This window comes from Corapipo altera, unplaced genomic scaffold, assembly GCF_003945725.1.
Source record: "Corapipo altera isolate COAL_440 unplaced genomic scaffold, ASM394572v1 70, whole genome shotgun sequence".
Taxonomy (NCBI): domain Eukaryota; kingdom Metazoa; phylum Chordata; class Aves; order Passeriformes; family Pipridae; genus Corapipo; species Corapipo altera.
Window position 1 is genome coordinate 2,368,342 of NW_020884911.1, and position 72,089 is coordinate 2,440,430.

The window sequence follows — 72,089 nt, forward strand, 5'->3', positions numbered from 1 at the left end:
AATAGCATAAACATCTGGACTAAAGCAATATTAGAATCATGGCAGTAGTCAAGCAAATCTTGTGGAAAATAATGAAATTAGATCCCTGGTGTTGTGACAGAGTAAGGGCAGGATACATCAGTTCGATGTTAATAAAATTTCCATGAATGACTGAATACAATTAAGAAATTGTCAGTTGCGGCAATGAACTTTTGTAGCTCAGAGATGTTTGCATCATTTGATTATGCTGGCAATTTAAAATTGTTTGTTAGTGTCTGTGTTGGGATATTAATTATGACCTTTATTGCAGCCCACAATTAAACCAGTCATATAGCAACAAGCAGCCTGTGCCGTGGCAGGAAAGGATCTGAACTGCTCAGAGCAGGGGCTTGGTGTGTTCAGACCATTCACTGAGCATCCAAATTGGAAATTATTTGAGATGATCCAGTCCTTTAAAAGACAATTCAGCTGGGTTGAGTAATCCCTTTAATAAAGAAATTTTGGTTTAATAGCATTTTAACAGTTTTAATTGCTAACAACATCTGTAAAACTGTTTTAAAGAAGGGAGAGAGAAAGCGTTTTTGACTGTGACTCCAAGACAAGCTTTCTCCTGCTTCAGGAAGAGAAACCAATTATTCATTGGTTAATTAGCTGTAAACAACTTTTTAAAGACACATCCATTATATATGTAATTATTGGAAAAAACCCTTTAATATTATTTGTGCTAATGCATAATTATTAGTGCGTGCTAAAAGGATTAGCAGCATTTAGCTGACCACTATTGTTGGGAAATATCCGAGTGGAGAGAGGAGATTAACATCAGGCAGGAATGTGCAGGGATGGATCCAGCCTGTGCCTGCACCCCTTCAGCAGCGGCAACGGGCAGATCACACACAAACAAAGCCTTGCAAACTGAAACCTCACTCTTTTTCATCTCTAATATTTCTCTGATACGTGAAGAAAATATCTCCCCACCAAAGGATTTCTGTCCCCAGTGGAATATGTAGTTCCTGTGATTTTTGATTTTTTTTTTTTTTTTTTTTTTTTTAACCCCCCCCCCCCCTTTTTTTTTTTTTTTTTTTTGGCGGGGGGGCTGTGTATCCCTTTATTATTGCACAGCTGAGTGGCGACTTTACAACGCCCTCAGTGCATCCATTTACTAACTGTTATACCTAATTTACTAAGAAGATGTAAAGTCCTGGTGAAATCTATTTAGGCTTTTGTAATGTGTTGACTGGAGCACTGTTTATACTCATTAGCATATGAATGAAAGGAATCATATTTTAAACACTTAAATATTTTTAAGATGGGTCAAGGGGAAGTGTAACATTTGTCCTGACACACTGCAAATTCCAACTAAGACATCACAGAACCTGCCTGGGACAGGTGTTGATTTTACTTCTGCGTTTATCAAAAAAAGGTTTGACTGTTCAGCCTAAAATTACCCAGAAAGAGGCAATTCAGGGCCACATCAATAACAACTGGAGCATCTGAGTGACCCAGTTCTGACCCAGCCCCAGTTGTGCTGTGCTGGAATTGTTGCCCTGCGCGTTTCTAACCAAATAATTGATATTAACCAGAGAGCTGGCATTTATTGTGCCAAGTCCCCAGATTTTGGGGGGGGATAATTCTTGGTGCCATTCGTGGCAGTGGCCCCAGGAGCAGGAGAAATGGGGTGGCAGGAGCTCCAGAGCTTCCCCTGCGAGGGCCACGGATGTGCTTTAGCCCTGACCTGGAAGGCTCGACCGGAGCAGTGGGAGATGTGTTCAGTCTCCAGGAATTTGGCTGCTTTTCAGAACCTGCCAGTGCTGCTGCTAATTGTGATACAGGCACCTGGACCACGGCAGCATTTCTGCAGCAAGAAAACAGCTCTCAGCTCTCTTTATGAAACTGGAGGAACAGTGTTTGACAACTCAGAAAGAATACCATGGGTGATTTTAGCATTTCAGTTCATTGGAAATTTGTAATTCTCTGGAGTCTATCAAAGAGAAATTTTATCTGATTTCTTTGCAGCATTCATTGTGTGGAAGCATTTGGGGGGATGGAATTTTTGTCACCGTTGTTTTAGTTGACAAAGAAATGACTCCATTTGAGGGGATTTGTGTATTTGAGCATGGACAATTATTTAGAAGGTTTGGTGGCTGCAAATTGGAAGCCTCGTAGCTCAATTTACTAATTTATTTTGTGATCTGTGACTAAACTGAGTAAAAATGCAAATAGCAGAAGCCCTTTCCATTTTATCACCGGATCAGTTTACTGATGGGAGGATCAGAGTCACTAAACAGTTCAACACTTGTGATTTCCAAGTAGTCAGACACTAAAAGCATCTCGAGTGGAGACTACAGGCAAAGTCACGTGGGCAGAGGTTTTAATGGAACGCAGGATTTATTTGTTTGGCACTTGGAATGCAGAAGCAAGACTTTATTGTCCATTGTAAGGATGGGGTTTTTTTCTCTCCCCTGACACGTGGCAATGAGCCACCATTGCAAGTTCATGTGCTGGGGGGAAACAACTGGGAAGGATGGAAAGAAACGCTGACAACCTCAATGGGTGTCGTCAGTGCCTTGTGATTGCACCTCTTTTCACACAGCATTGACAAAAATTATCATCTCTTAAGCCACTTCTATTTTTAACTGATGTTCCCCCCATGGGTTTCAGGGATTTTGTTTCAAAGTATTTTTATTTCAAAGTATTACAGCTGTTTATTTGCTACTTATTTGCAAGTCAGCCTTAGCAGTGATGTCAACCCCACTTCGGAGCCAGGGCTGGGGCAGAGCCTTTCTCCTGGTGAAACCAGAGGAAGTTGTGCTCTTACCTCCCAAGGAAACAGTTTTGGGTCTATTAATCCCTATTTTTGCAGATCCAGCAGAGGGAGCAGAAGTCCACTGATGGGGTTGCTTGGGACGAAACATTTGGGGTGGCAGATGGGTTGGCAAAAATTGCTTGTGGAGGTGGGGAACTGCATGAGTCATTCCCCCCATATTCTGAGCAAACTGCTCAATTAGAACACGAAGGATCCCTCAGTAATTCAGGAATCTTTCATGGCCTGGAATTTCATTTTTTGCCTCTAAATTCTCCATGAGTTGGTACACTATTATAACAATTGATTAGAACTATTTCCAGCACTTCCACAAGTGCAGTGATCCCAATTAGCCAGCAGATAATTGTTTTAGTGGGGAATAACACCCAGTCGTGGCTTTGCACATCAACTCCCCTGCCGTGTGGGTGCACTTGGGAATCTGCACCAGTAGAATTGCCCCCTTTAAAAAACAACAATTAAAAGTGGCTTGGCTGTGGTGCTGCACTGTCATTTTAGGGGGCATTCCATGGGTGCAGATCTGTCCTGAGGGTTGTGAGCTCTACCTTAAAAGCAGTGACAGGAAGGGGTGGGGTGGGTTTGGTGCCAAAGGCTGCGGCGTTTCAGAAGGTACAGGAGGGAGAAGCTCCTGCTGATTTCAAACTTCTCACCAGCACTCAACAAGGAGTGTTCACCACTGCTTTTAGAACTCTTTTGGTGAGTTTAGTCTAGTTTGACAAAGTGAAAATAAGTTTTAACTGTTGCCCTGGTTTTTGTCTGGGGTAGAATTGCTTTTCTTCCCGGTAGCTGGTGCAGTGCCGTGGTTTGGATTTAGGATGGGATAATGCTGATAACACAGGAGGTTTTAGTTGTTGCTGAGCAGTGCTTGCCCTAAATCAAGGACCGAGGGAGCAGGGCCAGGACAACTGACCCTACTTGGCCAAAGGGATATTCCAATCCCCAGGATGACACGGGCAGTGGATGAACTGGTGGGAACGGGAGTTCCTTTCAGATTGAGTGAAGATCACGGTTCCAAATCTTTCTCTGGAACTGGGAAGGCTGGAAACTCACTTCTTACTTGAAAAATCTAGATTTATTTGTTTATTTATTTATTTATTTATTTATTTATTTAAAAGCAAAGATTTTGAAAAACCAGGGCATTAAAAGCTATCCAGGTGTTGTGAGACTGATCACAGACCTGTGCAAGCTCCTTGTGTGCAGCCAGGGCTTCAGCTGGCACTGAGGGCGGAGCAGTGTTGCACCACTTTAGAAAAAGGAGTTTATGAGAAAACATCCAAGGTAGAATAACCAGCTCCCTGGAACCACTTTTATTCCGATCATATATTTGCACTATAAGCAGGGCTTTGGTGTTTTTAGAAATTTAGCTTGAATCATTTTGATTTAGTTTGATAATTTTAGATTCTAACCCATTTGGTATCTAAGAAAAAAAAGGAAGTTAAAATGAATGCTTGGCTTTATTTTTTTTATTATTCTTTTCTTCCCCCCCTTCTTTCATGTCAGACAAGTGTGGCAGTGAAGAAAAAGAAAAGGGCAGTTGGGGGGCAGGAGGTTGTAGATCCAATATATCTTAGCTGATGAAGGCAGCTTTGTTTTTTTCAGATGAATTCATTCAAAGATAATATCTCCCACTCCAAAGGGGAAAAAAATAGCAACATCCCAACCAAACCCATGTTCCTGCATAAATGAGACAGTTCAAACTTTTCCCAAAGTAGCTTTTTAACTTGGAATATAATTTCTCTGGCTTGGCCACCTTTGTTGACAGGCAGCTGTGGGTTTGCCTTTGGCTAAGCTGGACATAGAGCTGGGTCCCTGTGGGAGAACATCTCCTGGAGATGCTCTGCACCTCCCAACAGGTGGAACTGTGTGAAGTACTCGAGTTTCCCAACTCCCACCTTGCCAAAGGGGGAGCTCGAGCCCTGGGTGCTGTTGGAAAAGTGGATGGAGGACTTAAACAGGAGGTTTCATAACATCATCTACTTCTGTTCCTCAGTGTTGACGCTTTTTTTGGTGATTAAAGGAACAAAGGCACAACAACAACAACAACAAACTAAAATAGAACAAAAGCATCCAGGTCTGCACGTTAATGGAAAGAATCAGAGAATGGAAAATGAAACAAAAGCCAGGATATTCAGGATGCAATCTTACAACAGCTCTGGCAGGAGATGCTGGGGCTTTTTAAACTCTGATCTCTAAGCTAAAAATGGAGTTGTCAGCCTTAACTTTGAATTTTCTTGCTTTTAGCAGTTTGCGTTAAACATTAATGTTATTGAAAAGAGCTTTTCATCCCTGTGTATTAAGGGTTTGTTTGCCAAAGTCTCTGCTCCCAAATGCGTGAATTCCAGCAGCAGGCAAACATCAAAGCAAGGAGATTTTTCAGCTCAAGAAGTTATCTTTAAAATGAAAGCCTCGTCTCTCACTGTATACTTTTTGTGAATAATTATTAGAATCTATAATAAACAGTCCCTCTTTTATTGTTCTGTCTATTATATCAAAAGAGATAGGCCTTGATTGTATCATTTTAATTAACTCTTGCTGTGTTTTACTGAAGTTCAAAGCATTAAGCATTGTTTATGGAAGCACCATGACATTCAGGTTGCCTGAAAGAAGTAAATAAAACTGTAGGTCAAACTGTATTAATGTTTCTTGCCAGCTATTATTACATCTGCTTTTGAACAGCATTTATTCTGTAATTGATGGTTGTCAGCCTGTAATTTCCATAGTTACATTCCCAACACTTCCTTTTCCCTAATTTTTTTGTAGTGTTTACGCCATATATAGGCAGAGATTAAAGTCAAATGGAAAAGTGAGTTACCAGTTTTTATTTGACCAGCTTAATATTTCTTTCTTAGGGGAATCACTCCAGTTATTTGCCGAGTTCATATATCTATAATATTCCTTTAGATTCAATTTTCTGCCCTTTACTTTTCTCCATTTCATATTTACTTTATTCTTTGTGGTCATCCCATTTAATCTGTCTGCCTGTGCCTCCCTAATCGACCTAATATGGCCATGTATCATTTCTTTAATGATTTTATTATTGAAATGACTCTTAGCATTTGATACTTGAGCATACATTAGGAAAAGCTTAATTCTCCCATTAGTGGATCAAACTTCCACAGGGCTGCCACACTCAGGCTGCTTCAGGAGCTGAACAAGCTCTGATCAGTGTTGTCCAAGAGCTGTATTGCAGATCTATTTTACTTTTTTAGATCTATATTAGTGAGAATAAATCACTGTATGGATTTGGGGGCTTGTTGCACTCCAGCATTGATAGAGAATCTAATTGCTGAAGATGCAACGTTTCCTTTCGCTGTGCAACTTGAATTTTATCCTTGAGGCCTTTCTTCTGCAGAGGAAGCTTAGAAATTAAATGTTTCAGCCACTTCTGCTGTCCATAATGAACTGCAGATGTTTGGGAAGCTTTCATTGCTTTCTCTATCCATTTTAAGTCCAACTTTGCCAAATTAAGTTCTCTTTGTTTCAGCTTCCTTCGACAAAATAATTGACTTCTGAGAAGTGCAGGGCTAACAAGAACATCTTCCCAATGACGTCCCTTCTTCCCCTCTCCTCCTTTGGGCTCTTCCAGGTATTTAACAACCCTGGAGAACTGTACTGGCCCTTTGATTTTGAGCTCCTCTTCCCATCCTCAGCCCCAGTTCTTGCCTTCTGTCTACACTCCAGGAGTGGCAGCATTTTCCACAACTACTTCTTCCCAATCCTTGGGACCTACCAAAGGTTTCCAGCCTCATTTTCTAGAACTTCTCTTAGGATTCCTCTATGAACATATGGATTTGCTCCGTTTCTTTTCCCGTTCCTCTTATTCATCTCCATGTCCCCCCCAGTTGTGTGTCTGACACGATGTGACTGTTCTTTAGTGCTTGCAGTTCCTGGTGACACAATTCAGGATGTGATTCCATGGCTCTGAACCAGGACACCTCAATATTTCCTCACATGAGATCACATTTCTCCATCGTACTCGGTTTCTTTATTCTGTGCATATTTTCAAATTATTTGAATTTTAACTTTTTGTTTATTAGGTTGTTGTTTCTGCAAGCCCTCTGAGCCTGGGAAGTGCCTGACAAATCTGCTGTTACAAAATAATTTGGATAAAAAGACCAGTTTTGTGTTGTTGAATGGTTTGTGCGTTGAGATTTTTATTTATTTTTTTTTTTTTTTAGGTCAGGCTTGTGGTTTACTTAAAAGAGGTTGTTAAAGAGAATTCCATTGTGTTTCTCTAGTGAAGCATAGCTATCCAGTTAAATGTGCTGCACAAGCACTGAATAGTATGACACTTAAGGAATGTTGAATTTATTTTTGGACATGTTTTTGTATTTCTTTACCGTGGCAGAGACTTTTTGGCAAGAGGGTGGCAGGGAACTCAAGTGTCCAGTTACGTGCTGTGGTTAACAGAGTTCCTGCAGTTCATTTCCTTGGCATTCCACTATTTTCCTTTTCTCTTTCTTTATTTTCTTTCCCTTTTGGAAGCTTGATAGTTGAAGTTCATTGACTTGTCTTTGTTGTGGGCAGAATCCAAGTCTTAGGTCAAATTAAAAACTGACATTCCCGTTATGCCTGTACTTTTCCAGTGCATTCCTCTGCTGCAGAAAGTCAAATACCTCTTTGGCCATTGCTGAAACCAAAGAAACAAAGCAAGAGAGACAATTTTTACTTGTTCATAACTGAGCAGCAAACCTCATTATTCCAGGGGTGATCTGTTAAACCAGTGAAAATAGGTGAGCAAAGGAAAATGGGTGAGCAAAGGAAAATGGGTGAGCAAATGAAAATAGGTGACCAAATGAAAATAGGTGAGCCTTCCTCTCTCTTTTTTTGTCCCTTATTTAAGGAAATGGCAGGATCTCAGGAGAGCATCTCTAAGAGAGCATTAATTGCACACAATGACAGTTACAAATAATTTTGTACAACAGACAGACAAATTGTGCTGATTGTCTGTATTTAAAAAATGGGGGAAAAAAAAGGCAAAAAAAAAAGCAAAAGTCTGGCCTAAAAGACTCCAGTAAATCAGGGAAGTGATCTCAAGTGAACAGAGATGGATTTCTGGAATACGGTGTGCAATGAAACCACTGACCTCTTATACAAGGGTTCATGTCTTTTTCTACAGAAACAGATGGGTAATAGCATAATGCTGAAATCATGCTCTACATAATATGGACCCAGTGATTGCAGACCTGATTGCTTGCCATATGGTTGCTGAAGGGTTGAAGAGAAAATGGGATGATATGCAAACCCTTAAAAGCAATGTTTTTATTGAATGGCCATTACATTAAAACCCAAACTCTGCAAATGAAGGCAAGAACTGTGGTGAATAATGATGAAATAACGGAACAATAAAAGAAGGAACACAATAGCCTGGATTTGTTTTCAATATGCAAAATAATACCCTTCATTTTTCTGGTGTCATTTTGCCCTGTGTTCCGAGCGTTCGGTGGGAAGTTGGTGGGACGTTGCTGCCTGCAGGGCACAGCTCCAGCACCGTGGAGCACTGCAGTGTGCACCAGGTCAGACAGGAAGGGAAAATAATCACTTGTCTCCAAGGAAAAGCTTCAGAGTTAAATGCTGGCTGGAATATGCAACTTGCATACAGGAACCACATTACTGCGAGGCCAGGGCAGAGCCTTCAGGAGATTTGCTTTATCGAGACAGACCTTTCCTTTCTCCCCTCAAAAAAGTTGCTTTTATCACTGATTCTTTTTTTCTTGGTGCTTTCCTGTAAGTGATGAATAGCCCATTTTTTTAAATCGCTATCTGTTTGTAAGGTGGACGGTGCAGTTGGAGGAAGTGCAAAGACCAAGTAAGTCCTCACTCTCACTTGTACTTGTCTACAAGAGGCTTCTTTGTTGGAAGGTGACACACAACACTCACCAACATGACCACAACATCCTGGCCATTCCTACACCCCTGCTGAGGACAAGTGTCTGTGAAACTGTGACACAACAAGGCTCTGAAACATGAGAGTGGTTTTCTGGGTTCTTATGTGAGGTTTGAAGGACAGGCCCAGTGTGGCCTCTTTTGAGGCATTGATGGCTCGCTCCCTGTTATTGCTGTAGGGAGGGAACTTGGTGGGTGAAAGCTCAAAATTCAGCTCAACCTAGAGACTGTAAAAGTTTCAAGTCAGGGAACATGAGCCACTAGAATTGGGCTGGACTTTGCCTCCTCTGGAGGCTCAGCCATGCATGAGACACAGGTGGTGATTGCTCAGGGCAGAGTGGACTTTGGAGACTTTGCAGCCCAAAAGGATCCTTTTAGTCTTAACATTCTCCAAGGCCTGGCCAGTCCCTTCTCTCTAGTGTGTACAAAGGGATTACCAGAAAGCATCACCAGCTCCTTTTGGCAGGTGCAATACTTGCTCTGTCACCCTCACATGGTGTCTCCGGACACTTGTCCTCTCTCCACCACGCTGCCTAAGAGCTTCCAAGATCCAGGCAGGGTAATAGAGCTATCTCTGATTAATCACTACTAAATACAGACCTCCTTGGCTTGACAGGCTCATCTGATGCATCCCATAAATCACAATTTGTTTGACTGCGAGAATGGGAAATATTTCTTTAAACAATTCTTTTCCAAGAGGGACCTGCCACGTGCCTGAACCTCAGGCTCATCCCCAGGCTTTTCATGGGCTGCCCACCTCACTTGAGTTTCATGTGGAGACCTAAAGACCTGTGACAAGCAGCATATCCCAGGATTTAAGACATGTTAAGTATGGCAAACCAGATTTTGCTGTGATGAGATTTCCTGCAGCCTATAAAATTGATTCTCATCCTCCTGGCTCGTGCCACGAGAAGTTTTGCATAACTTTTAAGAGCCCGTGCTGACCTACTTAACAGGCACCCACTGCTACATAATGTATTTAGGTCAAGTATTGTGTTGGAGCTTATCATCAATCTTGTAATAGTCCAGCTCACTGTGAGAGCCACAGGTACGTGATTGATGCAAACATTCCATAGGGGAGGAAATGCTCTTGTCATTTTCTTACAGGGAGGCCTGTGCTCGGGGTGTTATTACAGGTTATTTTTGTTGGAGAAGCCACAAGGATTGCCAATCACCACCCCCCAACCTGTGCTGTTGCACTGCTGGGTTAAACGGATGTCCAAAACCATCTGTAACAAGTGATTTTTATTTTTTTTGTGGGGCTTGACAGTGCACGTGGCAGTTTAAAATCTGTGTTTTTACTGGGATGATTTTTTTTTTACTGACTGGTTCTTACTTTCAAAATAATATACCTGGCAATTTTGCACCCTGGATCAATGTGCTTTTTTTTTTTTATTCTGTCCCTACCACAGTTGTTGTTTTACCCACATTTGGGCTGTTAAAGCCTGTATTTTAATAAAATAGTGCCAGCACAGTAAGTCATCCAGATAATATTAGTGAGGTGCACGTTGGTTTGTGCAGTAAATTGTTGCAAAGTTCTCTGACATCTTAATGCTCTGACAGGATGTGAAAGACAATAACACCACTGCAAAGACCAGAAAAAAGGCCCTTTATAGCTACTGAATAATATATTAGCTTTTAACACTGTATATATGAGCAAAATGGGATCAGGTATAAAATCAACAGAATAATTACTTATAGCAGACATTATATATTTTATCAGGATCCGAACTAAAGGACCTCCCAGGGTGGTGAGAGTGGGGTTTGGTTGGGGATTTATTACCTCTAAGAGCTGTAATACCTGTGGGATCGGCCCAAGTGGGATCTGCCCCCGGGGCTGATGAAATGCTGCCTCACTTCTGGGTAATGTGGAAAAAGTTACTCTGAAAAACCCTCAATCTGTTGTGGGAAAGGACTTGGTGGGATCCTTCCCAGAGCCCCAGATGTGAGAACGTGGGGACCTGTGATCAGGTGGGGAACATGCAGGTGGGGACCTGCATCCAAACACTTCCAAAATTGCATATATGGGGCTGTGGATCTGCAAATCCATCCTGCCCTTTTTAGCAGTGCATTCCCAAGCCTGAGCTGGAGGAAGAGTTACATGGCCATGAAATATGCCTGGAAAAAAGTCCAATTTAAACACGGATCCCGAGAGTTTGGCAACTTGTCTCCTTCGCTTCCTTTTGAAACGCTGGGCAAAGTTTATCAGTTTGTGTGGCAAATTAGTTTGTGCCATGTCTGCTTCTCTATTCCAAACAGAACTTTCATAATTTTATTTGCTTCTTTATTGAAACACTTTTGGAGAAAAAAAAAAATTAATTGAACTAAAACACCTTTCTCACAAAGTAAGAGCAATCAGCCTTCACTCTGAAGGTCTTGAATTACACCTTAATGTTACTTTAGTGTGGTTTGGTTTGTGTTACAGCTGGCCTTATTTTCAGAGCTTTGACTTATAATATTTAAAGATTGCTTTAAAATAATTCTAGCTAAATAATAAGAAGAATAAAAAGGTTAAGCATCTTAATATCAGTTTTTACTGATACTCAGAAAAACACTTTGTATCTTCTGCAATAAATGATAAGATCTTCAAAATTCAGGAAGAATTTGACTGCAGTCAGAAGTTGGGGGTTCTTTGCCTCGAGTTCACCAAAAGCAGCAGGAGAACGAGTGGGCCGAGGTGAAATTCCTCCTGTCAAACACAGAGTCGATGGGGGGAAAACAGGGAGGCGGTTGTATGCAAAATAGAGACACTTCAGCGTCTGCTCAGCCACTAATTTATTTATACATGCGACAGGAGGAGGCACTTCTTACCCGGGGTGACATAAATAACCGCGGCACAAAGTGTTTGAGGAAGTGCACTTGGAATTACAGCGTCGTTTTAGGTAAATTCAGGAATTATGCAAGATGAGCAGTCGTTCCTTTCGGTGCTCCAAACGCAAACAAACGGGCTGTTTGTTCTGGGGGTTGTTTCCCAAGCTGTTGCTGCAGGGTCGGGGCAGCTTCGCCTTTCCTGGCTCTTTGAAAGGGGGCTGAACACACAACTGCGAGGGAGGGGAAAGGACAGAGGTGGAAGAATTCGTCAGATATTATTCCATAAAGATTGCTGAGTGTCCTCTATTTTGTGCATAAACACGGCACTGGAAAAGCTGCAGGAATCACTTGTTTCCTTCCTTGTGGGAGGTAATATTTGCTGGGTTTCATCCACCTGCTGATGTCAAGTGAAGTGTTCTGAGGGAGCAGCTTCAGAATCTGGTCCTGGGTGTTCCAGTTCCTGCTGCAGGTGCCTCTGATTCCAAAACTTGAGGAAAGAAGTAGCAGGATGGGAGGGGTTTTTCTAGATTTTTATTGCAGCTTTTCTCTTTAAAATTCTTAGAAAGTAGGGAGGCACCTTCTAATCTTTTAGCTGCCTTTTTCTTTTCTATTTAACAGTTGAGCAGCACATCCATTGATCCCTTTCCCCAAACATTTTGAAGCACTCGAAACCATTTCTGGCCACGTTGTTATTTATAGAGATCCACTAAATGAAAAAGTGCTCCTTTTCCCTTGCAGGTATATGCATCATTTATGGTCTGGCTTCATTATATTCTGTACTGTATAAACTCCTGTAGGAGAGTGGTTATGTAATGCTCTTATGTCATTACATTTACATGCATTAAATTCCTGGCAGAATCATATTCACTGTAACAAAAGGTTCATTAGCAGGACAAAAATGCTTAACTTGGGAAACTGCTGGAAAGAAGTGAGACACATTTCCAGGCTGATATTGTTGATATGCAATTATATATTATGTACAGAGTTGATCTGGGATTAGCTGCTCCCAAATGACAAGTATAAATGTGATAGAAGTTGTTCATTCAGATCTCCTTCTGTAGCCATAACTTTGAACAGGAGTTATTGTGGAATCTGGAGTGTGGGGAAGGGCCACTCGGTGCAGTTAATAGAGCGGTGCCATTCCCACCACGGGGGAGTTTTCCATGGAACCAGCACTTTGCAAACTGCAAATGTAGGAAAAAAAAGTTACTCAGTGCATCTTATTTACATGTGCAACTGGTGCAAAACGGATTTATAGCCTCAGTTCTGCTATGCATTTAAATATGTTCTTTATCCCTCCCCCTCCCCTGTCATTGAAGCGTTTTGGTGGGTGCTTTCAGGGAGAACACCTGGGCACATTCCTTTGTGGAATGTCATGGCTCTGCCTGAACCAACTTTGGGAATTGATCATTTTAGTTCTGTTGAAATGGCAGTTAAATAGCAGGAATATATCAAGAGTTAAAACTTCATTACTGGAGAGCAATAAAAATACATCAAGCCTAGAATATTGTCTAGAAGATCAGATTTCTTGGTTATGTTGACACTTCAAAGAAATATGTTTATTTAAGGAATAGAAATTCTATATACTGGAATACTACAGTGATAAATTGCATTCTAGTTAGGCTATCTCTGATGTTCTAATTTTATCAGCCAACAATGGACTGTGTATCCTATGCAAGTCAGATGAAAAAAAGGAAAAATAAAATAACGTGAAGGGGAAAAATCTACCTTAACCTTTCTCTGCTGCTTCAGTGGAACTAATGCTGAGCAGTGTTTGGAGTCTGCAAACATTTAATTGTATTTGTTAGCACCTTTTCATTGGATTCCAGCGAGGGATGTTCAGGTGTAAACTTGCCGGAGACAGCACCAAGAAACTTCTCTGCTTGTAGTTCCTGGGAGGATGAAAGGCAGGGGACACTTGGAGTTTTCATGCAAACCTGGAAATAGGGATGCTTACAAGTCCCCAGACTTCCCTGTCTGACAACTTCCCTAAATTTAGATGTTATGGCTGTTTGCATGACCTGAAAGCTCCTCACGCAAGTGTCAATCCTTAAAAAGGGCTACCTGGAAAGCGCCACCGTAAATATGTCTCGTTGCTTCCAAAGCTGTGAGGAAGTGATTTTTAACATATTTCACCAAAAAAATCGCTGCTTGTTCTCAGTTTTGCAGATGGTTTCCCAGGTTGACTCGTTAGAACGCTGAGGAAGGACAAAAGCTCATTTGGCAGAACAGGAACTCTGTCATTACTCATGTTGGGAGCATCTGTCTCGCTCGTGTACTTGGTGTTTGGGAGCTGAATAGTCTGTGGAGAGTTTCTTCTGCTTTCACTTATGGGGGACATTCCTGGGGGATGATGAGGTGCCTACAACTCCAATTGTCAGTGCTGAATAACCCAGACACGTTTGCTGCCCTCGCAATTGCTGCGGGACAAACCCAGAAGTCTGGAAGGATGAAGTGTCAAGTCCCCAGTAATTTCCAGCCTGGTCAATGTGACCACAAATGGCTTCTCTGGAGAACAAGAAGGCAGGAAGCCTGGCTTTGTGGAGAAAAAAACCCCAACAATAGTCACTATTTATTTATTTATTTATTTATTTATTTACAGAGGTGTATCATAACTTGTGCTTTGACCCGAAGTTGTGACAATTTAATAAAGTCGTGGGGAATTCTGCAGCAAAGGGGAAAATATATCTCTAATAGAGGCCATACCATCCTTTTTAAATGGTCTCAAGTAGATGAAGGCTGTGCCTTGCATTTGCTTTCCCCCTCCAGCATCCTCCAGAAGGCTTTGTGGAAGGAGGGTGGAGAAGTTTGATAGTCAGGTCTCGACACCCCTTCGAAATCGGTCTCAAGGCTGCTGGAGGTTTTGAGGCATCTGCTCTCAATTGTCACTGCTGGAAAACAGGAGAGGAATTTAAATAACTTGGCACACCTTTAGTTCTGTGGAGTTGATTAAAAAAGCTGTCTCTGATGTAAATCAAATGAAGCAATATTTGCAGCCCGCACGACGGAACTGAAAGGGGTCTGCAAAGCTTGGGTACCGTGGATGTTTGCTCTTCCTCCTGTTCCTAAATTCTCTGTATTTTGGATGTTTTCGGTGTTTCAGTATTGCTTGGTTAGTGCTGTGTTTCTGTAGAGTAGATGGAAGCATTACAGTGCAGTCTGCAAAAATGTATGCCTCGAGAAATACAAAGCCAAATAAAAGGGTGGCTGAAGAGGGGCAGCCTTCACAGTTTGGCATGGAAATTCTGCATTTCTACTCAAAGAGATGCTTTTCCATTTCCTGGTTTCAAGCACCTCCCTGATTTTCTAGATTCAGTATTTGTGCACGTTACTGAGTGTCAGGCTTGAAAATTCCTACACTTATTTTGAGGCAAAAACACCCCATTGCATTGTGGGGGAGCAGAGAGCTCTTCAAAGGTACAGAAATTAATTCTTTTCATTAAGGCAACAGAGGGAGAAAAGGCAAAAATCAAATAAATTCCGATCTGTTTAAAAAGACTGATAAAGGGCTAAAAGAAAGACATGAAAGAGGCAGGAGGAACTTCAGGAGTTTGTTTTCCCTGGCAGCTCCCAGCCCTTGGTGATGGGCTGCAAGATGAGCAGAGCTGGAGATGTGGTTGGGAAGGTCCATCCCTTTCCTTGACAAGTTTATGGATCCTAAAAGAAGGTGGGAGCTGTACCAACAAATGAGGGGGTTTATTTTCATTTCGTTGGTAGTTCTCCTCTGCAGATGTAAGGAATAACTCCTGGGTCTGATTACATCCTGCTTTAGCCTCAAACCAAGGACAGCTAAATGTGCAAGATGGCTGAAATTCAGGATACTGAGTGTGTGCAGTGAAAAAAATACCTTGGAGTCAAATATATTGATGAATCCCACCTTAAGCAGGTTTGCTGTCTCCTTTCCCCCCTGTTTTTCCTGTCCAGAACAGAACGAGAAATTGGAAAAAAGACAAAGGTGTTAATAAAAAAAAAAAAAAAAAAACAGAAGAAAAGAAGACAAAAGAAAACCAGAAAGGAGGTGTTGATTTTAGGAACTTTGATTTACTTGGTTTTGCTTAGAAACATTAAGCTTTTGCATTAGAAGTATCCTTTGAAAAAAGGATGTCTGCCTTTCAAAATCCTGCATGGGAAAACGTTCGGGTTTGTGTCAGGCAGAGCTTACAGATATTTTTTCAGATGCAAGTTTAAAACAGACACCTTTTTTAAAAGAGATTTTTGGGAGTTCTTTCTTTGTAACTTGACAGGACGGTTTGTTCATGTCAATAGTCTTTTGATCACTCCAAAGACATTGAAATCAGAAATGTCAATGCTTGCAGCCTTTTGATGCAGCTCCCTTAAGTATTGTTACAGGAGGAATACAGCAGATTATTATTATTTTTTCATTTGCCAAGTTTGTGAGTCTATTCCAGAGCTCTTGGGAGACTGATCCACATTTGTGGGTCTAACCTGGAGCACTTGGAGCTTGGAACCTCGTTGGTGTTGTCAGTGAGTTACCAGTGAGAAGTGTCTGCACTGTCCTGCTCTGGGTTTGGCTTTGGGGTCTCCAGGTGTGCTGCCTCTTTGCAAGGCAAGTTACCACCGTCACTTATTGACATCCAGTTACCAAAGTGGAGAGGGGTTAAATCTGAACCTCCTTCTTCCTCATCTCACTGAATCAGTGGGTTTCTGAGGCATCTCTGCACGTGAACAGCAGCAGAACCATTTCCTAATTCAGTTGTCCTGCCGACCATTCCTCACTCCAGTTATAAAAGAAATACAATAGACTTTAGCTTTTTGTTTTTAAATGCCCTGTAAACCTTGAATTAGGAATATAAAGATGTGACTATATAGGGTTATCCTCTCCTGAATATCTTTGTAAACCCTGATCACAAAAGCTGTAGGGAATATTCTCTGCTGAACTGAAATTCAGCAGAAAAAGAAAGTACAGAGTTACGAACAAATTCTGGCATTTTTACAGTCTGGTTTTTTATTTATGTGTATTAAAAATAGTGATTCTCAATGCTTTTAAATGGATTACTTGTTTTACATGAATTATAATCTACAGAGCAACAATTTTCTATAGGATTTGGTTTGTAGCTGATGTAATGATTACAAGGAGGTTAATCCTCCAATCCAGATGGATCAGGTGCAGGCCCTGAGAATGGAGGATTTCTGTCAGGGGGGTGAACCTGGATTTGTGGTCTGCCCCATGCATATCTCGGGGATAAGGGAGCCTCTGGAAATAAGGGTTGAAATCCCTGTTGAAGCTGGTGGGAGTTTTGTTACTTCCGTGGATTTAGAATGTCACTGGGAGGATTTTTAGGTGCTTTTTAAAATCAGAAGGTGACCTGTTTAACACTGACCCAAATCATTCACTGCACAACTTCTGTCCTGCTCAGATTCCCAGTCACACATCCACAAACCGAAAGGAGAACTGTGGGAAAGTAAAACCATGGATTTGAAGCGAGAAAGTCACTGGAGGTGTTTCCCCCCCCCACTCTTGCTGGTTATTCTGGGCAGCAGAAGCGGCAGAGCCGGAGCTGTGACGATGCCCAGCACTTGGGGAGGAGTGGGAAACAGGGAAACCTAAAGGAATCCAGTAAGATCCAGAACTGCAGAACAGGGAAATGAAATCAGTTTGTCACAGAAGATTTTTTTTTTTTTATTGACATCTTCAGTTTGTTTTGATGTCTGTAATTAAAGCGCTAATTATGTGTTTCTGTTGCAGTGGTCATGCTTTTATTACATAATTGCTACAAGTTTTTCTCTCACCACTAACAATATTTGTTTAACCTTAGTGCATTCTAGTTACATCCTTCAGAATGTAAAAGCTTAGGAACAGAGTTATTGATTGTTACAATTAACTAAATCAGAGGGGCTCAAAGTTCTTTGCCATAAATTAAATATGTTTTGTGGCAGAGGATCAAAGATAATTAAAGGACGAAGCAGCCGCAGTCATTAAACAATAAATATTATTTCTACACCAATTGAAGAAAATAAAGCAAAAAAAAAAAAGAAAAAAAGGAGTAAATGTGATGGCTTTTAAAAGGAGGAGAAAAAAGTTTAGCCTGGGGTAAAAACATCATTTAAAAAAATAATTTGTACTGTGATCCTTTGAGCTTCCTTCTGTGTTGTCTCAAAAAGCATCTGATTAGGTGAGATGCAATTCAGTCACCTTCTCTTCTATTTTTGTTTCCCTTTTGAGTTTAGGCATAATTTTTGTCAGTATATTTCAATGTATTCATTAATTTTTCTCATTTGTTTATTTTATGCAAACCATAAGAGACATTTTTTCCTCAGTGAAGATTGCCTCTTTATTTTATTTTGAAATATTTGTATATTTATTTCATTAAATGAGATAATGCTTTTTCTTATTAACATAATTTCCAGTACATTAAACATATTTCTCCACAGACAGAAGAGAGGAATCAGATTAAATGACAGTTAAATCACTTGCAGCAATTTCAACTGTTAAAAGAAATAAGTGTCTCTGTTTTCTTTGTGATCACGAGATGTGCTGTAAAGGGAAATGAAATCCTAAAGAAAGGAGGGAAAACATAAAGAAATAATGACTGACTTATTGCAGTAATACCACTGAGAGAAGACAAACTCACTACAAATAAAAGGAAAAATAATATAGTGGTTTTGAAAGTTACCAAAATTCATTTCTTATTGATGAGATCAGTGCAAGCCTTGCACTAAGTAAACTGAGGGAGGGGGGGGAAGCAAAGCACACCCAGAGCCAGACAATGCCATGCACTGGGGGGAAGAAAGAAGAAATAAATACTGGGCATTTGGAGGGCTGTCCCTCTAAATGCCTTTGATTTGGAAATAATTTCTGTTTTGTCACATTTAGGGGAGGGAGGGGAGAAGCAATTCCCTCCTGGTGAACTGCCCCTGCCCCTCCGGTGGTCAGGGCTCCCCAAAAGTCCACGTGTCCTTCTGCAGCTCTGTCCTGATCCTTGGGCAGCTGTGAGGCTACAGCAAGAAGAGTTATCTTTTTTTAACTCTTAGAAGATATTCCAGAATGATTATAATAATAAAAAAATGTATTTCTCTTAATTATATCTTTATTGTTATTTTAATTTTCAGAGTCTGAAGGAGCTGCTTGGCAGAGCTCTTTGGGCTGAGTGACTGGGCTGAGGCATTCCCAAGGTAAGGTTCACATCCCTGCTTTGCCCAAAGTCAAGATTTCCTGTGTTTGTGCTTTTAGCTCTAAACCAATTGTTTGTCACCAGTTTTATGTGCCTGATCCTGTAGTCCTGAGGAAGGACCAGTCCAGTAGTTGCCATTTTCCCTCTCTTTCTCACTTTCCCATCAGTGCACTCTGCAACTTGAAGCTCTTTATGCACAGTGTGTCAAACACTCTGATTTTCAGCTTCAACATGAAATCAGAGAAGGGATTCTTGTGCTGGGGGGGACCTGGTCTAACCCGCTGCTCTTGTCTCAGAATTAACTAAAACCACAATTCTTCAAGGATTTTAATTGCAGTATTTTTGCTTTTAAATGCCTGATGAGGAAAAGCCATGTCAGTGGGGTGCAGCATCCTCCCTTATGCAGGGGAAGAGGTGGGAAATGGCACATTTTGAGGCTTCTATGGAACTGTTTCCTGGGGCTGGAGAGCAGACTCTGCCTTCCTGCCCGTGCACTCGTGTGCTGAAGCTGAGCAGGGTCATTTGCACTCTGGGGTTGGTGTCCCTGGTGTCCCTCGTGTCCTCTTTGGAAGTTCTATTTGTTGTGCCAAGGGGAGTTGTCAGGGAATGGAGGTGGTAATGGAATTTAGCAGCTGAGGAGACTCTAAGAAATTCCAGTGCATATGAAACACAATTAAAGAAATCAAACCAGAAGCCTCTGTCACCATCCTCTGTGGACATTGGCCAAGGGGGAGAGTCACATCTGTGCCACTGCAGGTGCAGCAGAGCCCTGGCTCCCAAAATGCTCCAAAGCTCCTGGTGGGCACAGGCTGAGGGTCATTCCAAGTTCTGCTGCATGACCCCTGTGTGAGGAAGCACAAGAGAGCGAGCTGGTAAGTGGAACTGAGCACAGAAACACTTCTAATGAGGGTGCTTGTACTTACAACCTTCATTACCATATTTTCAGAGGGCATAATAATCATTAATGTGTTTATTGTGCCCTTGTGGGTTGGGGCAGGAATTTCACAAACGTGGAATTGAAACCTGGACAGCCCAAGTGCTGAAGCCCAGCTCCTGTGGGAAGGCTGCCAAAGGTCTGCTCCAACCCTTCTCCAGGTCCTTTCCTCTGGATTTGTTCCACATGGGCCACAGCTCTGCAAGACAATTGGACACATATTCAGCATCCCATGGACTGTCCCTCTGAAATAAAGTGAAAAACACTTAAGAATTGATGGCACCAAAAGCAAGAGCAGGTTTCAGCCTTCAGTTTATAAAAGTGCGTGTAAAGGCTTAGTTAACTTTTGAAAGTGTTTTTAGATGAAGTAAGTGATGAGGAAAATCTGTTTCCAAATTTAACAAGTTTATATTTTGCATATTCCATACCAAGGCCATTTTTCTTCTTGAGACACCACAAGAAACTAAATCAGCCTTTGACTGTGAGGGTACAATGCTGAAGGTATTCCAGAATAACATGCTTTAGCTTTGGGGAAATATAAAAGCATGACTACATTGGGCTTTTTATGTTATGTAACAGCAGTTTTTCCATTCTGCACTAAATATCACTTTCAGATTTCTCATCTTGCATGATATTGCCTATTTCATGCCTCTGACAAAGTGGCTGAAACAAGCTCTTTCCCCAAACTTGTGATATTTGTGGATAAAGGATTATTACCTGTGGTATTTTTGAAACAATGAATAAAAGGCAGTATTGCTTAGGCAGGTGCCCCCAAGGTGCTGGGTTTCTTGTCTGATGCCACAGCAAAGGTCTGTGTCAGAGTTCAGAGGGGATTCCAGAGGACTGGGCTCCCCCTTTTTGTGCTTGGATCAGTAGGTTTAAGATCTGGACTGGTCTGGGACAGATACTGGAATATTTTCTTTTTCAGGCAGTACTTTGGTCGTGTGACCTGTTCCATCTGTCATATGGCAACACTGGAAAATGAGGGAACAAATGTGCTTCTTTAGGGGGGTGCTAAAATCCCCCAGTATCTTGCTGATGTGTGGTGGCAGTGCCATTCCCCACTCTGAGGGTTTGGTAATAATGTACTTCCCTTTCCTGGAGAAAGGAGAGTGCTCCAGGTTCATGGGAACACTCGAGTGCAGAAGGAACCGGGAATTGTGCTTCTCTTGGCAGTATTTGAGGGAACAAAGTGAGGCTTCATTCCTGGGTTCGGTGGTTGGCTTTTTGATTTTGTTTGACACAATAGCAATGGCAAAATGAGAGAGGAAAAACTCAGCTTGTTGTCTCTGCTCTTCAGAGAAGACCTTAAACAGCAGAATCTCCCCACCCTGGTGTGTGTCTGACTTGATTATTCCTCTCCTGTGGGAATCTTGTGCAGCTGGACAATATCTGCACTGAAATACACTGGAAAAGTGTGGAAATGCAAAGTACAGCTTTGGTGAAAATCAGATTCTATATTCCCTTTATTTGCTGATTCCTGGGACTGTGGTGCAATTGCTTCTCTCTAAAATGATTCTGTGTGAGGGGTGGGCACTGTGCCTTTCCCTCCTGGATGAACAGAGCTGTCCGTCCCTCTCAGTCCTGAGTCACATCAAGGTCAGGATTTTTAACTTTTTCTTTTGTTTTGTCTGGTGGTTTTATTTTCCCTGTTTGCAAAGGAGAGAGAAGTTTCAAAAACCACAGGGTTCACGAGGTGGTGTGGGAGAACAAAAAGTGATCATAGAAAACTAAGTTTCAATAGTTCTGTTGCTTTGTGGAACAGATCATTGTTTCTTTTTACGGAAATTCAAATGGAAAAAGTGGCTTAGATGGAAAAAAAAATCACTACTTAATGTTTCTCTTGATATTTCCAGCAAGTCAATGTGAACATAATAAAATGATTGTGTTTCTTGAAAAAATTTCGGTTAAATTTAGCTTTGTTTTCTGCTTAAAAAAAGGGGAGGGGGGAGTGATAATAAATGTCATTTGCAAATAGAAGTGTCCTCAGTTTCCTGTTTTCAGTAGGCTTAAGATAATTCATTTGTTCTACTTGTAGTTTGTCAATTGGTGCATCCCTTCCAAAACTGTCTGTGGGCCCTCTTAGCCAGAGTTTCCTACAGTTATTTTTGCACCATTGTTAAACAGAACCATCCAACATGTTGCTTTTTGAATTTATTGCGTGGGATCAGCACATAGTTTTCCATTGTGGCATATTTGTGTGTTTGTCACTTTTATTGTTTATATGCCAGCATATGGCCAGAAAGACAAACTTCTTCCCTCAGTTTTCTTCTTTTGTATTGTTCGGGCCACAGTGCCTTTACATCAACAGTTTGTAGAAATCAAATTCCTGGAATATAATCGGTTTGCTTAAGAAAAAAAGAAGGAAAATTTGGAGAATACAGCCCATGGATCAGTGAGTGTTCAGTGAATGGCTTTATTTTACTACCCAGGGCTGCACAGAGGGCAGAAAAGTAAATGCCTATTTTTATTTAAACTCCAGTTTAGTTGTTTACTCTCATATATCTCCTGATGCCACTTACACAGATACAGTGACTGCATCAAGGGCTTTCCTGAGCAAGCAGAGCTCTTCACAGTGGCAAAACTCTGCCTGCATGGACATCAGTGCATGACAAGGACCATATGTCTGCATTCGTGGTGTGTGTGACCCAAAACCAGGTGGTACCAGCACCACATGCTGGCCAGCTACTGCTCATTGCAGTTGGCCTAAACTTGACCAGAGATAAATGGCTTTTTTTGGTTGTTTTGGTTTTTGGGTTGGTTTTTTTTTTTTTTTTTTTTTTGGTTTTTTTTTTTTTCAGTTCTGATGGTGTAATTGTTGTTTTGTTCAGTTTTGACTTCTAGAAAAGACCATTTTTTTCTTAATTTCTCTATGGCATCAATACTTATGTGACACTCTGATAAAGAAATTTCTCGGTTTATCTGTTAAAAAAATCAACTCAAACTAGGCCACATCCATAAAGTGATCAGCTATGTCATTCCATGGATTATTGCCACCCACTGGCAGCTGATTTGTCTGTAATCTGAGGCAGGAATGTTGTTGTTTGCACAGCTCCTGTGGAACAAGGAGTTAAAGTTTTAAGCAAAATAATCATTAGCTTACAAAACTCTCATTTCTCGTCCATGTGGTTCCAATGTGGTTCCATGTTTTCAGCTCGCCCAGTAACCATTTTGAAATTCCATCCAGCAGATATATCATGATAAATCCCCTATGTCGGCTTCTCCTGTTTTCCCTGTTTTTTGGAAGCTGTTGCCACACCACATGACCCACCATGGAAAGCCTGCTGGAAACCAAATCCTGATTGTCTTCAGTTTCTTTGGTTAGTTAAGTACTTTCACGAAGACCAACTGTGATTTGAGGTGAAGAATCCCTGCAGCAATTAGGATTCATTTACTACTGGAGCATTTTATTAATTACACATTTGTAACCACATGGATGGGCACAAACCCACTCACACATGTCTGTATTTAGAGATTTGTAGACAGAAGATTTAACGTAAACATAGAAATGTTAAACTACTCATGTGTAGCCTGCAAAGGAGATAACAAGAAGGATTCTGTTCTCGGCGTGATTTGTGAACAATGCTAAGTAAATATTCATCATTAATATATAATAACTGTTGCTTTTGGCAGTTCACTTTTCATTTAATTTGATAATGTGTCCAGCAAATGAAGTGGTACAGGCTGCAGTGTTTTACCACCACAATTGCGTATTTTCAATCATTGTTAAACGAAGGCAGCTCAAGGCAAAGCTTTAACCCCCACTAGTTTTGTGTGTGATAAAAGGAGAAGGCGCTATCAATCTTTATTGTCTGTCTCGCTGGCTGTAATTGCATTCAATAGTCCACTGATTCCGTGTCTGTGCCGGTGTCGGGAGCAGGGAAGAGCCAGATGCTCGCACTGATCACACGCATCCAGTGGCCACTTTGATGAGTTGGCAGAGTCTGGGGGTCCGATGATGGATTGGTCACGCCGGGGATGACGAGCAGCCGAACGCGGTGAGTTCGTGGGGAGGAACTCCTGCCCTTCGCAGTCCGGCATTCCCAGCCCGGCCGAGTGTGTTATTCAAATGCATCCCTGTGTTATTCAAAAGCATCCCCGTGTTATTCAAATGCATCCCTGTTTATTCAAATGCATCCCTGTTTATTCAAATGCATCCCGTGCTGCAAACAGTGCCAGTGAGTCGCTGTGTCCCCGTGAACACCAAACAATCACCAAACCCCCCCGAAGAGCCTCCGAGTAATTTAACATGACATCTACAGCCCCAACACTGTAACAGGTATCTCAAAATAGTCTCCAGTAGTTACAATTATCTGATTCAGCTCGAGAGATTTGGAATTACAGTATCCCAGGCTTTAATCCACCTTAGAAGTTGTTCGGTTTTTTTCTTGGCAGCTTTCTTTTTTCTTTAATTTGAAGTAGTAGCTGGAATGTTTTACAGAGGAACAACCAATACTGCTTTGGTGCAGTTTGAATAGTGAGGAAAAACTGCAATGGAAACAAGGGGACTATGGAATAATTGCTTTCTACATGTTACCTACACCTTTACTCTCTGTCCCATACCAAATGTTCTTCACGGGTTAATTATTTAAGCTGGTTAGTGAGTGTCATCCCTTGGACAAACAGCTGTAAAAGGAGACCTCAAAAGACACAGAAGCCTCACCTTCACCCAGTTCATATCATTTATGCAGAAAATGATCCTATTTTTTCCCTCGGGATTGATATAAATGATCAGATTGATTGATCCAATGAGCAGCTGTGGAGGGTGGTTATACTGGGACAAGAATGCCTTGTATCATGGCACTTGTACCTACAGACTGTGGGGACATCACGTCTGCTTTTTGTGTTCTACAATTCTGGTGTTCTTTAGTGCTCAGGGTGAGAGCAAAGCCCTTCCCACTGAGGAGAGTGGATTTGTGGAGGGCCCTTGGCATTCCAGCTTTTGGGAAAAAACCCCATCACCGTGTTCTCTTAAACTTTTAATGAGTGATTAATGCTCAGGACTGAAGAGTTGGCTGGGAATTGGGTTCTGGATAACTCCTGCTCCCAGCTGGAGGCCCTCCCACAGCCTTGAGCTGGTGCTTCACCTCTCAGTGGACACAGGGGTAAAGACAATCCTTTTTCCATTGCTTCTCTTGGATACTTTAGGCAACTTCCTTGGCTGCTGCAAGTGTTGTGTGGGTACATCAACCTCCCCTGTGCAGTGTGGCCACATCATAAATAACCTCTGCTGAGAGTGGCTGTGACTGAGGACAGGAACAAACACAGATGCCCAAATATTGAGTTTCATACATTGTTTCCATCCTGTGAAATCAAATTGCATTGTATTTGGGAATGGAGAATGAACTTCATGCTCCTTAATCTGATGTGTACGTCCAGGAGTCATTATTTGAGGCAGTTTGGAAAACTAATATTAGTTCCTAAAATTCAGCAGTACCTACTGTTGCCTTTTTTTTTTTTTTTTACCCTTTGCACTTTGTTCAAATTAATTAAAGTGCACAGATGTTCAATTAAAGCTTAAAAACAAATCCATGGCTACAGCTGTGAAGCAACATTGTTGAGATTGAACATATCTAATAATGCTTCTCTCTTTGAAGAAATTCGATTAATGACTCTCTGCTAAATAATTTTGCATTGATAAATTAAAGGAAATGTAGGCTGTCCCCTCCATTTATTTATGAGAAAAACAGAGTAGCCCCTAAGATACCAAAATACAAGATCTGCTTTTCATTTTCTTACAATAGCATGTGGAAGGACTCTGGTTTTTAGGCAAAATGTATTGATTTAGCTGGAAATTATTGATACCTTTCCTTCAGCTTGGAATAGCTGCCACGGAAAAATCAGCTGCTCACACTGTATGTCCTGGGGTTCTGGATTCCTTCAGTACTGCTCTGAAAGGTGCAATAACAGCTGTGCCTTTCACCAGTTTTTTGAGCAGAATTTACTGAGCCCCCTGAATTTACCTGCTGTGAAGAGTCAAAGAAAGAGGAGTTTAATCCTTTGAATTACCACACTGTTCCTCTGGTGTAACCCAAGATGTCACCCCCACAAGGAAGGCACCAGTAATCCTCCTTTTCACTTCAGCACAGAGGGTTTGCCCTTAAGTTATTTTGTTGTTAATATTTCTGTTTCCAAGCATTAATTATTAGCACAGAAGTGACCAAAGCCTACCAGGAGCCAGGTCCTGTCCTTGAGGATGTCACATCCCAGGCTTCAAACACCTGGGCACTTTTCAGTTAATATATTCTGCACACAAATCAAGACATTGTCTGAAGAAGAAAATTACTGGTAAGATCACGTTGAGTACAGTGAAATTTGGCTTCAGCTAAATTAGAGCAGCTCCAGAGGAACTAGAAAACAGCATTTATACAACTGTCTCCTTGATTGTTTTGGTTCCAAACACTTTGAGAACCGCTTAGTGATACTGCACAAAATTCTTCTTCTTCTCAAATGCTTGCCATTAAATCAAAACTAAGGGGTTTTATTTATTTTCATACCTCAGGGAATACCCGGAGCACTAATCCTACCTGTCCCTCTCTAGTGGTGTGGCTCCACTGAAGGATTTTAGGAATGATTTCCTTTGCAGATGCTCTGTTAGTCACCAGTTCAAAGTTACAAGCTTTCTGAAAGCTCTACCAGAACAGTAGATAAGAGATAGGAACTGATCTTTGTCTGGGGCCAAAAATGGGATTTTTTTGTGTGAAAAATATTGTTTTTGCAGCTGCAAACAATTGGGAGTAAATGTAATGGCCAGACCTGTTGGTTCATTTGTGTTTGCAGCTGATTGTAGCCTCCTCTCACTGCTTTTGATCCGGCTGCCAAGGGAAGTTTCTCATTCCCAGCCGAGCAGATCCAGATCTATACATCCACCTCCCTGGATGGGTGTCTCCAGTGGGACACAGAGGGAACCAAGAGCATGTGGAAATCAAAAATACTTGTCCCATATCTTGTTTAAAGACTGGGGGGAAGTATCAAGCTTAGAAATATTCTGCTGCTCTTCTCCAGCATTCAGAATTCCTGCACCAAGATCAGGACCCATTCATTGTACGGGAGAAAATTCTTCCCTTTTACTCAAAACCCTTCATTTCACCATGAAGAATTTAAAATTAAAATTTCTGTGAAGTAAATTTCTTCCAATTTAGAAACCAAGCTAATTTTCTTTGCAAAGATAAAAGAAGGTTGTGGGTTCAATCCCCGTAGAGGCCATTCCCTGAAGTTGGACTCAGGTGATCCTTGTGGGTCTCCTCCACCACAGAACAGTCTGTGAAATCTGTGAAAAGCCCTGAACTTAAAAACAGATTAGTACATGAGATAAAATCTCTTAGTTAGGACCAGTCTGGGGAAGAAGAGAAGAATTTTCTGAAACATTTCAGAAGCATTAAATTAAATTTCTCCCTGAAAAAGCTTTGGCATGAAATTTCTCTCCGTTTGTGGTGCACCGAGCGAGTTAAACTCCTCTCACTTATGGGACAGGAGCCTGAGTTCAGGGCCTTTTGAAGCAGTTTGCAGTTGAATCAGCAGATCCAGGATCATATTTAATGAACTTGTAGCATTTAAAAAATACAAATCTCCTTTTTCTCTTTCGCTTTTAAAGCAGAGTCACAGTGGTGGGGAGTGGATTGAGTTCTGTCAGGGTAACTGAGTCCTGAATCCCCACTTGTGTTTAGCTGAACATCATAGCTGGACATTGTGCTCTCCTGATTAATGAAAACCTTCACCTTTGGAAGGAGACCAATGACTGTGCAAAATGAGAGTTGTTAGAGAGAGAGAGGCTTTAAACTTCTCCCTTTTGCCTTCTCATATGGGTTATATTAGGAGTGATCTGAGCACAGTTTAAAAAAAACCCTGCTGATGCTTTTCATGCATTTTTTCTGTGTTTGTAGAATTGGTTTGAGTTATGTTGTAGAGTCTGGAGTGTGAAGTTTCCTGGGTTTAGTGGATTTCTCTGTTATATTTTAAAATATCTGTGTGCTGAGATACCCAGTAATGTGCTTTTCCAACAGGGTTTTGGGGGCAAAAGCTCATCGTTTTGAACACATGTTGTAAATTCTTAATTTCCCTCGCCCCAGAATTTCCAAGGAGTATTTGTGTGTTCCTGAAGCCTTGGTTTGGGGAGGGGATTCAGCCCATATGTGATGTGTGTGAAAAGATCCATGGAAAGCAGCCACACACCCTTCCAGGAGCATTTGGGAGGTGAAGTCTGACATCACTGCTGGGCATCTGCACAGATGTTAAATGGCTGTCACAAAAAGAGGAATGAGAAACGTTCAGGTGGAGAAAATTATTCAAATTATGTAAATATTCAGATGTTTTATATAAAAATAAGAAGATGCCACCTTGTGGTAAGAAAGATGCTTTAGTGCATCCACACACCCTTTGGGTGAGCAGGGGAGACGTCTGACACCTGACAGGGATTTTAAATTCTCTTTTAAGCAACAGTTTAACAAGTAAAATTAAATTGGAGGTAGAGAAGTGCACGACCAATCTTCCCCTTTCCCATGTGTTTTCCTCCTCCTCTTGTACTCAGGGTCTTCACAGCACTGCTGAAGCAAAGGCTGAATATTTTCCAGGCTTCTTATTCCGTGCATTTCCCAAGCTGCTTTTGCTGTTATCCCAGAAAACAGGGGCTGGGAAGAGGGACAAACATTTTGCCTGGGTAGCTAGGACTTTTTTTGGTAGTTGTTTGTGGTTAATTCTGTGTGTAGAGGCTGGGGCAGGAGAGTAAAATATCATCTCTGTTTCATACTCAGCACTTAGAGCAACTATGGTTTGATTTGTGGGCAAACCAGGAAAAATATGGACAAACAAAGGTTTTAAAAGATTGATATCATCTCTAAATTTATCTCACAGACAGGCATGGCAAACACCTGTGATATTATGCCATTCTTTATAATGGATTATAAAAAGTTTGCCTTTATTCAAACTCCATTTGCAATTATAAGGTGAATTGTGTGTCCTGACAAAACCCTCTTTCTCCCCTGGATGCTGTTCTTTAAATGTTTGTTTGGATTAAAAAAACAAAACTAAAAAAAAAACCAAAACCCCAAACTTTATTCCTTTTTTTTTATCTTGCATTCTATCTTGTGTAATTTAAATAATCCACTTTATCTGCAGCACACTTAGTGAGAGCACAGTAGAACTGCTGTCATGTGCATGGCAACAAACTACTCTTGTCTTACTGTTTAGGTCCCTTTATTTCACACAGGGAAAAAGTACAGGAAAAATATTAATAGGAAAATGTTACAGCCCTAAATTTTGTGCATGTGCACACACACACTCCTTAACAGCAGGGGATGTCTGCCCTGTGCAAGTACTTCTGTGCATATTGATGCTAAATTATTATTATTATTATTATTATTATTATTATTATTAATAATAATAATAATAATAATAATAATAATAATAATAAAGGGGTTAGCAATTTTTCCCCAATTTGAAGAAGTATTGTGCCTGTAATTAAAACATACTTTCTCTTAACATAATTTATTTCCTTGCATAATGTAATTTGACAGAGCATTATAAATGTATATCTCTATGCTTCATGACCCCATTATGAGGACAATTTTTCCATAGTAATTCATTTGTGTTCTGTTTCTTCTTGCTTTCTGATTACACAATCAGGATTGAATTGTGCAACCAACATCCTGATTAAAATGAGACAAAAAAACCTGTACAGCTCAGCTCCCTGAAAACCTCTTCTGGTTCCCCCAAAGACAATGGCAAAATTCTTATTTGTTGGTGAAGACAAAGTTATTAAAATGGATTGCAAATGGGAAGAGGAGAAGGTGGAGCTCCAGCTCCCCGTGGGAGGAAGGCAGGGTAGGAAGTACCAGCCACAAACACAATTTGGAGAAGTACTGCAGGAAAAAAGGAAAACCATCAGAAAGCTGGGATTGACAAAGGGGGCTTGGGAGAATGTTCCTCATTTTTCTCCACATTTTAGGATCACAGCAAGGTGCAGTGTTTTTCACAGCAACAATTTATTTAGTTGCCAGAACTCCAAAACAAAGCAAAACAAAGAGAGATTTTGATGCAGGAGTGCTAATGCCACCAAATGCACAAATAACTGTATTTTTAATGTAATTCCAGCACCAGGCCCAAGAATCTGAGCAGCCCCCATGGTGGCCTTTGCCTACCCCAGTTTAGAGCTCCTGTGTTTTCCCACTAACCCAAAACGTGCTTGGGAAATAACACAACCAAACCTGTCCTCTCACTAAAGGAGGGTCTTTTAAATCATTAGTCTGGAATAATTTCTGTGCTTGGAATTAAAACACACATTCTGGTAAATGGTAGGATTAAATAATCTGAACTGGGAGTATTTTTGTGGGTGGTTCTATTTCCTTTGTTTCTTTTACGTTCATTTTTCCAACTCCTTGTGAATAATACAGTATCTGATTATTGTTTGGCTACTAGTTAGAAAAGCAAAATTTGGATTAATTTCTTGAAGATATTAACAAAATGAGTGCCAAGCGTATCAGCATATTTGCAATGCCATGTTGATCTTGGACATAATCAATTAAAAACTTAGATCTTAATCCTCAAGACTTGAACAGGTCCAGAAAAATGGAGAAACTGAGTTGCAGCTTTGCCTGGTGCCCTTGTTTATTGATTATTTCTCTGGTCCCCTTATTTACTGATTCATTTGGTCATTTGAGAGTGTGTTTAGATGGACCATGGGCTGCCCACGAGCAACAACAGCAAATCAGTCAAGCACATGAGGAAATGCTGTGCCACAAATCTGAGCAGTGGACCAAGTTCAGGAAAAGGCTGATTATTAGAAATTATTAATTTTAAAAAACTTCACTAGAGCAGAAGTTTGGCCTCATGGTCCATACTTAAGTTTGGGAGCTGAGAATTCCTGATTTGAATGCCCTGGCTCTTTCTCATGGTACATCCAGTTCTATATTATCTCCTCTTACTTCCTATGAAAATAACTCTATTTACTACAGCACTACTACTTGAGATAACTCCAAGTAGTTATAGTTAGAACTGGTTGAAAAATAGGAAACATCTCTTATGGAATATTTCTGACCAATTCTAATTATTGCCCTTAATGTATCATTGAAAAATTTGAAACAGGATTTCTCTGGAAGGTGTGACCTGCTCTTTGAAAGTGGGGGAAAATACTTATTTTTAATCACCTTCATCTCAAGAGCTGTAATTGAGGTTATGAAGTTATAGTGGATTAACAGGTTAGTGATTTTTTTTTCAATATGGGGAAAAAAATACAGCGAGTTTCTTATAAAAACTTTCCTAAGTGCTCAACCTTTGAACACAAATGCGAAATGCAATGTTTTAAGTTCGGGCCATAAGCTTCACATTAGAAATTAATCATGAGATGTTTTGGTGATAAAATCTCTCTCATTTGAAAATGTAATTTATTAACCAGCACAATATCTATTTCAGGGCATTATTCAAGCTCCAATAAAGATTTTCATAATGTTACAATAACGTGCCAACATTAAACCCCATGTGAAAGGCGAGGGTGCTTTTCTCTTGGCTCCCAATCTCCCCTTTTTTCATCCCCCCTGGGATGCAAAAGCAGAAAATCCAAGGATGTGAGCAGACATTTGCTGGAATAACAGAGAGGTCACAGCTGATCTGGAAGCTGTTGGAGGGGCAGTGAGACCAGGATCCCTTGGAGCTGCTCATGTTCCCATGGCCCCTCCTCCCTGTGCCGTGAGTCCTTCCCAACTTCTCCCAAGGGAACAACACAGGTCTGAGCTTCCAGTTAGGGACCTGCATGGGAGTAAAGGGTCTAAGGAAGGCTTTGAGGTCAAGTGCATCCCATCCCTTGCATCTTATCCCCCCCCCTTATCCTTCCTGTCCAGCTCTGCGCTGCTGTTGGCTCCTGTGTATGGTGGTGGAAAAGAACCCACGAGCAGCTTTGATCCGAAGGGACTAAAACAGATGGAAGCCTTGGGATCCTACTGTGTTTTCCCTTTCTGTAAAGGAACAGTCAGTAAAATGATAGCAAAGTATTAGTTCTAGGGGGGGAAAAAAAAAAAAATATACTTGCAATTCCCTTACATTTGCATAATTTTCTTTACGTTGCAAAAATAATTTAATGTGGCTCCAACGTGCTGGTCCTGGGAAGCCTCTTGGAAAGGCAGGAGGTACCTGACAGCACTTGGACTGGGTTGTTTTGCCTGGGCTGTTAATTATTTTCATTTATGAAATTCTAAATTCGAAATTCTGTTTTAAATATTGAATATTTCTGGGGAAATGACAGCTTGTGCTCGCTTTAGGATATGCCTGCCTGGTAATTATTCATGAGGAGAACAGCTGAAAACAAACTCGTTATACACCTTGGCAAGTCCCTGTGATTTGAATTCTGTGAAATTTCCCCATGGCCATGTGACTTTATTCTGAAGTACTCGAGCAGTGCAGATGTCCAGAATGCCAGAGCTGTTACAAATGTTATTCCTGTAGTGAAAGTTTTGAATCATTAGCACTTCAGGAAAAGGGGGGAGGGGGAAAAAAAAGAAGAAAAAAGAGGAGCAAAGACTGATGATACAGGGTGTGTTTTGAGTGTTTGTCACATCCTTCATTACGTGCAGCTCTCATACATTACCAGAGCACAGACAGATCTTAGGAATATATCTCAATGCATGTTCAGGGCACGGAATGGAACTTTCAAATTTCCAGTGCCTGGAAGAACACCCCACTGAAAGGCACTGAGTATTTTAACTGTCTCCTTTAAGCCATGATACAATAAGCATCAGCACTGACATTTTTGGAAGTTTAGAAGTAAGACAATTTCTGTGTAACATTGGATGAAGAATCGAAATGCTTCAGATTTAGCTAAAAATAAAACATTTCTCTACTTTCGCCTTTTCTTTTTCTTCTCCATATGGCTCCTGAAACATTCCTTCATTTAAATAGGTTTTAGAGCTGTTTCCTTATAGTTCCTAAAGCATTCATGGCTTTTGAGAAAAAAACAAAAAACATTTTAGCATGTGCTATTTTTGTTATTCTAATTAGAAAAAAACAGCTGGTCCTGAGGAGCTCTGACTGGAGTCTTTTTCAACACATTGTTCAGATTCTTTTTCTTCCTCTTTTTTTTTTTTTTTTTACCTGTCAAACCACAAGCTCCCACCTCTCCTCATCCCACACGAGCCAGCCCCAAAAACACCTGCACCCGCTGCCTGAACCTGCACATCTGCCAGGGAGCACAAAGAACACACTTTATTGGTCACAGGACACACACATCACATTGGAGGCATTAGGAATGTACAGATTCCCAAGGAACTGGAAGGGACACCAGGCTAATGACCAGTGGCTTCGTTTGCCTTTCCCAGGGAGCTCTGAGTGCCTCTACCTCGTGTTCCTGCTTGTATAAACCAACGGAACTGCCTGCATTTAAAAAAACAAGGTAATCAGCCCTCACTCAGGGTTTTGGTGTCTGTGTGCCTACAAATAATCATTGGAGCTGATCAAAGTCCCCCTCGCTGTTGCTATGGAAATGAATCCCCGTTTTGTTTACGGATGGGTCTGTGCCATGTGACCAGGAGTGATGTCAGGTGGAAAGCTAAATTAAATTTGTGGTCTGAAGTTATTAACATATGGTTTGTGTGAGGGTGTGCCTGGGTATTAACTAAGAAGGGGAAGATCCAGAAAATTCTGTTCCTTTAAAATGCCATGGAAGCACAGTGCCTACCACAGAGATCTGTGGTAGTTTCTTCCAGTGAGATACACAGTGGTTGGGACAAGGATGTTTCTGTGGCACATCCAAATCATTGGAACTGTTCTTTAACAGTCCTTCTCCTTCTTTAATTTCCTTCTCCAGTGTTTCCTCCTGTTTGAGCTCCATTTGTTGGTTAGATTTCTTTCACAACTGTCCCTAACTTTGCACCTATGTGTTTTGCCTGAATGGAAAGTCAGAATTTATTTCCAGCTCCAAGTCAAAAAATCATTACGTCTATTTAATGACACCAATATTGTTACTTTGGAAGGCCGGAGAATCCATACAATAATTATTAACTGCATTTCAGAAAAAATGTTATAATACACTGATGATTGTGAAACACTCTTTGAAGCCCTAAAAACATGCAATTAAGATGAAAATCTGTGTATCTGTCCATCAGAGTTGCCTTCTCTTTAGGTGGTGTTTTCCCTGATGTTGCATCACAGGTCAGAACCAAATGCAGGTGGGTGTCGAGGAAAAACAAAAGCCAAGAGGAATCTTCTCTTGGTCATGTGTTTCCACAAAAAGGGGAACAGAAATGCCCCTCTCCAGCTGACATATCGGTTTTGCTGCCTTTCAGTTCCTTAGAGCACCTGCCAGGTGAATGAAATCCCGCTGAAGTCAGTGGAGGAACTCCACAATTCAGTGAGTTTGGGCTTATAGGGTAGTGACCATATAACCAAAAGCAGAAACCAGCAGTTGAAATTAGGTGACTTGTGCATCTGAGGAATAAATTGCATATTCCTTCTGTAGGATGCATAGGAATTAGTGAAGAGACATACCAGAAATGAGCATTTGCAGAAACACTTTTCCCACGACAGCGCTGGAGGGATAGCTGGGATACAGCAGAGATGGGGAACTACTGCCAAACTCAGCCAATGCCTCAGCATTCAAACAGGCTAAAAGAAGGCCAGTTTTTCTTTTCCAGTTTGATCTGTGGACAATATTAGACAAGAAACCCAGAATATTAGACCAGAGTCTGCAGCAGTTCTATTGCTCCCCCAAAATACCTCTATTAAAAAAAAAATGCCCTGAAGATGGTCCAATATTTTGGTACATTTATATGTTGTTATTTAATACAGGATCAACACTGAATTTCTTACTTTGAAGGCCAGAGAGCATTTTTCTGTCTCTTCAGAAACACAATAATCTCTCTAATTCCCGTGCCACGTGGTGGTGTCCCACCTCGCAATAGGTGCGTAATTGAGGGCAGGATTTGACCCTTTGATTCTGTAAATCACATATGATCATTACAGAAGGGCTCAGATCTCTCCACGTTGTATGATTGCCAGCTCACCAGCCACCCTGCCTTTGTCACATTATTTTTTTTTAGAGTCTGACACTCTAATGAAAGCAATACAAAAGGCTGCCAGAGCCCAGCTCAGAATGCCCAATTTGCTTTGACTGCCATTTTAGAGAGCAAAAGTGTGCTCCATTATTTGTATCGATATCAGGATGAACTTAGGACAGCAGATCTTCTGGACAGGGGCTGCACTTTTATTTCCTTGATAGGGGTTGTGCACATCTGTGGTATGCAAATAATAATTCAATAGTAGGAAAATTAATGCATCGCTGATGTCGGACTAATCACCTTCTGTTGGCTCTGTGGAGGATTTAAGCTTTGCTCAGTTTTCAGCCCATACACTTAAACGATAAGAATTCAGAAGATTTTGTCTGTCTTTGTGTATAAAAGCTGAGCAAACCCCATTTTCTTTGGCCCAAGCTTCTAGAATAATCCCCAGTACATCCATTTATACTCATTACCTGCTGTCTGCAGCAAGGAAAGAAAGTCTGCTTCTTGGCACCTGTTTTGAAAAATCTTGAATTCCTTTTCCTTCTGTCCTTCTCTGCCACAAACTTTTTCTGTCCTCCTCATCTGAGGCACTTGGGGAGAATGAGGGCATTAAAGCAAGCTTGTCAAATGCTAACCTGGTAAAGAAAAGGCTTGGAAATGCATTTTGTTCCCTGGAGAGAGGCTGTATTATTCCGAGGTGCCCTCTGCTATGTCAAGAGCTAAAGCTGCTCCATGAACCACACCTTGGCAAAGATGAGTGAGACCCTCCCTTCGAAAGGCTCGGACCTGTTGAGCATCCTTTTCATCATTGGAGCGTCTCAGATTAATCATCTCTTCCCACAAAGTAGAATTTCCTTTTGTTAAGACCTCAGGGAAGCTAAATTTTTCAAAATACACGCTGGACAGGACTGAAGGTTTTATTTCCTTTCCTTTGGAGCCCCATTCACAGAAGCAAACCTCCATACTTAAAACTTAAAAAACAGAGGCAGCAAGGGTTTTAATTCAGAGGAAGAAAGATGTGTTGGTCCTGAGATTTGTGCATTCTCCTGAGTGCTGGAGAAATTTGTGAAACTCATTATCTCCCAGTCCAGCATTTTAAAGAAATCCCTGGCTATATCAAATTTAGCTTTGCCATAAATGTGTGTAACTAATATTAGAACTCTAAAGAGGATCTCGTTAATCATCGTTAAAAAACAATGCTTAGATATTCTTAGAGGTGGGATTTGTGGGGTGTTTTTTTATGGAGTCAATTGAGGCTTAATTTTCTATGTGGGTATTACATGCACAGATCTCGAGCCCCAAGGGATTTCTTCTGAGACATGACAGTGAGAACATATTGCTGCATGTGAAAAATACTTCTGCCATTGGTGCTCAACATTCTGAGAGAATTTTCTGACTTCAGAACATGCTAAAAAAAATTAAAAGGAACAATCCTCCCCAAAAAGCCCCCCCCCCCCCCCCACTATTGCTTTTCAGTGTGTTACAGCAAAATCTGAAATTTAGGGTTTGAAAATGAACCCATTTTCAGACAACCTGCTATGTTGGGCTTATAAAGAAGTTGGATGTGCAGAGTAAATTCAGATATACAGTACAAAGTTAGGCTTCCATATGATTTACTGGGTTCATTTGCTTCCCTTTTCTACTTTTATTCTGGATCTTTCTATTGTTCTCCTTCCAAAAGGAACACGGTACAGCAGATTCATCAGAGGCCATTATTTACTGATTCTGTGTATTGTTTTCATAATGGTTGAACTCAGCAAATCATGAACTGATTATTGAGTTTTAGCAAGTGGCTAATGAATCATTGATGCTGGCTCAGGGAGAAACAGATTCCTCATGTTTCTGCAATTCTGCAGGTTTCCGCCAGATTTCACAACCGGTTTCATTCATTCCTTCTACTTCTTCCCCAAATTCCTCTTTTTTGGAGAGTTACCTTCAAAAAAACCCAAAGCCAGTGACCATTTAAAAGGCGTCAAGTGTTTTTCAATAGTAGGTTAATGATAAATATTGACTAAAAGCAGATTTAAGAAAGAATCAACAGGATTTGAAAATTTCATGAGGCGAATGAGAAACTATTAATAAACTTTAAGTCATTATAAATCAGCTACAAGATGGCACGAAAATAACATGCAACTTCAAGTGAATGATTTTAATAAGTTAGCAAAACAGAACTGTTGATTAATACAGCACAACAGATTCCTTGTGTATTACAGAATAGTAATGAATTATTATAAAAACACTATTTTATAGCTGTAATGGAACGGTGTGAAAACTTTAATAGCGGCCTGCAAAAAAGGCTCTTTTCGTTCTCATTTTTCTCTCTCAGCTTTTTGAGATGCCTGTCCCTACAGGATTGTTACAAGATAATAGAACTCAAAGATTTATTTCTGATAAAAGGTTTAAATTGCAACAGCAAAATATAATAGCCCAATAACAAGGCCGAATAGATATTAAAATAAAGAGGGAAGAAAAAAGGCATAGACTTATTGCTTATCTGTCTATTCATGATAATGGATCCATCATGTTGCAACTTGATAGTAGCTCCCTATAACCTGTATGTTGGAATTTATTAGAATCACGGAACGGTTTGGGTTAGAAGGACCTTAAAGATCATCTTGTCCCATCTCCTACCACGGGCAGGGACACCTTCCACCAGGTTGCCTTGGTGCCAACAAAAGCTCACTGGCTCAGCGGGGAGTTTTACTCTGAAATATATACCGGGTTCTTTAACGCCTCGAGATAGTGTCTAGGGAGTAAGACTTGTTCCCAAGAGGCACTTTTAGAGATAATTTAGGGGAGAGAACAGTGGGACTCGGGCAGCGTTCAGAAGGGCCCCCTCACTGCAGCCCCAACGCCTCCGACCCGCCCATGTGAGGGATTGGTTTTCCCGCCTTTGCCCTGGGGCTGCCCCATGAGGGACACGGAGCCACCTCAGTGCCGGGAGGGGCCACCCGGCCCTGCCCCTCCACACAAACACACACATGAGGTGGTTCTGACCCAGCAGTACCGGTCTGCTGTCCAACACCTGGCCTTGGACACTGCCAGGGATGGGGCAGCCACAGCTTCTCCGGGTTAAGCTGTGCCAGGGCCTCGCCACCCTCGCAGGGGAGAATTTCCTCCTCAAATCTCATCTAAATCTCCCCTTTTTTATTTTAAACCCACTCCCCTTCCTCCTATAATTGTCTGCCTGTGTAACAAGCCGCTTTCCCTCTTTTTAATAAACTCCCTTCAGGCACTGGAAGGGGCTCTGAGGCCTCCCCAGAGCCTTCTCTTCTCCAGGTGAGCGCCCGCAGCTCTCCCGGAGCAGAGGGGCTCCAGCCCTCGCAGCATCTCCGTGGCCTCCGCTGGACTCTCTCCAACAGCTCCAAGCCTTTCCCGTGCTGAGGACCCCAGGGCTGGACACAGGACTGCAGGGGGGGTCTCACCCAGGAAGAGCAGGCGGGCACAGTTCACCGCTTGCGCTGCGATGTGTGCGTTTGAACGCCACAGTAAGGGGGTTTTTCCTGAAGGTAATTTCTGTGTGGATTAGGCCTTGTTTGTCCCTTTCACCTTTCTCATAGAAGAAAATTACCTTTGTCGTAATCTGCCAAATTTGGTTCGTTTTCATTTCCACTAGACTGATACTGAGAATAGGAGATTTTTAGTTTTTTTCCTGTGGTGAAGGTGAATAAAGTTTATGAAATAAAAAATTCTAGTAGTGTAAATGAAAGATCCCCCACAAGTTTTCCAGACTTGTATGGTGATGATTTTTTCCCTCATGTGTTTTCCCTCGGTGCTGTTTTGAGTATTTAGGTGTGAGCTCTTGTGCTTTTACTCTCTATCTTTTTATTTTCTTTATTTTGTTCTCTTTTTTTAATTCTTTACCAAGTAGAAATAGCCAGTTTCAGCATGGAAGATTAAATCTTATTGGAGAAAGTCTGTAGATGAGGAATGGGAGTGGGGAGATTGAACCAGAACTTCTCCTATATAGAACAGAAAAAATTGGCAGGCTGGAATTTTATAGGTTTGATAATACTTTTTTTCCAGTCTTGCTGGTAACAGCAGTTCTTCATCAAAACCAACTGGACTGAGTTGAAAAAGTCCATTTTCTGTAGTTTCTGGTGAAACTTTCCAAGCAGCTTTTCTTACAGTTCCTCAGTAAACACGTGGGTTTGTGGCTCTTCAATGCCATTTTGATCTTTGTGGAACATGAGGATTGCCAGGGGCTGTTGTAGAGAAAATTTCTGCCTTTTGCAAATCTCTTCCCTAAAAAGGGTGTCCTGGTACCATTTCAAACCCCAAATAACAACCTCCCCCCGATTTTCTGAAGTCTGGAATGATCCCATTTCCCGGTGTGGAGAGGAGCAGGTACCCACACGTGGGATGAACTGTTTCTTCTCTCTTTTTTTCTCATCATATTTCTATTCACAGAGATTTTTCTGCCACATTTGGAATTGAGCTGCAGTTAATAGGATCTGATTGGAATTTTCATGAGCAGTATCTTTGTCAGATTTGTCCAAAATAACGGAGAGAAGACAGTTTAGATATTTCATATATTCTCTTTCAATTGGTTAAAAATTAATGAGAAAACCTTCTTTAAATTCGGGAAGTAAATATTTTTCAGTATGATACATCATTAAGATCTACTACATTTCTGATGCACACACATTTTCTAGGACAAAGACCGTAGAAACTTATGGAAACTTTTTTTCAAGAGCAGATGGACAATTTATAGATTTGGTGCTCGGCAACTTTGCCCCCTTTTTAAGGGCTCTTCGTGTGTGAAGCCTCGTGGCTGCAGGAGGTTCTGCTAATGCAAATAATCCCCACAGCCTTTCATGCCAATATTGCCTCCTTCTGTCCAACCTGGTCTGTGTACTGAGGGTTGAGCTATTAATATTGCCTTTTTACAGCTAAATTATCTGACTCCAGAATGGTTCACAGATTCTATTAGAGACCCCTATGGAGGATTGCTTCTCCAAATAGGCATTTTAATTCATCCGGGTACACTAAGGTGTTGCCTTCCTTTCATTAATAAAATGGAAACTCATAAAGAAAACCAGATTATCCGGAATTTATGATCAGGTAATTTTGTTTCTCTTAGCTCTGGTAATAATTGTGGAACATTATTTCCTTGTTTCTTTTCCTTTCTCCTTCGCGTACCTAGAGAATCTGAATTTCTCATGTTTATTTATCTTTTCTTTCTTTCCTGTTTTAATTTGACAGGAAAAGCTATCTAGGACCCCAGGAGGCAAACGCTGAGAGTTAGGAATTGGCCCTTCCCATCTCCACTTTAATGAAATAATAAGTAATTGGTTCATATTTACCTATGCTTTGGAAATTCTAGGTTATTCTTTGTGTTCTGTCTTTTAAAAGTCTTAAAATGGTAGTTTCTGGCTTTAGTTTTAATATAGATTGGTTGGGGTTCCTTTTTCATTTTATCATTCACACAGTGAAGTGATTTCTCTCTCTCATGGTGACTCTGAATATTCAACTTTCTACCTGCATTTTCCCGCATTTCCCCCTGAAAGGAAGCCCTGAGCTCAAGGTGAATGTGAACAGACTGATTGAATGAAGTTTAAATACACTTGGGGTCCTCAATAGGGATGAATCACCGCGGTTTTCCTGACACCAGCCTCTCTCTACCTCAGTGGCAAGGCTGTCTCTCTACTGACAGCTGCCTTTTTGGGGGAAAATCCCTGAATCCAGCTCTTGTGCAGGCGGATCGTGCTCTGGATCACGGCTCTGCTTGGATCACTTCTCTGCTGCAGAGCACTTCTGAAGCACCTCTGCAGAGACCACTTCAGCTGAATGACTACTCCATGAACTTAAAATGGAGTGTGCAGAGCTAAATTGTCCCTGTAGATGCTTTGGCTAAACTTCCAGGAGCAGGTTGTGCTTTGGAGATCTGAGAACCACAGCAAACCTTCAGGGAATTCACGGTAATGTGACACAAGGGTGATGTCATCCCTCACCAGAGAAATTTCCAAGTAACTGAAATAACCACCAAAATTTAAAGCGTCTCTGTTTCTTGTACCTTTTCATTCAGAAGTTGTTAATCTCTTCTAAAACCATGGAAATGAGATTTCCAAATTGAAATGGAACCCACTCGCGCACATTAAAAATTAAATGTATTAGTCAGATTTTAATCATGACCTATAAAAACTGGCAACACAAGTGGGAGAGACAGATCACCATTCCTGTCACAGAAAGAAAATCTTCCTCAAACCACATTTTTTTCCCCAATTTGTGACAGTTGTGCCAATGTGTAGAGTGTGACCTAAAGGCCACCTGCTCTACAGCGAGGGGTGGTTGATGCCTGTTTGGTACAACAGTGTAAAAACTCTTTTGCTGGTTGTCTTACAATTCTATCTCCGTGAGCTGTTACTGGGTTAAAAATGAATTTTCTTTATTTCAAAAATCGTCTCCCTTAATTAGTGGCATTCATTATTTTTGATAATCTAGTGGCTGAAAAGTAGTTTATGAAGATGGCCTAATCTCTCTTAATGTCTCTGTTGGCATCATGGACGTTGCACTTCTCTTGCTAAATGGAATCTTTCTTGCTTACACATTCTTAACCTGCTCAAGCATTGAAAGCCAATAGACTACAGATTCTCTTAATTTAGAGCTGCTGAAGTTGCTGAACAGAAATATTTTCAATTTGATATTACTTTCATGAGACAGGAAGCAATAGCATGAAACTCCAGACAAAGCATTCCCAAAATATGGACTGAATAGTTGATATATTTTTTTTTGTCATTTAATAAGAGTGTGAAAGAGAAAGGGATGATACTCTAACATGGTAAATCCTGGAGAAAAAATAAAATTAATCAGATTTCTGCATTTCATCTATATTAAGAACAGGCATAGAAACCCTTTAATTCCAGACCCCCTCTACCTCTGGAAGTTGCCTTGCCAGAATGCGCTTGGTTTATCCCAGCTCCATCTTCTGCTGTTAATAATTTACTGCAAGCATCTGATGTCCAGTGATAGCCTAACATAAGTAATTTTAAACAGAGTAAATTTGGCTTGGCATGTTTAATAAAAGTTAAACTATTGCTGGCGATGAAAAATCACGAGACTGGAGACATTCAGAGAGTTTTGAGATTTCTTTTGTTCTTTATTACTGCTTTCAGACTGCATTAAGTTCTGAAATTAGTCTAAAAAATAATTACAAAATGCAAGGTGAATATTCCATTAATTTTTCTAATGGAATATAAAATAGGGAAGCTGCAGGTGAAGCAGATACTCAGCTTCTAGTCTATGTGCTGCAGAAAGTGCAACTTCCTGCAACATGCACGGAGCAGAGGATTTTTGCTGGGTGTACAACCAACTTCATGGCAGAGAGAAGCAAAAGTAGTTTCCCTGATGAGAGGTTGAAGCTCCCGGGATGTGCAGAGCATCCAGTTTTTCTTCCAGGCAGAGCACACGTGGCCTCTGCCTGTTTATGACACTGCAGTGGGTGACAAAGCTGCTGCACCGGGTAGGGCTGAAACAAAAAGCACTCGGCAAAACTCAGGCAGGAGGCTTTGAAAAGTCTCCTGAGGAGGAACTGGTCGGTTTTGTAACAAGCCTTGCCCTGGAAATGTCTCTGTAAAACGAGTCCAGAGGGCTTGTAACACTTTCTGTAGCCCAAATGTCCTCACATTTGTTCTCAAAGAAGTGTAAGTGCGGGGAAGCTTTAGAATTGCAGGTGTGGTTGTGTGTAGGCACTAAAATCTCCCGTTTTAAAACAGATTAAACAGTTTGATTACCACAAGTACCTGGCTGTCGTGTCTCCCATTGGGCTTTCCCTGCTCTCCTTCCTCTTTTCCCTTTGCCAGTTCAGAGCTGGGATGTGCACTGAGGGCTTGGTGATGCCAGTGGAGGTCACAAAAACAACAGCTCTGGTTGGGGGAAAACATTTCCTGTGCTCTGTCACCGAACAGGGAAGGGTGGTGCTTTTCCAAGGGGGCAGGAAAATGGGGCTGGTCCCCTTTGTGCCAGTAATGAGGTCTGAGTGCAGATACTGGGATGAGGTTTGCAGTACATGGGCAGAGCCTGTTCCAGTCCCTGTTGGTGTCAGTGGAGAAGTTGCCTATAAGTTACTCGAGTAGGATTAGACTGTTAACAAGGAAGTCCCTGGCTGTGTTTAGAAACTGTGCAGTGGGTAACTGGCTCTGAAAGAGCCTCTCTGTTTATCTCCAATATTCTTTGTAAGCCCAGTGCTTCAAAAGTTTCTTCTTTGTTGTTAGAAGACTGGGTTTAAAAGGTGCATCAACAGTGTTACGTCTTCTCCGCGGGTTGTTTATACTCTCTCTTTATGCCTGAATCCAAACCAATAGTTGTTATTTCTAGGGAGTGTTCAAGACAAGAAATAGCTGTGTGTGCTCTCACTGCATTCTGTGAATCACGAGCTAATTGCTTCAAAGTTTAAGTTTATCCTAGAAACTATTGCTGTTCTATTCCCAGAAATACATCCTCATAGTTTATCCCCAGCGTTGGCATTGATGATCTCCCTGTTCTTATTTAGATATTGATGGTCTTAAACATGTGTCAGGTTCCCTGTGTGTGTAGTGGCTGAGAGCATAGCTGACTTCCTTCAGTATTTTACTGAATTATCCATGTTTAACCTCATTAATTTATGGATTATTGTGGAATAGTTGGTGTATGGAAGGAGCAGAGGAGCACCAGTTTAATTTCCCGTTCCACCCACGCACACACACAAGTCATCAGTCCCATTTGGTACTTCTGGAAAGTATTTGTAAATGTTATTTTCAATAAACATTTAGCTGGTTCATTATTAAATCTCTCTATAAATTTCATCTTCTAGAAGATGTTAAAAAATCTTTAGAATTCATCAGCATGTCTTAATACTTGTGCTTGGCTAATGTTTTACATTTATAGGAGTTTTAAAAGGCAGGTGCAATGTGACATATCACAAGAAGCAAATTAAACTCTTGTAAAGCACAGCTGGAATGCTAAAAATGTGTATTTGTAATTTAAATATGTGACACCATCACACTGTAAAATCAGTTCATAATTAGAAAACATCTGTTTTTTTCCAATATGGTGTCTAATAGTATATTTAAATAATTTAGAATGCAATAAGGGGAGGGGGGAAAGTCAAGCTCTAGTAAGTGATTCAGGCCTTTTTCTTTTTCCCTTTTGTTTAAATGTCCTCTTCCAGGTCTTTAAGTAACCCATCATTTTGAAGCTAATTCTTGGTTCACATTATAATCACCACTGATGAAATACATATGCCAAACACATGTGCTGCTGTGACCTTATTGTCAGTCAAGAAACAGGTTCTGTGGGTGCTATTGTTGGGAAGGATTTACACACTGTCATGTTGCTGGTTTTTTTCCTTTTTGATTACTGGAGAACCGTGAGTCAAATAAAAGTTGATTATTTTAACAGCCAAATTTACATGAATACATATATACATATATATATATATATAGTAAACACAATGCTGTCTGAGGAGTTTAGGATATCTGGAAACCTACTTAAAGCAGATGAAATACCGACTTAAAATGTAGTGGGATCAATTCGAGTTTAACTAATAAAGTTTGAACAAAACCACAACTTCTCCAACGAAGTTAACATGGTAGATTAGCCACACATCTGTCATCGGGGCTCACCTAGGAGGGTATTTATATGGGTGTGATGAAATTCCTAATGGGGGTTTTTATCCTGCCTGAAGTGTGCAAGCAGAGCATTCCCCAAGTTTATTGGCAGTAAACTATGTAACCTTTCTCTTGCCATTACCTAAGCACCTATTTGAGATAAATAGAGGCCAGAGGTTCCTGACCAGGTCTTGAGCCCTTTTTTCCATGGATAACCACTTGAGAGTCTTCCCACATCCTTGAAAATGCCCAAAAAGCCCGGCAGTGCTGCTCAGAGAGATTTTTCAGCTCAGTAGCTGGGCAGTGATGTTAGTAAATGTTGGTCCATCTATTATGACCTCCTCTCTGGGATGTGGGTGTTCTGGAGGAAAAAACAAAATATGTTCAGTTTATGTGCTTTCTTTTTTAAATGAAAGTAATTTTTGCCCTGGAAATGAGGGGAAAAAACCCCAAATCTAACTTTTTGAGGGCTAGGGAACATAAAGTTAATGTGCTACCGTTTACAGGAATCTCGGTCTGGATCATCTTTTCTCAACCTTTGCTGCTGCAGCCCACCACAGGCTTTTCATCAGTTTATGCATTGTGTGCCAGGGCAAATAATGACAGAATATCTAGCTAAAGAAGGGGTACTTAATCAGCAATCAAGATTCAATTTGTTTTAATTTTAGCAGGTGTTTGTGAGGTACATTGATGGGAGAGATAATATGTACTGCTTTCATTAGCTCTCTTGTTTTTGTGCTTGAACATTTAAGAGCCAGATGTTCGGAGGTGAGCTGATCAGAATATTAAGTCTCCAGAGGTTGGTTTCCATAGTGTTTTACATTCCTTTCTTTATCTCCCTCAGTTCACCCTGAGCTATGAGGTGCAAGTGCTTGCAATGACAGGCTGCATCTCTGCTTCCTATTCAACCAAAGCTTTAAATTAGTCTAATTCCTTTTTTTAAATTTTTTTTTTCTTAGCAACACAAAACCTACAAAAAAAAACCCCAAAAAACATGCAGAAAACAACTTTATTCTAATAATCTGCAATTAATTCTTGGTCCTTGGGTCAGCTTAATTTCTCACTCAGAATTAGTTTAGTTGATAAAGCTCTTACAGAAACTGTTTGTTTGGTAAGTGGTGTATTGCCAGGAGGTTTTCCATGGAACTACCATCACTGGGTAATCTCCTGATCCCATCATCGAATTAAAAATTAAAAATATAATCTAGATTGTTGCCGTGTTTTGGGGAAAAAGAAGCAGCTGTGATGTCAGAACGCCTGACCACCAGAGGAGGCTCCAAAGTGGCCCTTGAGAGTCACTTCAGTCAATAGGTTTCTTTAAAAGAAGACACACAGGGTATGTTTGAGTATCCCAGGGGTTTAATGGCATAAGGTCACTGAAGGAATGCATTACATTAAACAATAGGATTGCAGAGGAAAGGCAACTGAACCTTTGGGGCTCTGTTTTTAGCCCAGTAGGCATCACCCAGCGGCCCTGGCTCGGTGGCTGCTGCAGTAATAAGTCAGAATTCTCCTCTATAATAAACTCTCCCAGTGTTGTGATCATGGTTTCTTTAGTAAGGGGAAAAAAAAACCCCAGAAATGAAGAGTTAAATAGCAGTGCCATTGGCAAATGCTGTAATGTTTCCCCTCACTATTAATTGTTCTCTGTTTACTTTGATGCTCAAAGATTGCCCTGTTTTACAAGCATATTTTCTTAATTGTGTCACCTTGTACTGTAAGTGTGTCAGAGGGGAAACATTTGCAAGTGATTAGATATGGACCTTTGTGTCACCAAATGTATGAGGTACATACCCTTATAGGATATAATTGTGATCTTTTAATATGCGGCCATTGACCCGGACTTGTTATTATCTATTATAGTTTATAATAATGTATCTCTTTATGATTAAATGATGATGCCTGGCAGAACACTATGATTAGCATTTCAGTTATTTATAGATTATGTCAGAGCAGTAATAAACATAAAATGCTGTTAATGTGTGGCTAATGAAATCTGGACATGAACAAGTTTATGAATTGATATAATTCATTTGAGTGTTCTAACTGAGCTGCTGGTTCTCCTCATAATTCAAAAGCTTAGCAGGGTTCACCGATTAGGTGGTAGACTAATTTGCTACAAAAAGTCAATGGGTTTTCATCGTCTTGGGCTATCATACACAGCATGGCTGATTGCATAAGGACTATACAAAGTAATTCTCATAAATATATTTATTAAGCTTAATATGTTTTGTGAGGTTAGGATGGAATCAGCCAGTGCACAACATATGTGGAACAAAATCACGGGGTGTTAGATACTAAAAAGATATGTTCAGTAAAATCATTCAGGAGCGGATCGATGAGGGAGTTATTTGAATTTTAAAAAGTGAGCAATTCAATATCAAATATAAATGAGAGCCATAAAGAACGCTACAGATGATTGACTGAGTTTGCTCGACGTTTATTTTACTTTGGCATCATAATTTCATTTCATGCTACAAATACCGTTTTAAACTTGGGTTCCTGGGTACTGGAATCGCCGGGTGTGTTTGCAGTGCCTGTGCCTGGCAAAGACTGAGGCAAATCCCACCCCAGAGTGTGTGTTCCTCTCCAATATTGTGATCCTACCTGTGCTGAGTCCTGAGCATCAGAAAAGACGTTCCCAGCCTTTGTAGGATATCTTTTGGTTTTTTTTAAACGATGCATAAGTAGGGTATTGGATGTGATTTCCTCTTTGGGATCTTTGTTTTTCATCAGTCTGTTGGTTGGTTTCTTCCTCCTTTTCCTTTTGACAGCATCCTTTGCTTTCTCCCCTTCTTTGCTTTCATGCATCAGATCCACCATTGGTTTAATCAGGGTTGAACTCACCTTTGTGCTACCTAGAAATGCTTTTCTCTGAAAGTACTGGACTAATTTATACCCTCTATGTAATTCTGTCTTTTTCTGCATCTTTACCTCCTCCAAAATGCACTGGTTTAGAACCTTTTGTTTGAACATCTCTGCATAAACTGACTGTGTTCCTTTATAAAGAAAGGAAATCTGCTATAAAGAACCTCAAATAGATTACAAAAACACTTAGATAAGGTAAATAACTGAACCCCATTTATTCATTTATTTTAAATACTGACATACATATTAAAATTTAACAAAAAGTATTGAGAGCTCTTAAGATATTACAAAGAAACAAACCCAAATAATCAAAAATTATTTACTTGTTGTGCTGCTTATTTAAGAAACTAGCAGGATTAGTCCTGAGATTATGGCCCTGGGAGAGTCTCCTTACTAATAACATTAATCACAAAATTTTCAAGTTTTTCTTGTTCCATTTGAAGCCCCCCAACTATGTAGTTATTAAGGGGAGAGAGGGAAGTGCTGCTTGAGGACATTGTTGTATAATCATTTCTCATTATAACAAGAGTCCAAACAGAACCCTTTTCTATTCTCCCCTCACATTTGTTTCTTGACCCAACATGTGATCCACGTGATCCCTGCACTTTAATCTTCACTATCAGGTTTTCCCCTGTTCCTTCCCTATATCATTCCCATTACATGCATTCCTCCCTTGCATTACATAAATCTTTGTCTTGTCCCTACAGAAGAGCAAGACTTATGTAACCATAAACCACACACCCCACTTGCTCCTCCCCTCTCCCCAAGCCGTGGCTTTCCAGCTCTTGGGGGAGACTTAGAAACAGATTTGTACCTTTTTCTAAAGGTGTTTTAAAAGCAGAGATTAAAGATGCAGTTTAACCCCCCTGTGTGTGTTGTGTCCTGGAGAACGTGGCGTGTGGAGTTAAACGTGGATGTGAATCCCCAGCTCCTCCTGATGCAGGACGTGCCTTGTTTCCTGCTCAGTTAGGAGGATTCCCCATTTCTGATGCAAACCTGGGCTCTGTTGGAAGTGGCAGCTCTTGGGTTATTCTCGGGTTATTATAAGTGAGGACTTTTTAATATTGGAGCATCTGCTCTTGGACCTGGAGCTGTCACACAGTGGCTGTGTCTGTGTGCAGGGCCATAACATTTGGCTGATTGTCTTTGTGGCTTCTTGCAACTTCCCTGAGACTTAAGTGAAAGAGAGAAAAACCTTTGTGGAGGTATCCAGAAAAATTTCTAGGTGAAAGAAGTCCTCCTTAGCCAAGCATCCCCCCTACAAGGTGTACAAAGAGACCCTGCATCACATCTGTTTGCTGTCTGCACTATCATATCTTGCATTCTGTTTATTTTAAATCTCTTCTTACTTAATTAAAAAATGGAGCTGATATTTTTTTCCTGCATCACAAACGAGAACGGTAACATTTCATTTCTGAAGTGAGATGAGGTTCAGCTTCTGCTCTTGATATTTTCAAGAGGCCAGTGATTAAAAATCCGTCGTGGAATATGCTCTGTTATTGCCCTCTCTAGGCACTGTCGCATAAAACCTTAAAGGTTCTGGTGCTAAATCCCCACGGCAGCGGTTTGATACATGCCAGATGTTCACTCAGGGGAGAGATAAATGTTTAATAATTTTTGCTATTGTTACTGTTTTTACAACGTGTTATACTGCCGGGGCTTGCTAAGGCTAAAGCTCTGTTTTGCTGAAGGAACAAGCCTCTAATAAGTAAGATGTTTGCATTTCCATCAGCTTGGTTTTGCATAACAACGGGGGAGATTTCACCTGAAGCACAAGTAGCCCCACTCCGAGTTGACAAAAGGGTTTAAGTGCCATCTAAAATCCCGTTCCAGGGAAGAAAGGCTGCTAAAACCTCCAGTTGGTTTTAAAAGTCTCAAACTTCATTGGCTCCAAGTAGCAACTTAAAACCTATTTACACAGGCTTGTCCTGCTGTGGTTCTTTATCCAAGATGAGAAGCATTAATCCCATTTGCCTGTGGCGTTTGCACCTTGGAGCGCTGGTGTAATAGAGCAACGTTCATCTTCTAAAATTAGACAAGTGCCAAAATGTAAAATTAATACTGTACAGTTGAGTGAGATTGATCCCTGTCAAAACACTGATAATGTCACAGAATTACTCTGGTTTTTGGAGCTAGTGGGAGCTAACAAGGAATGGGATTTGCTTTCCCCCCAAAATGGAAACCGGGCAAAAACCCTCAAAACCTGAGGCAACAGACTGAGGCAGGTTGGGTTAAAATCTGGATTTTCAGATATCTTCTGTGCAGCTCTGAGGAGTTCCATTCCCAAATGCTGCTCCTTCTCTGCTGCTCCAAGAGTCTGTGTGTTACTGGATAGAGCAACGCTGCAGTGCCTCTTTCCAAGAAGAAATCTGAATCCTCCTGGATCAATGAGTACTTGGGGTAACTGGAGCTCAAGAATGGCAGTTACTAGTAAGGGACCTTCCTTCCTTCTCCACAAATACCCTCAGTTCCCAATGAACTTTCCCCTCTTCCTCTGGGAATGTCCCCTGTGACTGAGTGACAGCTGCAGTAGTGGAGGGTGTGTTTTCACATCAGGCAGGAGAGGGGGGAAGAGCAAAGGAAAATCCGTGAGTCTCAGTGATGAGCCATGAGCATGTCTCAGATCGTGTATGATCACTGCTCACCTCAAAGGACAGTCACTGAGGAATGACCTTCCCTTACCAGCCATGAGCATCCACAAAAGAACAACTTTCTAAAAAAAATAAACCCCTCCCCTGCCTCTCTGCTTGTCCTGAAGGGCAAACAAGGTAACAGGCAAGCGAGGAGCCATCTAATTTCAGCAGGATGTTTGCTGAGCTCTTTCTCTCATGCACATGCACTCTTTCACTTATTCACCTTTCCCACTGCATTATCTTAATGAAATGAAGGGAGCCCCCCCCCCTTCCATCTTTCCACTTCACCCTTGTCTAGAACTTGTAATTGCTTATTGCAGATTTCCCTGGGCTCTAGATCCCTGCTGGTTGGGCACTGCAGCCCTGATCCTGCTGGTCTGAGTGGGGATGGCACAGTTGGAGCCACATCAGAATCAGAAAAGAGTGTAAGAGTATAAATCTGTGTCATATTTTGCTCCAGCTCAGGCTGAGAAAAAGTGTCTTACTCTCTGAAAGGTCATTATCCTCAAGGAATAATAATAAAAAAAAAAAATATCAGGAATACAGGTCAGGCTGCTTTCAGCATTCAGATCTTGTTTTTAAAATGAAGGAAAAGATTGGTAATCTGTAAATTTGTGAATTGGGAATCCTGTGTCATACAGTCCTCAGGAATATGAAGAGATTGGAACAGTGGGGCAGTTTTTCAGTGACTGTGTCCATTGAACAGGGTGCATCCCAATCCATGGTCTGAACTAATAAGTTACCATTTTGCAGATGTGATGGTTGAGTGCACCAACCATAAAAAACCATCGTGCTGCCTCTTGCAAGCTGGTAAAATTGGGATGAAATGCACACAGAAATAGTGCCTCAGCTCTCACCTGTCCTCAGAAAATAACCCCCCTGAGCTTTGCTTGGCTGGCATGACACATCCACGGGCACATTCCTGACTCAGCATTCCAACAAACTTCAGATCCTGTGTATAGACTCTGTGTGAGGGAAGTCTGGCACTTCAGCTATTTCCATTAATGGAAGGTAGCTGGATCGTTTTCTGGCACGTTATCTTTATTTTCTTATGTCTTACTCCATGCTGAGTGTTAGCATTGTTCTTGGAATAATGTTTTTCCTTGGAAAACATTTTCAGTGGCTTCTAGGATTTGTCTGGCTCTTGTTTCCAAAATGTTCAGCTTAATTGTAACATGGCAGACAAAAACAGGCCTTGGACAATGCAGAAAAATTTATACAAATACAAAAATTTGATCGTTACTTTTGAAGTTTTCTTTCATTTATCTCAGTTTAAAATATTACAAATACAAAAGCCAGTCAATAGTGATGTTTAAACTCTGGATACTAAACAACAATGCAAATTTATGAGCTAAATTCACCATTTGATCTATAGATTCTATTGATGTCATTGGGTGTAGCTCATTTAGATTGTGATATGTTTTATATGAGGTAACCTTGAACAAACAGGGAGTTTTCAGATTATTTCCCCCAATCCCTGATCAAGCCAGTACAGCAACTTTAATGTTTTTCAGTGTACTTCCTAAATCCACAATGTGGAAGCACAGTCAGATTGCTAAATAGGCTTTCAGAATTATCTTTCCAATTATTGATGCCTGAGCGAGTTAGAGAAGAAAGGTAATAGTAATGAAAATAGTAATAGTAACAATGATGATGAATTATGGCTCTTGTTCTCATGGTATTTAAGTCAGGAAGTTTTTACTGGTACATCTGCCAAGTAATGCAACCAAAATCTAGGGACTCTTAAAGCAAAGCCCAGCCCAGGCTGCTGAGAGCACATATAACATATATATTATATATGCTGTGCTTTCCCTTTTTAGTCTTCCTTGTGCAGAAGATGCATCTCTGTTACCTTCCTCATCTAAACTTACAGTGTTATTTACATAAAAATAGAGAAAACAATAATAATGACAGGAGTTGAACCAGCTACAGTAAATGGTAAAGTTGAGCTCTTAACTTCCAGCTTTGGCTGGAGGGAGCAGAGGAATGTCATGACCCTGACAAAATGGAATTGAGAGTTTCTGAACTTCCCTGAGTTAGTGGCCGGTGCTGAGATTGCATCCTGGATCCTCCTGTCCCATCCCATGGAGGGGCTTTCTGGTAGGGAAATAGAGGAGCTGCAGGATGACTGTCAAAGACAGGGAGAAAGAGGCCAACAAATGTGGAAGTGTTTGGATGACTTTGGATGGTTATTCCAGAGAGCATTTTAAATGTAACTCTGCTGAACTCGGCTCTGCCCTTTAATTTTATATTTCTGTGCTGGCTGAACTCTGAAGGCATTATGGATTCAGGGCAAAGATTACATGGCTATTTAGAACCCCAAACTGTGAGGAATGATGGTGAGTTCAAGAATCTGGTGGCTCCATCTTCAGATTGATGATCATCTCAGAATTATATATAAACGTGGTACCTCTCCTTCCCATTTATTCCAGTTCCTGAAATCCTTTCTCTGTGCACTTGCACAGTGGGGTTGAGTCCCTTGCAGGAGCAAAGAATGATGTCATGGGCATCTGAAAGAGAGAGGGAGAGGAAGGAAATGTATTGGGAATTGCATGATGGAAAGTGGAAGGAAGGTGAGGCTGGCACAGCCTGGGTGTTATGATAAAGAATTCTGTCATAGCAGAAGTAACGAGAATGATTAAAATAAAAGGTGAGCACGGGCAAGCCAACAATTCCTGCTTTAATTCAGGACTTCTCCTTCCATTTCAGTGTTTGGGTTTAGTGAAAGCTGTAGAAATGAATTGCAAATATTGAGGTTGTTGCTGTTTTTAGCATTGGCACCTACCATGGTGTTGTCTTTTGGTTTTGTGAACCCTGATATGGGACTCACTTTTGTTACCTGTGGATATATTCCTGTTGTATGAGGACATGTTTTTTTGGAATCCCCTCCCTTTGGTGTACTGACTGCAGCTACCAAGGCTCCAAACATCCAGGAGCTGCTATAAAACAGGGGGAGGAAATGGAGAGGGGAAATTAGTTCATATTCTTAAAGAATGGTATAATAATTGCTCCTTCTGTAATTCTTTTCTCCTATTTCTTGTAGTTGTGGGGAGACAGGATTTTATAGGTATTAAATATGTTATAGGACAATTACCTCTGTTTCAACCAAGCCTGAATTGGTAATTGTGCTGTAATGTATTAGAGCATAGAGAGTCCTGAACCAGCTTTTCCTTCCTATATTGAGATCTTTATAATGATGTTAATTAATAAATAATAACTTTTGATAGAGAGAGAGAATAACAGCAAGGTTGCAGTCGGGAGGTACCATGGGGCTATTTCAGCTGGGAGCTGCCTATATTTGGAACATTAAATTCATTTTAACATAACATTCGTTGTGTTTTTTTATAACTCACATATTTCTTGGGTGTGTATACAAATAAATATGTGTGTATAATAAAGAGCTGTGCATTTACACCCTCCTTCTGCACAGGAGCAGAGAGGAAAGGGAGCAGAGCTACAGGAAATTCTGGGAGCTGCAGACCTGTATAAATGGGTTGTGGTCTTAACCGAGCTTCTCCTGATTAGGTAAAAAACTAATTAGGTTTTGTCATTTATTCACTTGGAGTTTTGTCTCATTGAAACCTTGCTACTCTATTTAACCTACTTCTAGTCTGCAAATATCTGCTGCCATGTTATGTTATGCTTTTTTTGCTTAAATTAACTCCTGAATAATACAGCACAGCACATGCAGGAGAATGAAAAGTTTTCACATTTTTAATACAAGACTGATTTTATTATATTACTAGAGAAATAAGTTAGATTGCTCTTGCAATCTCAATAAATCACACATGAAGTCTTCTTTTTTCTAAATTAAATTTTTATTTAAATAAAAGTGTTATGTTTGTATTTGAACTGACAGCTAAATCTGATAATTAGAGTGCATGAAGTTGGCTTTGATTGGCATTGTAATTGGATTGTCATTGGGCTGAAAACCTATTATCTTTGGATCATGCCCCATGAAATCTGTTGAAGAAACTTTGCTGCCAGTCATTAAAGCCACCATCTTGGCTTACAAATTAGGTTTGAAAGGCTTTTTACCACTGGGAATGTAATTTAAACCACTGCAATTGCACTCCCATTAATTAAAATTATATTAAAATTATGGTTCATTTTCTAAATATTTTTTTCATATTTTATTAGACATACTTATTACTAAATGCTTAACAAATTACATAGCAGAGCTAGTAAAATTATATTTTAAGATAATCCATCATTTCAGCACATGCTACTCAGCATTAGTGGAATTAGTCAGTGTGTTGATCATTAAAGGATACACTATTTATGTTTTTCATTACTGGTTCTCATTAAAAATAAAATATAATTATAAACCACTTTAAAAAAAAAAAAGAAAAATTCCACTGAAAATTCTAATTAATGTTAGTAGAAAACTTAGAACCTGCTTTAAAGTGAAATAGTTCATTGGCCCATGGTTTTTTGTATATGTATTTTCTCTGGAAGTCACCTTGAGTATGTTAAGCTGTATAGAGACAGGAACAGCAGAAATATTTGTTCCTTGTAACACAAAATGTTGTGTTACAGCAGTTACTTTGTGATCCGAGTTGATACTAAAGGATAAAGGGTTGGGATCTGTGCAGGTTTGCCTGAGAACTCAGCAAGGATTACTTTTAAAAATGCTGCATAAACAGAAAAGCAGAAAAATTCACAAGAGGAACTTCTGCAGCCCTTCAGTGGCTTCATGGAGCCTCTGCATGTCACAGGTTATGGATCTCCAGTATTTCCTCCAGGGTGCTCTCAGGGATCAGGGATCTCCAGTATTTCCCCCAAAGTGCTCTCAGGGATCTCCAGTGTTTTCTCCAAGGTGCTCTCAGGGATCAGGAATCTCCAGTATTTCCCCTGAGGTGCTCTCAGGGATCAGGAATCTCCAGGATTTCCCCTGAGGTGCTCTCAGGGATCAGGAATCTCCAGGATTTCCCCAAGGTGCTCTCAGGGATCAGGAATCTCCAGTATTTCCCCCAAGGTGCTCTCAGGGATCAGGAATCTCCAGTATTTCCCCTGAGGTGCTCTCAGGGATCAGGAATCTCCAGGATTTCCCCAAGGTGCTCTCAGGGATCAGGAATCTCCAGGCCTGCCTTGGCTTTGCAGGAATCTTGCAGCACTACTTGGAGTTCTCTGTGTGGATTTTTTTTTGTTCTTACCTGAGGTACTTCATGCAAGGAAGTTCCTCATTGCTCAGCAAGTCGAGGCCTAGAAATTCACTTCTTTTAAGGTTACCATTCCCCACTTGATAAACCCCAGTGGGATTCCATCTGAAATCCCTGGAGTGCTTTAGACTCCCCATGCCTCCTTTTTAGTCTGTGAAACCACTGAACTCCCTTAAAAGTGCCATTTTCAAATGAAGCTCATATATTTAGACTTGACTTCAGCTGTTCCCATGTGAGAATTTGCTTACTCTGTGCTGCTTAAACATTGTTCTACGTATCAAGAAATTCTACATTTTTCTTCCTGAGAGGATCTCGGTTATTTTGATCTGTGTGGATCTAAAGTGAAGTTTTATTTTAAAAAGTAAGAGTCAGGGCTGTAAGAGAGTTGGAATATAGAGACCAGTGTTGTTATGGTCACTGCACGTGAATTTCTGGTTTCAGCTGAAGGAGTTAAATATGTTTATTTTTCAGAGTAATTATTTGGGGATAGAAGCCTGTTAAACGCTGGTAGGTTATTCCACTAGTTAATCAATTAATAAAGGGAGCTGGCAGAACAAAATGATTGGCAGATGTTCCTGGAATGAAGAGCATCAAATGTAAAAATGGCAGGTTTCTGAACAAAAAGGAAGAAAAACCTTGGAAAGTGGTTTACCAGTGTGGATTTAAATGACAGATTCTGGCATTCCTTCTAAATTAAAAGTGCCTTTTTTCGCTGTTGTTCAAGACGGGCCGAAGTTGATTCCGAGAGCTGCTGAACCAGCTCCTCTGTTTCTGTGAGGTATTTACTGGGAATAGATCAAACCACTGGGAAGGGCTTAAACAGGCAAATCCACTGAAGTCACTGTCACCTTCAGCTCATTCCGTAGATGGGACTGGCCCACTAAATATCAAAATAAGGATGAATATGTTGTTTCTTTTCATTAAGTTCAGCCTTTTACTTCAGGTTCAGGGTTCATTTTATTACATCACAACTAATTATCCCAACCCTCTTTCCAGAAAGACGCCAACTTGCTGCTTTTTGTTCTGTATCTTGAAGAAATCTGATCTCTTTATATCCACTATTTATCTCTGAATAGATGTATCTCGATCTCTCTATATCCACTGTTAGTCTGGAATAAGCTTGGTGGCAGCAGGAAGAAAAATACAAATTGTTCACGCACAAAAGAGGAAGGTTTATTGGTTCAGCTGTTCAGCTGTTCAGTTCACCTTCAAAAACCCAACCAAACTCCAGCCCTGCTCTTCTCCCCATGGCCAATAGCAGCACTGTTCCTGCTAGGAACTTTGGGATGCAACAGCCTAATAAGTAGAAATTATTAATAATCAAACTGAGGCACTTAGTCCAAGTTAAAGGCACATTTTTTTACCTCTTCTCCTACTACTTTTTTTTTTTCCATTCAATGTTACTTGGATTCTCTACATTAAGTTAATATTTACTCTTCTTGCCACAGAAGAGCAGCAGAGTAAATAGGATTTCGTATAAGGAAGCTGCTGGAGTTAAACAAACACGGCAGTGGCCAGTTCTAACCTTTCCTGCGCGAGCCTCAGCATCCCCCAAAGACCCAGGGCCCGTTTCTGGAGCCCCTCCCGGTGATCCTGCCGGGGCAGAGCCTTTTCTGTTGCACCATGAGCCCCATCTCCTGCTGTGTGAGCTGGTCAGGGTCTCACCCAGCCCATGGGGCCTGGGCTGTTGGATGATGCTGCACATCCACCCCAGGAATTGCTGCAGCGTCAGAGCTGCCCCAGCGGGGCCGTGCTGAGCTCGCTCTCCTGCAGGACGAAATGGTGGCTCAAACCCACTCCTATTCCTGCGCTGGGAATGGTGCAATTATGCAACCTGCCTTTGACCCCGAAATCAATAGGGGCTGCTTAACTGAGGGAACAAATGGCGGCTCTGATGGCCAATAACAAACTGATGGTGCTTTCTTTGATCTGTCTCTCCTTCTGTTAAACTGCCTGCCAAAGGGGAGGAAAAATGACAGAGCTGTCAGCCAGAAAGAACTTTCTGGGCTCCTTTGTAGGAGCTCATCTTTTCATGGCCCTGTGCCAAAGCGTGCAGGTACCTTCCAGCCTAAATACAAAGAAATTCATGTTTGGAAAGGATACACAGTTCCAGCAAGGAGAATCTAATGAACTCCTGATAAAAGTCACACCAAAAGGAATAATATGTTGCATCATGTGTTTATCGTCCACTTGCAGCCATTTATTACTGAAGCAGGGGAAGTCAGTCCTCATCAGATGCTTTGTTTCATCAGACACATTTGACATATAAATAGTGTTATCTGTAATTAAATATGCTCTGGCAGACCTCAAATTGACTGTTGTCACAACTATACTTAGAGCTGACAGTGCTGCAGACTGGGGGAATGCTTGCAGTGCTCCCAGAGCCGGGGAAGGTCGTGTTCCAATCACCTGAACAAGCCACATCTGTGTTAGGTGCTTTCTGAGGATATGTGGCAACTGGTGTTATCAGTACTTAGGATCAAACTTAGGAAAAAACCTTAAAGATCATGGAGTCCAGTGTTAACCCAGCACTGCCAATCCCCTCACTAAACCCTGTCCCCAGGTGCCACATCTGCATGGCTTTTAAATCCTGTCAGAGATGGTGACTCCACCACTTCCCTTGGCAGCCTGTTTGAATGTTTGACAACCCTTTCCTGCTGGATCTCATTGATACCTCAGTTTCCTTGTGCAGATTCACAGTCCTAAATCAGGTGATGATTTGGGAAATACACATAGGAACTGTTTTCTGGATTTGCCCAGTAGTACATCCCACATGTGTGCCATGTGTTAATTTGTTTACTTGGAGGTCAGGAGGAAAACACGTGACAGAAGAAGTTTAGAACCCAATTAAAACTTATTATCCAGAAGCAGCAATAAACCTTGGTGGAACAAATGAGCCCAGGGTTCTGGCTGTACTTCAGCATCCTGAGTTGTTCAGTGCTCCAAGATCAACGTGGCTTTCTGCAAGGCAGCTGGAAATGTGAAAATCTGGTAGGAGGTCGCACCATGATTTTCACCCCAGGCAGGAAGGTGATAACTTTAATAAACAACTGAGCTGCAGGTCACATCTTCCCACTTTTTCCCTCCCAGTCCAATTAAAACAACACCCTTTAACTCCCATTTAGGTTTTCTTTCTCTTTCTCTCTGTCTTCATGTACTCCTGCTGCCAATTATGCAGAATAGTAATCGAACAGGACTGGCCAAAATATTCCACGTTCCATTTCTCCAGTTAAAAAGTTTTCAAATTGGCAGAAATATTTTTCCTAACGAGGTTCACGAGAGAACCCCCCAACCCTTTGTCTGAAATGGCACATGTTAAAAGATGGAAAGAGGGAAGGCAGTCCTCAGCAATCTCAAGATCCTCCGGAGTTAAGCACAGGACTGGGAGCCAGAAGATCTTGAATTCCATCCCAGTGTCTGCCACGCACAGGATTAGTAATACTTTGCACTTACATTAGCACTTTGCCACTAAATAAAGTTTGGAAGTGACATTACAAATGGGGAAGGAGCGGGCTTGGAGGAATGAAGTGACAAATCCAAATTGGCACAGCGAGCTGGTGTCAGAATCAGGATTACAGGAATTCTTGACAAGCCGTTTAACCTTCGCGAGGTTCCGTTTTTACACCTTCAAAACGAAGCCGATGATTCCCGCAAAGAAAGCAAAATGTGAAAATGAGGCCCGCTGGTATCATTAAGTAAATACATCGGTCAAAAATTACTACTCCTCTGCTACAAGTTGGAGATGAGGCAGAGTATCCATACAAACTGGTGCTGCTCCAGGGAAGCACATCTCTTAGGGCTTCTTGGGAAGCAGTGGTGGTGAACCAGCTCCTCCAGTGAGACTGCTTGGAACTCCCAGGGGAAAGAGCCAATTTTCGGTCACCTGCATTGGCAACACTTTCATTAGCTGACTTTTCTGGGATAAGCAGGTTCTGAAGGATTAGGCATTGGGCTGGACATGAACTGAGCTTTGGTACACCTTCAACATGGACTTAAAAGCTTCAGGAGATTTATCCTGGTTGTCAGAACACAGGAATTACGGGGCTCTTTGGTGTTTGAGTTCTCAGCTTGCCAGCAAATCAGCCTGGAGTTTTGGCTACCAGGTAGATATCTGGCCAACTGCGGATGCTCTTTTTTAGTAATCAGTTCCTGGAATAGAAATATCAATCAAAGCCTGTGATTTGCATGATCTTTTATCCTTGCTTTTTTAAATAACAAGTTTACCTTCGTAAATTTGAATCCCATCTTTCCACCTCACAACTGAACATCTTTGGAGTGTTAAGTACAAGAAAGGTTATGCTCAAAATAATTTTTTTTTTTTGTACCAAAAACGTGTTGTACAAAATGCTTCCTTTTATTTAGGCTGATGCTGTCTTTGCAAGTTTTAATCTATTTTTTCCCTTAAAAACCAAACATGCTGTGGTGTTGTTTAGGAAGTTAATAGTAAACAACAAGAAACAGGTAGCTGAAAATAAATATATGCTGTTTGTGTTTTTGTCAACATAAAGATGACCTGCAGTCCAAACAAAACCATTTAGACATTCACTCCAACACAGGCAAACCAGTATTTATCCTCGTTCATCAAAACACTTTACCGTGTGCTTAAAGGCAAACATCCTCTTGGTACCTGATGAATTCAGAGGAAATATGTACATACAGAGTGCCTAAGTACCCTCAATTTGTAATCAATGAGATGTTTTTATGATGGGATCAATATTAGTTAGCAATTGGAAGTCAAAGCCAGAACCTTTTCTCTTTGGAGGAAGCTGTTCATCAAATTTTCCTGGGTTTTTTCAGCTTCCTTGACACAAGTTACAGTTTGATACAGAGTGATAAAAAAGAGAATTATTATTAGTAGTATTATTCAGAGAAGTTGCATCTCAATGCACGCATCATAAAATACAGTAAATCTTACTCTTGATTACAAATTCCAAGTGTTTTTGCTAGTGGAGGGTTCTGTACTGTTACAAAATGCATCAACGTGCAGCAGGATATTTGTTATCTTTTTCAGGATGGATTGCTAACTTAACAGGGGAAAAAAAAGAAGATTGTGTTTGTCATGTTTAGGAGAGTTATGCTTTTGGTTTACTAACTTGGATTACCTTGGGGGAATGTTTCTTTCCTCCTCCGTGTTTTCCCGGTGACTCTCAAATCCGTGTGTTGCTGTCCCTACCCTGGCTGTGTCAGCGCTGCTCCCGCTCGGGGATGAAATCCTCGTGTTCTGTGCATGGGGAAGGCTCCAACTCTTACTGTGTCCCTCCTAGACTGGAGGCAGGATCAGCACGGACACCCCGAGCTCAAAGCAGACACCTGCCCTCCCCCGTTTCCGTGGCAGTGGCTCCGGGATGAGGTGGTGCTGTACAGATGAGCCCTTCGCCTCTGATCAGAGCCTTTGTTTAGTTGGAAGGAGATTTAGAAGAAATTAGATATGCTAATTAAGGGAGCGGGGTGATGGCACTGAATTGTCACTTCATGTAACATTGGCTTTGTGCAGATGATCAGCTCAAAGTAGAGTTAAAACGCTTCCAGGCTGGTGTTTTGTGTGGAAAGCTGTTAAAGTACTGTAGAGATTTAGTAGAATGGCTGAGAGATTCCACGGTACCCAAAACGCTGATGGTTTGCTTCATGCTTAATTAGAGTCCCCAGCACCAGCCTGAGAAATGTTTTGTTGCTGTTGATGTGACCGGATAGACTTCATCCCAATCAGTGTTGCCAGCGTGGAATAATCCGTGTTGGACTCCCAAACCCAAGGATCAGGAGTGACAAACGTGCACTCCCCAAGCTCTGGTTGCAAAGAGGGCCCAAGAGCTTTGCTGTCCTCCCAAAGTGCCTCCAGTGAACTCTTGAGTGCCTGTTCCAGCACAGGAGGGGCCTGAAGGAAAATCCATCCTGTTCCCCTTCTGCCATCCCAGTTTTTAGCAGTTGAATCACATCACCTGGAATTAGCTCAGTTCTGATTTCTGGGCAGAGCTCTGTCAGCAGCCTGAATTTTGGGAAGTAGAAGATGTGTTTGAAGTTGCCCACTGCAGTTTCCTGGAGGTTTCCCAAACCCAATTCCTCCATTTGTATCTGTACACAATATTTCAGCTCACGTGCAGCTCCAGTTATTTTAATTAGGACACACAGCAACGAACATCCCATAACTCTCTATTTTCTTTCCTTATAACTGTGCTCAGGTGCAACACCCAGTAGTTCAGGGAGACCAAGGAAAGTATTTTGGCAGGGTTTCTTGCAGAATATTGTGTAGTTTTGAATTTTAGTTGAGGGGTTTTTTTAGGTTTTCCTTGACAACACCTGAGCCTTGTGCTCCTTTAGCTTTGCTTGCAGATAGAGTCCTGCTTTCTGCTTTTTCAAAATGCCTTTAAAAAACTTTCTGTGAGCCTCAAACATCCCCATTCCAGCTGCCAGAGGCAGTGGTTGTGGGGCACTGCACTCAGCACACGGAGCAGAGGTGAACCCCACCACAACATCTGGTCTTACTTTCCCCCCCCCTACACTTTATGAACTGAATATCTTTTGGGTAACTCTGTTTCTAATACCGTGGGTTAAGATTGATTTACACAGGCCACTGTAACTGTAGTATATCTTGAAATCTGAAACTACCCGAGGAGTGCTGGCACAGCAGAGTTTGTTTATCAGCACTGCATTTGGGGAGGGGGAAAGAGAAATAAAAATCCTGAGTTGCATTTTAACATGGATTGCTGGAGCATAAGCAATAATTTAAAAATTTACTTTAAAAATAATTGCACCTCCTTTTATAGCCATAGTGAGAAATTCTAGAAAACAGTTTGCAGGTCTGGTAACAATCCACAAACGTATCCTGGTGAAAATTAGTCCAGTGCTGGGGAGGGAAACACTCGAATGCTTTAGTTCTGTCTGATCGTGTATCTTGTACCTTCTTTTTCAAATATGATCCAAATATATTGTAGGGAATGGTTGTCCTGAGCGTGGTAGGGAATTGTTGTCCATATAACTGGGATGCACAGCAGCTGCTCTGCATCCTTACTCTGCCACAGCTGTGTTTGGATCAGGGTGATTTTGGGTCCCAAAAGTACAGATCACTTCAATCCTATGGATAGAACCAGTCCCCTTTGGGACCTCCTGCTGGGAATTAGTGAGATTCCTCTGCTAGGAAAAGCAGCCTTTTATGGAGATGGTGCTGGGGTGACCCTGGATGTCCTGAGGGACAGCCCCCAGCTCCCAGTGCCCAGGCAGGGGGAGATGAGGTGTGGGCACTCCACCTGCACAGCCTGTTGGGGAGATTCCCGGGCTCACGCGTTTGGGAGATGCCATAATAAATTTTTGCTGGCCTCCTGGAACACAGGGCAGCAGATTTGGTTAAAAGCAGAAGCTTCAACTTGAGAAAAAAGCTATTTTAAAAGGCCAGACAACCCATTTGCTGGAAAAGCCCCCGAACAGGGGGTTCGGAAATTGCCATTCCCCTGTACTTTTGAAATGATGATGTTCCTGCCAATTCCAAATCTTCCTCCTGGTGTACATTTTGAACATCATGGTATCCTCTTGTTTCCCATTTTTTACTGTTCAGACCCTCCACAGAATATTATTGTCGCTGCAGACCTTTTATCCAAGGACTGTTGATCACAGCACAAGAACTGTCATCCTATTTGCATTCTGTGGATGCATCATTATTCACAACATTTGATGTCCATAAAACACATTAAAACTATTTCCTTGAGCAAAAATAATCAGCTCTCTGCTGTACATATCATTTGTATACTCAAATTGTAAAATGTAAATTGATATATAAGAAAATGGCCCATTAACTTTTTCATTAATGACAATAATACATTTTGTGCATCAGCAGTAGGAGGACCCTACATTCATTCTGAGGAACCTGAAGGATAAATGGAGACTTCTTTGTATTTCATAAAAATGAAGGCTGTCAACAAGCACATTTCAGAGGCTGGGGGGGGGGAGCAGGGAGAGATTATTTTCTATGGCCTTATTTATTTTTTAAACTGTTCTCATACTTGGAAGCATCCTTAAAGTTAAAATACTCTGATGAACCCGATCCTTCTGCCTTTGAGGCAAAATTTGCACTGAAAGCCAACTGGCATTTTGCCTGAACGAGGGTGAGGAGTTACCTGTGCTATATCTTAAATATTCTTTGTTAAAAGCAGTATATGTGCACTGAATATATAAATTGGGCAGAGCTCCCATCCAGCTGGTGATTAGTTGCCTTGAAACATTCATTACATGTGGGGTTTTTTTTTACAATCCCACCCCAATTTTCTTTTTTGCAGTTTCATTTTGAAGTCAGGTGAATTCTATGGGTGCCGTAACGGGGGCTGTGTTTCCCGTTGCGGGATAACTTTTGAAAGAGTAGATCTATTCATGGAAAAAAGAAATAAAATAAAGTGTAAATGACACATATTACTGGTTTTTGTGAAATATAATAGACAGCTGGATTAGTGTTTCTTTAGGATTTATTCTGACTTACCTGGAACTTGCTGTGTTTTTTATGTATGTAATTTAATCATCTTGTGTCTTCTAAGATAATAGCGAGTGATATTACTGTAATTCATGTGAATTAAAACATCCTAATATGTATACAGCTGGCTGTCAGCTCACTGTATATTTGCCATTTGATTAAAGTATAGATTAATAATTTTTCTATAACTGATACATCATGCACTAACAGATAAAGAGCATCTGATATTAAGTAAGTGAGAAATAAAATCTGCTTTCAGTAAATTGCTTAGAAAAATTACACAGTACATTTAAATTACCATTTGCTTAGCAACATGCCCTTGTAGACATTCCAGTGGGGCTATAAAATGATCGATTTACTTTAATTTTCTACTGAATCCTGAAAAAATGGCTATCAGTAACCTATCCCTTCATCATGGCATGCTGATTCACTCTGTGTATTAAATTTACTGGCAAGGAGCAAGACGTTAACAAAAAGTAACAGATAATGTGAACATTTCATGCATAATCTGTAATATGAGATATGTATTAATAGGGAAATTATGATGCATTCAATTATTCTGAAATGCCTTCCAGAGATGTTTTGATTTGGCTGCGCTCTGATAGTAGCAGCACAGCAGGGAGCATCTCAAGTGATGAATAACCTAATCTCCTAATCTCAAAATGGGCACTGTTCACAGCCAGCCCAGGAGAGGCTGGTGGGAGACACACAACAAACACAGCCCCAAAAATCCCCCTGCTTTTTCATCAAACTCATCTTCCCAGTTCAGAATTTTTGGTTTTGTTTTGGCACGGTGGTTCTACAAGTTTTAGGTGCTGACGTGGAAAAGAAACCTTTACTCCCCTCTGAAATAAACTTGGGAGACAAAAGGCTGTAAAAATAATTGTGTGTGCAGTTATTCTGTTAGCACTAAAGGTTGCTTTGTGACATTATACAAAGGAGCTCTTTCTGACTTTACCCAGTTTAATATATACCTGAAATGATCTTTACTAGGTATACAAATTTTTTTTCCTCCCCAAAAAAAGAAACCCAGCAGAACAAGAAACTCCTTATTTTTGTCTCGTGAGCCCGATGGAGCAGAGCTTGCTTGTGTGTAATTAAGCAGCCGTGTTTACTACTTCTCCTGGTGAACAATAGTCTGGTTTCCTGAGGGGGTCAAGCAGGATTTATTTGGTTGTGCACATACTGGCAGTAGGGAGGGTGCCTGTCACTCCTCACCCGGGCTTGGCCACTTTTCCCCCACCATGTTTTACTCCCATTTCCTTACCTCTTGGCTTGGCATCCCTGCAACTAAACCAAAACAAAAAGCCCCACGAATTCAACCCACAGACAATCCTGGGCAGACAGGCTATGCAAATCTGCCGAATTTTTTTACACCTAATTACTTGATTGCAGCGGGCTCACTTTTTGATTAATGCAATTTGGCAAAAGGTAATATTACACCAGTGTATTGCAATTTTTAGTAATTATTCAATGTTAATATGACAGTGTTCTTGAAGAAAAATGAGAAGGAAACTGTATCTCTGTTTTGTCTTCAGTTCACAGCCGTGCTCAGGAGGAGAGTCATACAAACACTTGCCTAAATAAACAGGGTTTATCTTTGGGAGAAATCTCACTAAAAATTCCTGATTGATCTCGGCCTGACTTCCTGGCCTTAATGCCATACTTTTAAAATTATTGGCATTACAAGAGTGCAGAAATGATTTCACATTCTTTTTTTTTTTTTCCCCTGCTGCAGTTTATTTGATTTACAAAGTGATTTGTCCTAACAAGTACCTTTGCAGTTTAATCAGAATGCCACATTGTGTGTGCTGTTTTCCAAGACCTGCTCCCTTCCTCGCCTAATGTCTTTGGCAGCCCCGCTCCTGAGCTGTCTAACAGAAAGCAGAAAAGTGTGAGGCTACTTAGATTTCCTTTGCTTAAGCAGTTTGATTTCTCTCTGTTCCTTGTGAGCACCGTGTTAACCTGCAGCAGGACGTGGTTGCTTTTAAGTCCAGCCTTGCAGGCGCTAATCAGGGTTTAGCAAACAAGGCAGGAGTGGGGCCCATTTTATGAAACTTTCCGATGAGGGATGTTGGGTTTATTTCAGTCTTTAGTACACGGGAATGTACAATTGCTCTGAAGATAAATAAAAGATTCAGCTGGATGCCACTGGAGAGCAGAGCAGCATGTCTTTGGCATTGCTTGAGTCTTATCTGATTTGGATTTGTATACCTCATGGGGAATGGCAAAATATTGGAACAGACGGCTTGATATTTCCGAAGAATATAGTGGGCTTTATTAGCACCAGTTCCACTCCCTGACTGACGGCTTTTTCAAATTTTTTATCTTATTAATCTGTGCTACTGTATGTAAATGTTATTCCTCTCTGCATAAGGGAGGCAACCAGCGATTTGTAATAAATGCTTATGAGTGCCTGAGGCTGCACTTAAACTTTAAAACATCTATTATTAAGTTGCAAAAAAACACTGTAATGGCCAATAGTGACCTCATAGGAATTTTAAACTGTGGTCTGCTCTTCTGCATTAAAAACAAAAAAATTGCCTGAAGTTAGAATTATGAGCAATGCTATTTTAACAGCTGCATTTTGATTATTAAAGTGTGTTTTACAACTGAATTACAATGCTTTTATGGACTCTAGGTATAAGATTTAAAAAGGTCATTAAACATAGTCGGTTTTGTCACAGTAGGTGTCATTGTATACAATGGACACTATACAATCTATTTTATGTCATAGTACTTAGGATTTGAAATAACACAGAGAAGCATTTTAGTTTGCTTAAGCATGTAGGTTACTGCAGAGCTTCACAGGTATTTTGACAGTTTGCAGTCCAAAATGACTACTTTCATTATTATTTTATTAATTTGACAAGAAGCCCTACAGATTTTCTGTGTATGAATGTTCCATTTGTCTCAGAAATAATTAAAAATGCCAGCCTAGAGCAACAAGACAACAGAAACACTTCTGGCAAATCAATGCTGAGAAATGCACGGCTTGTACGGGAGCCAAGTGCTCAGTCCTGAACCATTTTTACATTTTGTCAGCCTGGTAGAACGGGGGCTCATTGGCAGCGTGGGCCGGGCAAACCCGGGCCCTATAAACTGATTTATGGGGTGTGTGGTGTGCTGGGTGCTGGATGGAGTGTTTACATCCCTTGGAGCACGGACGCACACCCAGGCACTGCCTTTTCTCCAGCAGCCGGGAGGAAACCCCGCTGCAAACACAAACTTCAGCTGTGCTGCCCTTCTCCTCCTCTGCTCGACTTGGAAAGACTTAAATCTTTAATTTGCCTTTCATTAATTTGTCACGGCGTGATCCCCGCGAAGAACCGGCGCTCGAACGCCTCCCGACTCCGGGTTCCGGGCGCCGGGTGTTAATGAGCGCAAAGGGAGACAGGGATAAGTACAGAAACCTCCAAATATTTGACAAAATGTCACAAAGGATTGTATTTGCATGTAGTAGCACGGGTAGGACAGAATGATTAGTGTGTAGTGCCGTGCTGGCAGTACCTACTCCAGCTTATCCTGATAACATGTCGGCTGCACAGCTTTGAATATTGTATATGTTCTTTGAACATATCTGTGACTAGTGGAGCTGTCATCCCCCTGAAAAATGTGCCTGCACGAATGACAATGCTGCTTTAATTTTATTTCTTTTTTTTTTTTTTTAAAGAGGACGACTTCTAAATAATTATTATCATGCTAATAACATTTGTATTCTTTTGTGTATAATTAAGATCTGCCTGTCTAAGCATGAAATAGGGTTGAAATCTTGAATAAGTATGCTATCCTTAACCTATTTAGTAAATCAATTTTAATTTGGTATTCTTTAGGTTAAATCATGACAATAGGGTTGCTGTATACAGAAAAATCCACAATTTAGGGCTGTAAACCTTCTCGGAAATGTTTAATAACAAGCAAAGCTGCTGTGAAATGGAAAAATCTACCCCTCTAAATGTAAGTGCTGAATTCAAAAAAATGATTCAGCGATTACTAAAGTCATGTGTTTGGGGGTTTTTTAATTACCATTAACTCTGTATTACTTAACATGAAATTGTACATGTGATTTTATCTATAAGCCCCTGTAGGTTTGTAAGGCTTTTTTGACAGAATTTTCTTTGAGCCCTTCCCATTTTTTCGAAACGTAAGGAACACAATTACCAGTCCAATTGAATTCCTACTCTACAGTTATATTATCATATTTGTATTTCTTATTTAAATACAGAGCAAACCAGTTGGAAGATCTTTGTAGGGGGGAAAACTGTCTGTTTAAACATGGATATATGTTACTGGGGAACAATCAGTTGCCTTAAAACTTCATCCACACCTCTCCAAATTAGGGCTTGGAGCTGCACAGGGCGGTGGATGCAGGTGGTGGAAGTGTGGTGATCCCTCTCTGTAGCAATTCCAACAGTAGGTGAGCTGCTCCTGTGCAAATCCAGCAATATCTGTTAGGAAAAATAAAAACAAATCATCCAGAGCAGTGCCTGGGTGCAGAGCAGGGCTGTCAGCACCGCAGAGCTTCCCATCCTTACCTCTGCTCCTCAGTCCTGCCAGGAAGAGGAGTCAGGAATACCTAATGAGGGACCACATCCCGGTGGGAAAGGGCAGAGTGGGAGAGGCAGGACAGAAAAATATCCTTAGCTAGATATGGAACTGTTTGATGTCTAAGTTTGCATCCCAGGGCTCTGCAGATTCCCAAAATCCTGCTTCCCAACCTTAGTATGGGATCCGTATTGATTGTGGGATCTTCTCTGGCTGTAGAAGAGGTAACAGAGATTTCCAGTCCCAGGTCTGCAGGGGGTGTTTCCAGGCCTGATGAGTTCAGATCCAGGCTCCTGGTCCTCCAGCAGAGTTTGGAATGCAGTGACAGCACACAACCCACATGTTCCCTGCCCAGCCTCGCAGATTCCCAGTTCCATGTACAGAACCGAGGTACCTGAGCAGTGGATTAGGCTCCAGAGCTTTTTCCAGGTACCAGTGTTTTATTTGATATCATTTATGTTTTTTCTCCATTAATTGGCTTTTGTTCCTGTGGCATCTCAGCTGCATGAAAACAACCAGCTCTCATTAAAGGCTCGTTGTCTGATCCTTATCCCTTTGAAATTTGGGATGGCTGCAGTGATTTACAGTAGTTGAGTATTGGATTCATGATGCCTTGAGAAAATATGGGAAGAGCCCAGATTGTAAGTGTGGTTTTATTATGGGGAATATTCAGTGGGGACAGTCTGTCATTGCTGCCACTGACAGTCATTCTGTGGTGCTAAAAGATACTTTACAATATTTGGGAGTCTTGGATAGATGGCCAGTAAAGCAGAAACAGTGGAAGTGAGGAATGTAATTTGAACACCTCACTTCTTTATGTTCCTTTATGAACCTTAAACACAGCTATTATCTCATAATGGCACATTCTCTTTTAAAAGGCCCCTAACAAATGTATGAAATGGGCATTTTCTAACCTACATAGTTTGCCTACCATTTGCCCTGGTGTTTTTGTCAAAGGACATCTTACAAAAAGGTTGTGTTAATGTGGGCATGGAATGGCTTTATGGTTATGTCCAACGGTCTGTGTGCTTTATTGGATCCCAGGCAGTGGTGCTACAAGCTGGAGGAATTGCAGGTGGAGCAGCACACACTTGTAACTCACTGCAAAACAGATACACAACGTGCTTCAAAACATGGGTTTGGTTTCTGAACAGAATAAAATGTAAATTTTGGGCAAAATTTTCTTGAAGGGGAATCTGTGAATATTTCATGTGCCAAAAAGAATATGGAACACAATTCGTGTTTCCACTGGGAAGGAATTATCAGAGGACATGGCTGTGAATGAGGGGGAGAGGGAAAAAGACCCCTTTTAAGGAAAACAGCATCTGGGAGGAAACGTTCCAATGTATAATTCAACAGACCTTTCCTCCAGGAGACTTTCAAAGGTTGGGTCAACTTCAGCAAGGATGAATTCAGCACATGGTTCTGGGAGGCCCAAGAGATTTTATATTTTCTTCTGTCTATATTTTATGAAGTGAATGGTTGTTCCTAAAGTTCGGCAGCCCTGTTAGTAAAACAATCTGAGCCATTCTTAGTTGTGACCAGAGAGAAAACCACAAAGAGTTTATCCCAGTAAGAGAAAAACTTGTGGGTCCCCATGCAATTTGCTTTATTTGTCTGTTCATGTAATACCAGCAAACTTTCAGGGTGGTGCCCAGCCTTCAACACTAGTGGTGCCAGCCCCTGCCTTTGCCCTCTGTAACAAAAACTGCTGTTTATTTTGATTTATTCAATATTTAAAAGCAGGCTCTTGTATTTTCTGAATATCTTTATACCATACAATACAACAAGTGACTGCATCAGCAAGCACTAGCAAATTCAAAGTGGTAGCAATAATAACCCAGGCTCCTTGGCCTTCAGCTGCCCACTTCTTGAATTGCCTAATTAAAATAGATAGTCTTGGCCAGACCCTCCGAAGGTTAATAAAGTGGGTCTTGGAATCAGAAAGGATAAAGTTCCAAAATTGAGGATTGTCTGTGTAAAATACAAAGCTCAAGCAATTCTTGTTGTTTATATGAAAGGGATTCCAAGTGTAGCAGTTTTGCTGATCTTTGTTGATGTGACAATAAGAAGAGAAGAGATTTCCGCAGCAGCCTGGTCTTAAGCCACTTAGGATCTAATCATGTCCCCTGATTTGCAGGGAGAAATAGCTGGTTGGATCATCTCAGAAGCCTTAGTGAGGAATTCTGATGTGTTAAAAATGATAATGAAAAAGTTTTAAATTTTGAGCCTTTTCTCTTTTTATAGGAAAATAGTTTAAATCGTTCCCTGTATTCACCTTTGGGGAAAAAAACCCCACAACAATCTGGATTCATTTAACTTACTTCAAACAAAAATATGAAAACTTTTTAGGTGTATTAACTTTGAGTTTGGGTGACCTGATGTTATCCTCAGGTGCAGCTGTTTGGCCCCAGGAGCAGGGCAAACACCAGAGAGCAGCTGCTGGTGTGTGATGGAACAAACATCCCACACAGAGTTCAGTGTCAGCCACCTCCAACTGCCCCGATGTCACTAAAGCCAGTGGAGCTCCACTGATTGATACCCAAGGCACTGCACCTCTTGGGCAGAGATCCTGACTGCTTGTCCAGACTGCAGTTATTTATTAGTTATTTATTTCTGGTGACTTGCATCCACTTTGCACTCACTGTCCCCTAGAGCTGATCTGCCATGCAGGGAAATCTGGTGCCAGTCTCCCAGTTTGAGGTTTGGTAAATGTGGCACTGGGAGTCTGATTTTTAAACTCTTTAGAAATATTTAATGAAAAGCAACTTTAAACCTAGAAAGAAGCACGATGTTGTGCAGCTTGGAAAGAATGCATACAATCTAGAAGATAATTTTTCTGTACCAGTGAGGTAGATTCAGGTTGGTGCTTGGTGAGTTTTCCCATTGCTCTGTCTTGAGGAATTATTTGTTCTTTGGAAATCTTAGCTTCCATAGGGAGAAGGAAATTTCCTATTCAATCCAACTGTTATGTATTTCTGTACATGATAAAGGTGTTTTAACTGAAGAAGTGGATACTGACCTCCCAGCTTTGGCAGGTGGGACTTGTGGCCCTGATTTTCCTGGTCACCTGTCAGTACCTCCAAATTCCCTTCTTATCAGACTGGTTGGCATTTTTTACCTCGTTGAGAAACCCTTCTTTGAAGTTTTCCACCACATGTCCTGGATATAATTTGAACCTGTGTTTACAATTTTTTTCCTATAAAACAAAAACACAGATTAGAGGAAGAGCATCGTTTTTTTGCTGAACTTGTCATTGCTCAAGATTACTGAAGAGAAGAATGATCCAATGAGGTTTGTCTTTGTGGAGAGCTCCCAACAGTGTTAGTACCTCAGTGTGATTTCTGGTGAGGGTGGAACCTGCTTGATTTTAAGCATCTAATTCAGAACCTAAATTAGGGATGTGAACCTATTCATCAGTAAATATTCAGTGAACAGAGAGAGAGGCTCCTCTAGGGGACAGTTCAGAGTTACCTACATTAAACACCCACTGGAAGTCAGATATCTAAAATCAGAAATCACTGTCCCAGTGATGGACAAGAATCAGAACTGTGTTCTGGGGTGGGCACCCAAATGGAAGGAGAAAATGGAAGGGCTGATTTTATCCTTGAACATGCTTCTGAATTGTTTAGCTCTGTGTTTAACTGAAGGGAGCAGGTCTTGGGTGTGGGGAGTCACTGTAATAACTTTCACCCCCGTGCCCTCAGACCTTTCATTTATAGGAGTCTTGGCTGCTGGAACCTTCAGACTCTTGGCTACCTCTGTGCTAAGTGGCCATGGCCTCTGCCCTGTGCTGAGTCCTGAACTGCACACAGGAATGGTTTGGGGGAGCAGCAGTTGACCCTGGTCCAAGCTGGGCTGGAGGCAGTGCTGGTAACTTAAGTGTAGGCAGCCTTGTTTCTGTGCCCAGGAATCCTCCCAGGCACGCCTGAATTTATCACCACAGCTGGAGTCAGAGCGTCCCAGGATTCCTGGGTACGTAACAGAGCGGTCAGCGTCGCTTCCCAGCACAGCCCTCAGCACAGGCAGGATTTTAGACATCAGGAGGGCTCTGCTGATCTTCATAATCCTCCTGTGACCGTTTCCCCCCTTTGCTATTACAGTGCCGATCCACTTAGCAATCGGGTGAGTTGCCCAGCATGTGCCTTCTCCAGCCTGACTGTGGAATGAGCACAATGGAGCAGCTGATCCGCAGGTCCCGCTCAGCCTGTCACTTCCTAGAAACCACTGGCAGGGAAACATGCACTGGAGACATTTCCTCGTTGCTGGTGAGCATGGTCTCATCTGGTGCCGCTCTCCA

General features: G+C 41.1%; 1 long non-coding RNA gene across 1 annotated transcript; it reads right to left on the reverse strand.

Moving 5' to 3' along the window:
• Positions 1-30,738: 30,738 nt before the first annotated feature.
• LOC113952079 lies at positions 30,739-35,128 on the reverse strand. Its single transcript, XR_003529374.1, has 3 exons — positions 35,013-35,128; positions 34,031-34,182; positions 30,739-33,429 (listed from the first exon to the last, which is right to left on the reverse strand). It is a non-coding gene; the product is annotated as an uncharacterized LOC113952079 (long non-coding RNA).
• Positions 35,129-72,089: the final 36,961 nt, after the last annotated feature.